Genomic DNA, 72,089 nt, shown 5'->3' with positions numbered 1-72,089 from the left:
GTAAAGTAGCGTGACAATTTTATAGATCAGGTAGTTCGGAACACGGCGATACCAAATATGTGTACTTTATTGGGGGGGTAATTTTTGTATTTACAAATATATATGTATTTATACGTATAATATTTTTTCATTTTTGTTGTTCTTTTATTTCTGTTTTTTTTTGGGGGGGGGTTGTTTTTATTGAAATATATAAATAAATATATTTTTGCTTCTTTTTCCACTTTTTTACTTAGTCCCTATATGGGAGATTAACTTTTTTTGCTCTGATCGCTGGTATAATGTATTCCAATGCACATACACTGTCAGTGAGACACTGACAGAAGCCTCTTAGTCCATGCTCCTGGCCTGGTCTAACAGGCCACCATAACTGGTAGACCCGGAGGTCGTTATTTCACCTCCGCTTTCCATGTTAATGATTGGGTCCCTGTGATCATGTCGCGAGAGTCCCAATCACCTCCTACAGTGCCTTGCACAAGTATTCGGCTCCCTTGAATTTTTCAACCTTTTCCCACATTTCAGGCTTCAAACATAAAGATACAAATGTTAATGTTCTGGTGAAGAATCAACAACAAGTGGGACACAATTGTCAAGATGAACGAAATGTATTGCTTATTTTAAACTTTTGTAAAAAAGAGAATTTTGTTTACTTACCGTAACTTCTTTTTCTTATAGTTCCGTCTTGGGAGACCCAGACCTTGGGTGTTTAGCTTCTGCCTCTGGAGGACACACAAAGTACTACACTCAAAAGTGTAGCTCCTCCCTCTGAGCTTATACACCCCCTGGTGAGCCAGTCCCAGCCAGTTTAGTGCAAAAGCTGAAGGAGAATAGCCACCCACAAGTAAAACAGAGCAAGCGCCGGAACAACCGGAGAGTCTGTACACGACAACAGCCGGTGAAAACACGCGGAACAAGAAATTGCCAACAGGCAACAGGGAGGGTGCTGGGTCTCCCAAGACGGAACTATAAGAAAAAGAATTTACGGTAAGTAAACAAAATTCTCTTTTTCTTTATCGTTCCTTTGGGAGACCCAGACCTTGGGACGTTCCAAAGCAGTCCCTGGGTGGGAAATAAACAGAAAAACTAAGAAGTAGGCAGAACCTAACTTCACAAATGGGCGACAGCCGCCTGAAGGATGCGTCTGCCCAAGCTCGCATCTGCCGAAGCATGAGCATGCACTTGGTAGTGCTTTGAAAAGGTATGCAGGCTAGCCCAAGTGGCAGCCTGACAGACTTGTTGAGCCGTAGCCTGGTGCCTAAAAGCCCAAGAGGCACCGACAGCTCTGGTCGAGTGTGCTTTGATCCCCGGCGGGGGAGGCGCCTGCGTACTCTGGTAGGCGTCCGAAATGGTCAACCTAATCCAACGGGCTAAGGTCGGCTTAGAAGCAGGGAGGCCCTTGCGCCGACCTGTGGTTAGCACAAAAAGAGAGGTGCACCGCCTAAGCACAGCGGTGCGAGACACATAGATCCGGAGAGCACGCACCAGATCTAGAGTATGTAGAGCTTTTTCAAAGCGATGAACAGGGGCCGGACAGAAGGAAGGTAAGGTAATGTCCTGGTTAAGGTGGAAGGGAGAGACCACCTTTGGAAGAAAGTCCGGAGTCGGACGGAGAACCACCTTGTCTTGATGAAAGACTAAAAAAGGTGACTCAGAGGAGAGCGCAGCCAAATCAGAGACTCTCCTGAGAGAAGTTATGGCAACCAGAAAGGCCACTTTCTGTGAAAGACGATACAAAGAAACCTCCCTAAGAGGCTCAAAGGGGGGTTTCTGCAAGACCGTGAGAACCAAGTTAAGGTCCCAGGGGTCCAAGGGCCGCCGGTAAGGCGGAATGATATGAGACACGCCCTGCATGAAGGTGCGGACCTGAGCCAGCCGAGCAAGACGCCGCTGGAACAGAACTGACAGAGCCGAAACTTGTCCCTTGAGAGAGTTGAGGGACAGTCCTAGCTGCAGACCGGACTGTAGAAAAGACAGAAGGGTCGGCAAGGAGAATGGCCAAGGAGGATGGCCGGTAGAGCGACACCAGGACAGGAAGATTTTCCAAGTCCTGTGATAGATCTTAGCGGAGGAAGACTTACGGGCCCGAGTCATAGTGGAGATGACTTCAGGGGGAATACAAGAAGCCGTCAAAATCCAGGACTCAAGAGCCACGCCGTCAATTTGAGGGCCGCAGAATTCGGGCGGAAAAACGGACCTTGCGAGAGTAGGTCTGGACAGTCCGGGAGATGCCACGGCATCTCTACGGACAGTTGGAGCAGGTCCGGATACCAAGCTCGCCTGGGCCAGTCCGGTGCAATGAGGATGACTCGACGACCCTCCATTCTGATCTTGCGCAGGACTCTGGGCAAGAGAGCTAGAGGGGGAAACACGTAGGACAGACGAAACTGGGACCAGTCCTGAACCATAGCGTCCGCGGCGAAGGCCTGAGGATCGTGGGAGCGAGCCACGTAAACAGGAACTTTGTTGTTGTGACGGGATGCCATTAGGTCCACGTCCGGAGTGCTCCATTTGCGGCAGATCGACTGAAATACTGCCGGGTGCAGGGACCACTCGCCATCGTCCGCGCTTTGACGGCTGAGATAATCTGCCTCCCAGTTGTCCACGCCTGGGATGTGGACTGCAGATATGGTGGACCTGGAGTCTTCCGCCCATTGAAGAATGCGTTGTACCTCCATCATCGCCAGGCGGCTGCGTGTCCCGCCTTGATGGTTGATGTAGGCAACCGCTGTCGCGTTGTCTGACTGGACTCGAATGTGCCTGCCCGCCAGCAGGTGGTGAAATGCTAGGAGAGCTAGAAGCACGGCTCTGGTTTCCAGCACATTGATTGAAAGGGCTGACTCGGACGGAGTCCAAGTACCCTGTGCTCTGTGGTGGAGACATACCGCTCCCCAGCCGGATAGACTGGCATCCGTGGTGAGAATCACCCAGGACGGGGCCAAGAAGGAGCGCCCTTGGGACAGGGAGAGGGGCCGAAGCCACCACTGAACAGAGCTCCTGGTCCGTGGCGACAGAGCCACTAACTTGTGTAAGGAGGAAGGCCGCTTGTCCCAACAGCGGAGAATGTCCAGCTGCAGGGGGTGCAGATGGAACTGGGCAAAGGGAACAGCCTCCATGGACGCTACCATTAGACCCAGCACCTGCATCAGACGCCTGAGGGTATAACGGCGGGGCCTCAGGAGAGAGCGCACCGCCAACTGTAGTGACAGCTGTTTGTTTAAGGGCAACTTCACAAGTGCCGGCAAAGTCTCGAACTGCATGCCTAGGTACGTGAGACTCTGGGTCGGAGTCAGAGTGGATTTGGGAAGATTGACAAGCCACCTGAATTGGGCTAGAGTGGCGAGAGTGAGCAAGACACTCCGCTGACAGTCTGCGCTGGACGGAGCCTTGACTAGAAGGTCGTCCAGGTAAGGGAGCACTGACAACCCCTGGAGGTGCAGAACCGCAATCACTGCTGCCATGACCTTGGTGAATACCCGAGGGGCCGTGGCTAACCCGAAGGGGAGAGCCACGAATTGGAAATGATCTTCTCCTATTGCAAAGCGTAGCCAACGCTGGTGTGAAACTGCAATTGGCACATGTAGATAGGCATCTCTGATGTCGATGGACGCCAGGAAATCCCCTTGGGTCATAGAGGCAATGACTGATCGCAGAGACTCCATGCAAAAGTGCCGCACCTGAACATGCTTGTTGAGAAGCTTGAGATCCAGGATGGGCCGGAAGGTACCGTCCTTTTTGGGAACTAGGAAGAGGTTTGAGTAAAAACCTCTGAACCGTTCCCGGGCGGGAACTGGTACAATTACTCCGTTGGCCCGCAAGGCTGCCACAGCCTGTGAGAAGGCGGCGGCCTTGGAGCAGGGGGGAGTTGAGAGAAAAAAATCTGTTTGGCGGGCTGGAAGAGAATTCTATCCTGTAGCCGTGAGAGATGATATCTCTCACCCACTGATCGGAGACTTGTTGAAACCAAGCGTCGCCAAAGTGGGAGAGCCTGCCACCGACTAAGGACGTTGCTGGAGCGGGCAGAGAGTCACGAGGAGGCTGCCTTAGTGGCAGGACCTCCTGCGGTCTTCTGCGGACGCGCTTTGGGGCGCCAGTTGGATTTCTGGTTCTTAGCTGAGTTAGCGGACGAGGCGGAGGGCTTAGAGGACGACCAGTTGGAGGAACGAAAGGAGCGAAACCTCGACTAATTCCTACCCTGGGCAGGTTTCCTGGTCTTGGTTTGTGGCATGGAAGTACTCTTCCCGCCAGTAGCTTCTTTAATAATTTCATCCAGCTGTTCACCGAACAGCCGGGAACCAGCAAAAGGGAGCCCAGCAAGGTACTTCTTTGAAGAAGCATCTGCCTTCCACTCTCGAAGCCACAAGATCCTGCGGATAACGAGGGAATTAGCCGAAGCCACCGCAGTGCGGTGAGAAGCCTCTAGCATGGCAGACATGGCATAAGATGAAAAAGCTGAAGCTTGAGAAGTTAAGGCAACCATCTCAGCCATAGATTCCCTGGTGAGGGAATGCATCTCCTGTAAAGAAGCAGAGATGGCTTTGAGAGCCCACACTGCTGCAAAAGTTGGGGAAAACGCGGCCCCCGCCGCTTCATACACAGATTTGGCCAGAAGGTCAATCTGACGGTCAGTGGCATCCCTAAGGGAAGTGCCATCAGCCAGGGTTTGGTCACAGCGGACTGAAAACTGGAGTGGTTAAAGAACACACTCTTTACTCTTAGGCGAGGTAAACTGGTGCTTTTCTGCCAGAGAGGGTTGCTCCTCTGATACTGGCGGATTGAGATCCAGGACAGAATTAATGGAAATAATCAAGTCACTAAGTTCTGAGTCACCCTCGGAAAGGTCAATGGGACACATGGAGTTAGCCTCCGAGCCCCCTGTAAAGGCATCCTCCTCATCTTGCGAGTCAGCTCTTGAATCAGAACCGTGGGATGAGGAGGGAGAGGAAACCCTGCACCTTCTCTTAGGAGGACGGGGTCTGTGCCCTGATGATGAATCCTCTGTGAGCTCCGGATGGAGGTCAGATGATAGAGATCCTAAAGGACCCTTAGCAAGAGCATTAGAGGCACCCTGTGAAGGGGGCTGATGCATATTCATCAAAGTCCTGGACAGAAGTCCCATGGACTCAGCAAATGACTGTGAGATAGACCTAGAGAAGAACTCTACCCAGGCCGGGGGTTCAGCCACAGGTGCAGAAGCAGCCTGAGAGACCACTGGGGGTGAGACTCCAGGCTGTGGCACCTCCAAGTTAGAGCAGACCTCACAATGTGGATAGGTGCTCGGTTCAGGCAGCAGGAGCTTACATGCAGTGCATACAGTATAAAGCTTTGAAGCCTTGCTCCTCGTGCAAGACATGCTGCTGGAGTGGGACAGCTTCTACAAAGAGAATGAACCCCAGGGAGTATATACAGAGGTCCACAACCAGAGACCGGCTGTGGCTTACCAGACCGCTGGAAGCGGTGTTGTGTGCCCTCCAGATCCCGAAGCCCAGACCCCCAATGCACAGCACCTCAGCAGGGATGCAGAGTGCAGAACGGCCCAGCGCAGAGTGAACCCTGTGCAAGAAAATGGCCGCCGGAGCGAAGAGAGGGGGCGGGACAGGAGGCGTCCCTGTAGGAAGGCGGGATCTGGAGGGCCATAGAGACCTGCAGGGGAGGAGTCACGCACAAGCAGTGGGGAGTGTCCCTCCTCTGTGCAGGACGGCCGCCGGGAGGAGCCGTGCCTGTCCCTCTGCATGAGTGACATGCGAGGGCAGGAAACAGAAACTAGGCCTCCGGCGAAGCCGGGGCCTAAATTTTAGCAGCGAGGCCAACGCGCAGGCACCATCGGCGCGGTTCTCGGGCGAAAGCCAGAGAACCCGCCGGAAATGCCAAAAACAAGTACAGCAAACACACTCTCCCCATACAATAAAGGACAGAGACCCCCAACATATGAACGTCTCAGGTACTTAGCTGCTGAGACGCAGGGCCAGGTCCCTGGGGATGAGTGCTCCGGTCCAGCAGAGTCCTGAAGGGGCTGTGGACGGAGACCGGTCTCCTGCCAGGTATGGAGACCGCGCTGGCTTCCACTTCATTCCAGAGCCCAGGAGGGATGGTGAAGGAGCACGGCATGTAAGGCTCCAGCCTTGGAAATCAACCTTACAACACCACCGACACAGTGGGGTGAGAAGGGACATGCCGGGGGTCCAGACGTGGACTCGCACTTTCCAAAAAAACAAAAAATCATATGAGAATGCATGTGTGGATGCATGCCTCCTGAACACAAAGCGATAAACTGGCTGGGACTGGCTCACCAGGGGGTGTATAAGCTCAGAGGGAGGAGCTACACTTTTAGGTGTAGTACTTTGTGTGTCCTCCGGAGGCAGAAGCTAAACACCCAAGGTCTGGGTCTCCCAAAGGAACGATAAAGAAAAATAATAAACTGAAAATTGGGGCGTGCAATATTATTCATCCCCTTTACTTTCTGTGCAGCAAACTCACTCCAGAGGTTCATTGAGGATCTTTGAATGATCCAATGTTGTCCTAAATGACTGATGATGATAAATATAAGCCCCCTGTGTGTAATCAAGTCTCCGTATAAATGCCCCTGCTCTGTGATAGTCTGTGTTCTGTTTAAAGCACAGAGCGCATCATGAAGACCAAGGAACACAACAGGCAGGTCCGTGATACTGTTGTGGAGAAGTTTAAAGCCGGATTTGGTTACAAAAAGATTTCCAAAACTTTAAACATCCCAAGGAGCACTGTGCAAGCGATCATATTGAAATGGAAGGAGCATCATACCACTGCAAATCTACCAAGACCCGGCCGTCCATCCAAACTTTCATCTCAAACAAGGAGAAACCTGATCAGAGATGCAGCCAAGAGGCCCATGATCACTCTGGATGAACTGCAGAGATCTACAGATGAGGTGGGAGAGTCTGTCCATAGGACAACAATCAGTCGTATACTGCACAAGTCTGGCCTTTATGGAAGAGTGGCAAAAAGAAAGCCATTTCTCAAAAATATCCATAAAAAGTGTCGTATAAAGTTTGCCACAAGCCACCTGGGAGACACCAAACATGTGGCAGAAGGTGCTCTGGTCAGATGAATCCAAAATCAAACTATTTGGGCACAATGCCAAACGTAAAAGCAACACAGCTCATCACCCTGAACACACCATCCCCACTGTCAAACATGGTGGTGGCAGCATCATGGTTTGGGCCTGCTTTTCTTCAGCAGGGACAAGGAAGATGGTTAAAATTGATGGGAAGATGGATGGAGCCATATACAGGACCATTTTTGAAGAAAACCTGAATTCTTGAAGAAGGTTGAAAAATTCAAGGGGGGGGGCGAATACTTTCGCAAGGCACTGTAAATGCTGTGATCGCTATTGATTGTGGCATTTAGATGGTTAAGATACTTTATATTAGATGTTTCATTACTTTTTATTAAGTCAAGAATATGTTGTGGGGTTTTCTTTGGTTCACTTGATTTTTTTTTTCTCTCTTTAAAACTTGACAATCCCTTTAGTGAGTGAAACGGCTCATCACATTAAACTATATCATATGCCGCCACCTAGTGCTCTATTGTTGTACGTCCATTTTTTTTTTCTATATATTATCTCCTGGTTTTACAGCCTGTCTGCAGAAAATAATCCATAAATTAGAAGAAAACAATGAATCAAACGTAACCCTGTTATTCTTTTTGTCTTTAAGTCTAAAAAAAAAAAAAAGATATTAATGACCAGTTATTATAAATGGCATCATATACCATGTCATCTATAAATATATACAACTCAGTTTTTAATGAAAAAATAAAATAAAAAACACTGATGTCTGAATGAAGCTTTATTCAAAAAGCTTTCAAGTACCTGGATACAGATAGACTGGATCGGTAAAAGAAAAAAAAAAATCAACTCCAAAAAATGAGTTTTGCCTATTTTTATGGAAAATCCCTTTAAGTGACTGTTCACATGGAGTTTTTTTTGAGGTGGAAAAATCCAATAGGATTTTCCAGAAACAGCCACATCTGAAATCCATGTGTTTTTTTATTTATTTTGTTCTCCATTCTGACACTTTTTCTTTTAGTTTTTTTGTTTTGTTTTGGGTGGCGGGGAGCTCTCCATGCCTTCAGGTGATCAGATGATCACAGTTTATAGTCATTTAAGGGGACTAACAAATACTGTGAAAAGTAATAGAAATGTTTAAAAAAAAAAAATAAACCCACACAACATAGGTTCAAATATTCCCCCTTTTTACCCATTAAAAATTAAGATTATATATATATATATATATATATATAATATTTACGTGTACATATATACAGTACAGACCAAAAGTTTGGACACACCTTCTCATTCAAATACTTTTCTTTATTTTCATGACTCTGAAAATTGTTTATTCACATTGAAGACATCAAAACTATGAATTGACACATGTGGAATGAAATACTTAACAAGAAAGTGTGAAACAACTGAAAATATGTCTTATATTCTAGGTTCTTCAAAGTAGCCACCTTTTGCTTTGGTTACTGCTTTGCACACTCTTGGCATTCTCTTGATGTTTCAAGAGGTAGTCACCGGAAATGGTTGTCCAACAGTGTTGAAGGAGTTCCTAGAGATGCTTAGCACTTGTTGGCCCTTTTGCCTTCACTCTGCGGTCCAACTCACCCCAAACCATCTCGATTGGGTTCAGGTCTGGTGACTGTGGAGGCCAGGTCATATGGCGTAGCACCCCATCACTCTCCTTCTTAGTCACATAGCCCTTACACAGCCTGGAGGTGTGTTTGGGGTCATTGTCCTGTTGAAAAATAAATGATCCAACTAAACGCAAACCGGATGGAATAGCACGCCGCTGCAAGATGCTGTGGTAGCCATGCTGGTTCTGTATGCCTTCAATTTTGAATAAATCCCCAACAGTGTCACCAGCAAAGCACCCCCCACCATCACACCTCCTCCTCCATGCTTCACGGTGGGAACCAGGCATGTAGAGTCCATCCGTTCACCTTTTCTACAAAGATACGGTGGTTGGATCCAAAGATCTCAAATTTGGACTCCTCAGACCAAAGCACAGATTTCTACTGGTCTAATGTCCATTCCTTGTGTTCTTTAGCCCAAACAAGTCTCTTCTGCTTGTTGCCTGTCCTTAGCAGTGGTTTCCTAGCAGCTATTTTACCATGAAGGCTGCTGCACAAAGTCTCCTCTTAACAGCTGTTCTAGAGATGAGAAGGTGTGTCCAAACTTTTTTTCTGTACTGTGTGTGTGTGTGTATGTGTATGTGTATATATATATATACATACACACACACACACACAGTGTGTCCACCCATATCCTGTCCACCGCCATTAACTTGAGAACAGCGGCAGCTACAGGCATAGAGGTGGTGTCTAGGTATAGTTAAGTAGCCATGTGCTACACAATGAAACCACCTATAGCGCCACCTGGTGGAAAACAACAGAATTAGCATTTTTATCTCGAAAACGGAACCAGATAGAGACAAAAAGTGAATTACAAAGTTGTAGGGCATCATCAATTCAATACGAATCGACACCTTTTTTTACAGCACTAAAATAATAAAAAAGCTGGACATGTTTGGTATCGCCGTAATCGTACTGATGAGAAGAATCATATTTCCGGGTCATCTTTACCCCATGGTGTACGACATAAGAACAATTGCCCAAAAAACCATGTCAGAATTGCTTTTTTTCTCCCACAATTTTACCACGCTTGGAATTTTGTTCCCAATTTTTAGTACAATATGTGGTAAGACAAATGGTTTTCCTTATGACATTAGACCATCTTATTTTCATACTCCTGGAAATCCTGTAACTCGGCCTCATAAGCGTCACAGCTGTAATACTCCGGAGTGTGCCTATAATCCAGCCTGATAGCAGTGAGGTTGTGGCCCCTCCGCACCTGCCGGCCCTCGCCAACTGAGCCATTATATTACCAGTCATTACTGCCAACTGTGCGTCCACCAACTCCATCCCCCTAACCTCCCCATTATATGTCATATCACTGGGAAGATTTTACGTAACTCCTTCACCACCAAGGACGTATATATACACGTCCTTGGTGGTGTCTGTCCCTTTAATGCAGGCTCACATGGTGAGCCCGCATTATTTCTCATACATATCTGATCTGATCATCAGACACGTGCAGCTAACAAGGGCATATGGATCTCTGACAGCGCAATCTAACTTGCACCGGTGGGTATCGCGCTGTTTGCCGCTGCCATCGGCGTTCCCGTGATGTGATCCCGTGACCGTGATGTGGTCATCAGATGATGACCCCCAATGCAGTCATGACTAACTTCCTTTGTATGGCGGCATAGTGCTGGAACTCACAGGAGATCAGCATGTCAGGTGATCAGGCATAAAGTCCCCTAGGGAGATTAGTAAAATCAATAAAAATTATAAAAAAAAGTTTTTAAAAATTGTAAAAAAAAAACCCTGAAAGCTCAAATCACCCCCCTTTTGCCCCCATTAAAAATAAAATAATAAAAAAAAATACACATTTGGTATAATTGTGTTCACAAAAGCCCAGTCTATCAAAATATAAAATCAATTAATCTGATTGGCAAAGGACATAGTGAGAAAAAAATCAAAACGTCACAATTATGTTTTTTTTGGTCGCCACAATATTGCAATAAAATGCACTAACAGGCATTCAAAACATTGTATCTGCCCACTAATGATATAAAAACGTCAGCTCAGGACGCCAAAAAATAAGCCGTCACTGAGCCCCAGATCCCAAGAAATGAGAACGCTATGGGTCGCGGAAAATGGTGACAAAAGCGCAATTTTTTTTTTAACAAACTTGTGGAGATTTTTTTCACCACTTAGGTAAACGGAAAAGTAAACATGTTTGGTGTCTACGAACTCGTACTGACCTGGAGAATCATACTGCCGGGATAGTTTTGTCATACAGTGAACGTAGTAAATAAAAAAAAAAGTAAAAAACAGAAAACATTGGAGAATTGCACTTTTTTTTTTTTTGCAATTTCACGGCACTTCTAATTGCTCACTCACATGAGGTGCCCACCTCTAATTGCTCGCTCACATGTGGTGCCCACCGATGACTGCCTGCTCACATGTGGTACCCACTGATAACTGCCTGCTCACATGTGGTACCCACTGATAACTGCCTGCTCACATGTGGTGCTCACCAATGACTGCCTGCTCACATGTGGTACCCACTGATAACTGCCTGCTCACATGTGATGCCCACCAATGACTGCCTGCTCACATGTGGTGCCCACCGATGACTGCCTTCTCACATGTGGTACCCACTGATAACTGCCTGCTCACATGTGATGCCCACCAATGACTGCCTTCTCACATGTGGTACCCACTGATAACTGCCTGCTCACATGTGATGCCCACCAATGACTGCCTGCTCACATGTGGTGCCCACCGATGACTGCCTTCTCACATGTGGTACCCACTGATAACTGCCTGCTCACATGTGGTACTTACCGATGACTGCCTGCTCACATGTGGTGCCCACCAATGACTGCCTGCTCACATGTGGTACCCACCGATGACTGCCTGCTCACATGTGGTGCTCACCGATGACTGCCTGCTCACATGTGGTGCCCACCGATGACTGCCTGCTCACATGTGGTGCCCACCGATAACTGCCTGCTCACATGTGGTGCCCACCGATGACTGCCTGGTCACATGTGGTGCCCACCAATGACTGCCTGCTCACATGTGGTGCCCACCGATAACTGCCTGCTCACATGTGGTGCCCACTGATGACTGCCTGCTCACATGTGGTGCCCACCGATGTCTGCCTGCTCACTTGTGGTACCCACTGATGACTGCCTGCTCACATGTGGTGCCCACTGATGACTGCCTGCTCACATGTGGTACCCACTGATGACTGCCTGCTCACATGTGGTACCCACTGATGACTGCCTGCTCACATGTGGTACCCACCGATGACTGCTTGCTCACATGTCCAATAAATTTGTGCTCAGTAGCTGGTGTAGACATAAGAGAAGCAACACTGGACCTGAAGTGGGTGAGTACTGTTCATTTTGGTATTTTTACATGAGCCAAGGAATAAAAAATAATTATCTCTAGAAAACCCTCTAAAATGTGTGACCTACATATGAACCTGATGCCCCTTCATTGCGCTGAACTCTTGAAATATATATTCATGATTGGCCGATGGACGCGCACAATTGTTCTGAATATCATTGTTCTCTTCGGCACGGGTCCTGTTGAAACAAGTCAAGTTTGTCGTGTCTTTGGCAGCCAGGTGGATAATTGGGAAATGAACATTCATTACTGGCCAGTGTAAATGAGCCCTTAAGCTTAAAGGGATGGTTCATCCTTGCAGTTATGTTTTAAAAATACTTCTAGTTGGCTCTAAAGTATGCACTAACCAGGCTGATCCAGCATCAGGAAAGACCCTTTTTTTCTAATAATGGGCTGCCCCCTTAAAAAGTAACTAAAAACTTTATTCATTTATTATTTATCCTCTAGGTATTGTGAATGATTCGATTTTTGGCAAATATTTCATTGCATTTACTTCCTTGTCTCCCATACACTATGCTGCTGCAGTGTAGTTTCAATGCTCAGTTCATGCTCCTTTAGAAGCTGCTTTCATCTGCAGCTCAGAAAATATCCCTCCGGTGTACAGGACTTTCCCTGTCTGAGCCTCTCTGATCCCAACCCCCCCTGTGCTCATATAGGAGGACTCCCATACACCAACTGTTTGAATATAGTGAATGGATCTTTGGTTGGAGACCAAAAGTGCTGGCGTGACTAATGACAGACTCCCGGACTACACCGGTCATAGATTCCCGACAATCCAGCACTACTGTGGCGAAATGTACGCATTTCCAGAAGGAATAACACAGATACATCACAAAACAGAGAAATGGTACTGCAGAACTATTCCTGGCACAAGAGGTTTATTGTTATCATGATAGCGGCAGCCGCAGTTGTGAAATACACGTATGACAGGTCAGAGCTGGTGTGGAGGTCAGCCTGCTCACAGAACACACCGGTGCTCCGATTAATGACCCTATGGCGGTATTATTATCCTCTCCTCTATTTCTTATGAAGTTGCACTTTTATGAATGTTCTATCTAATCTGATGATCCGGGCATCAACCTTGTATGGTGCGATCCAGGATTTACTGATCAATGTTCCTTCAGGCACTAAAGATAAGCAGCCTGTCACCATGCCCTGGAAATGTCACCAGTCAGCAACTGGGGGAAAAACACTTCCTACAATGGGATCATTCATAGACCTGCCCTATAGTGCACATTACTTGTGTGCCAAGATAAAATGAAGACACAGGCTGGAAATCAGAGACTATAATCCCGAGAGATTCTGAAGGCTCCTCCAGTTGTGACTCGTATCTGGTAAAGTAGCATCAGGGCATTTGGCAGACCGCTATGAAGACGTCTCTAGGAGGCAAATGTGAACTTACTTAATTCACCCATAAAGAAAAATCTCTTAGATCCCTATTTGTCCAGGCATTATTTACCATTAGGTGCCCTTTATGATGCAGTCAGAAGGTATTAGGGCAGCACGGTGGCTCAGTGGTTAGTTCTGTACAGTGGGCAGTATGGTGGATCAGTGGTTAGCACTGTACAGTGGGCAGCACGGTGGCTCAGTGGTTAGCTCTGCACAGTGGGCAGCACGGTGGCTCATGGTTAGCACTGTACAGTGGCACGCATGGTGGCTCAGTGGTTAGCACTGTACAGCAGGAAGCATGGTGGCTCAGTGGTTAGCTCTGTACAGTGGGCAGTATGGTGGCTCAGTGGTTAGCACTGTACAGTGGGCAGCACGGTGGCTCAGTGGTTAGCTCTGTACAGTGGGCAGCACGGTGGCTCAGTGGTTAGCTCTGTACAGTGGGACGCATGGTGGCTCAGTGGTTAGCTCTGTACAGTGGGCAGTACGGTGGCTCAGTGGTTAGCACTGTTGCTTTGCAACCCTGGGGTCCTCGGCTCAAATTCCATCAAGGACAACATCTGCAAGGGATTTCTATGTTCTCCTGTGTTTGCTCAGTTTCCTTCCAAACACATACTGATAGGGAACTTAGATTGTGAGCCCTAATGGGGAGAGTGATTATGATTAGTGATGAGCGGGCACTACCATGCTCGGGTGCTCTGTACTCGTAACTAGTGATGAGCGGGCACTACCATGCTCGGGGGCTCAGTACTCGTAACTAGTGATGAGCGGGCACTACCATGCTCAGGTGCTCAGTACTGGTAACTAGTGATGAGCGGGCACTACCATGCTCGGGTGCTCGGTACTCGTAACTAGTGATGAGCGGGCACTACCATGCTCGGGTACTCTGTACTCGTAACTAGTGATGAGCGGGCACTACCATGCTCGGGGGCTCAGTACTCGTAACTAGTGATGAGCGGGCACTACCATGCTCGGGTGCTCTGTACTCGTAACTAGTGATGAGCGGGCACTACCATGCTCGGGGGCTCAGTACTCGTAACTAGTGATGAGCGGGCACTACCATGCTCAGGTGCTCAGTACTGGTAACTAGTGATGAGCGGGCACTACCATGCTCGGGTGTTCAGTACTCGTAACTAGTGATGAGCGAGCACTACCATGCTCGGGTGCTCAGTACTCGTAACTAGTGATGAGCGGACACTACCATGCTCAGGTGCTCGGTACTGGTAACTAGTGATGAGCGGGCACTACCATGCTCGGGTGCTCTGTACTCGTAACTAGTGATGAGCGAGCACTACCATGCTTGGGTGCTCAGTACTCGTAACTAGTGATGAGCGGGCACTACCATGCTCGGGTGTTCAGTACTCGTAACTAGTGATGAGCGGGCACTACCATGCTTGGGTGCTCTGTACTCGTAACTAGTGATGAGCGGGCACTACCATGCACGGGTGCTCAGTACTCGTAACTAGTGATGAGCGGGCACTACCATGCTCGGTAGCATGTGACTTAAATATGAGTGTCTGACCAAAGGGGCTGAATACTTATGACTGTGATATTTCAGTTTTTCATATTTAATAAATTTGCACAAATTTCTACATTTTTTTCTTTCAAGATGGGGGATGGGGTGCAGTGTACATTAATTAGAAAAAAATTAACTTTTTTCAATTTACCAAATGGCTGCAATGAGACAAAGAGTGAAAAATTTAAAGGGGTGTGAATACTTTCCGTACCCACTGTATTGCACTTGCGCAGGACTCTATAGGATTGTTTAGATAAGACCATGGTGGAGCCCACCAATGTAAAGAGGATGTTGATACTCCTCCTCCTCCTCCTCCCCCCCCCCCCGACCATTATCTGGGGCGCTCAGGTTGTGTTGTAAGCCCTTCCAGCTCCAAGAAATTCTATTTGTCCTGCAACCACAGAAATAATGAGGAATCGGGCAGTCAGACCTGCTGAGGTTCGCACATTAGCACTCATCTCCTCAATGACCCTTCATCAGCAGCGGCAGCGTGAGTCATCACCATGAACTTAGCTCACATAGGAACTGTTGTTCATAGAAAGTGTAAAAAAAAAAAAAAAGATGTAAATGAAGAATTGGGTTGTAATGTTACTGTCTTATAAGCAATAAGTGACTTCATTCATGATATTATCCGGGAGGTTTATGATCACCGGCTCTTACCGATATCAGCGAGGTGACATAGATCATGGAATTAGCACAAGAGTAATAAAATGTGACTATTAAAGGCAACTTGTCACCAGATTTGTCCCCTATAAGCTTCAGCCACCACCACAAAGCCCCTATATACAGTATTCTGGAATGCTGTGTATATGAGCCCAGACCAATCTGTATAATGTAAAAAAAACACTTTATAATACTCGCCTAGGGTGCGGTGCGGTCCAAGGGGTGTCACTGCTCTCGGTCCGGTGCCTCCTCTCTGCTGTGATCTCCATCCTCCTTCTGAGGTTTGTGTGCATAATGTGTCCCACGTCTACCACACAGGCCGACATTGCGGTTCTGCGCAGGCGCACTTTGTTATGCCCTGCTGAGGGCAGATCATAGTACTGTAGTGCGCATGCGCCGTTGATCTTTAACCTTTCCTCACGCCTGTGCAATACAGTACTTTGATCTGCCCTCAGAAGGGTAAATCAAAGTGCGCCTGCGCAGGACTGCAATGCTGGCCTGGATAGGAGGATGGAGATTTCAGCAGAAAGGAGGCGCTGGACTGGAGAGTAGTAACACCCGTCAGACCGGACCTCCCCGCCTCGCAGGTATTATAAAGGTGCTTTTACATTATACACAACGGCTTGGGCTCCTATATGCAGTATCCTAGAATACTGTATATAAGAGCCCACTGGTGGTAGCCGCAGCTTATAGGCCCCAAATCTGGTGACAGGCTTCCTTTAAGAACATAGGAACGAATTCCAGGAAACCTCACACTGAGCAGGTGTATATACATATATTATGTACAGTATAAGACCAATGCTTAAACCTTTTGGTTAAGGACATTTCTTAAATCAGTAAATTCTGTGCCCAGTAACACCAATAATTCATTCTGGTGAAACCAAAACGACCAGTGATTGTTAGAGAGCCCTAATGAGGAGACACAATGATTTTATCAGAGACAGGACAGACGTGTAGTAAGGCTATGTGCGCACTAGAAAAAAGAGAATTTTGTTTACTTACCGTAAATTCTTTTTCTTATAGTTCCGACATGGGAGACCCAGACCATGGGTGTATAGCTACTGCCTCCGGAGGACACACAAAGTACTACACTCAAAACGTGTAGCTCCTCCCTCCGGGCTATATACACCCCCTGGATGACAATCTAACCAGTTCAGTGCAAAAGCTGAAGGAGGACATCCACCCATAAGTAGAGATAGAGTAAAACTCGGAAAATCCGGAACTCTGTCTACTAACAACAGCCGGTGAAACACACGGAACAAGAACTGCCAACAGGCAACAGGGAGGGAGCTGGGTCTCCCATGTCGGAACTATAAGAAAAAGAATTTACGGTAAGGAAACAAAATTCTCTTTTTCTTCATCGTTCCTTATGGGAGACCCAGACCATGGGACGTCTCAAAGCAGTCCATGGGTGGGAAATAAACAAAACTGAGAAGTAGGCAAAACCTAACTTCACAAATGGGCGACAGCCGCCTGAAGGATGCGTCTGCCCAAGCTCGCATCTGCCGAAGCATGAGCATGCACTTGGTAGTGCTTCGAAAAGGTGTGCAGACTAGACCAAGTGGTAGCCTGACAAACCTGCTGAGCCGTAGCCTGGTGCCTGAAAGCCCAGGAGGCACCGACAGCTCTGGTCGAGTGTGCCTTAATCCCCGGCGGTGGAGGCACCTGAGAACACTGGTGGGCATCAGAGATGGCTGACCTAATCCAACGAGCTAGGGTCGGTTTAGAAGCCAAGAGACCCTTGCGCTGACCCGTGGTTAGCACAAAAAAAGTGAGGTGCACCGCCTAAAAGCGGCGGTGCGTGACACATAGATTCGGAGCGCCCGCACCAAATCCAAGGTATGCAACGCCTTCTCAAAGCGATGCACAGGAGCCGGACAAAGGGAAGGCAATGAAATGTCCTGGTTAAGGTGGAAAGAAGACACCACCTTAGGGAGAAAATCCGGAGTCGGACGGAGAACCACCTTGTCTTGGTGAAACACCAAGAAAGGTGACTCCGAAGAGAGCGCAGCCAAATCAGAGACTCTCCGGAGAGAAGTTATGGCTACTAGAAAAACCACTTTCTGTGAAAGTCTAAACAAGGGAACCTCCCTAAGAGGCTCAAAGGGGGGTTTCTGTAAGGCCGTGAGGACCAGATTAAGATCCCAGGGATCCAAAGGCCGCTGGTAAGGAGGAATGATGTGAGATGCGCCCTGCATGAAGGTGCGCACCTGAGCCAGTCGGGCGATACGCCGCTGGAATAATACCGACAGAGCCGACACCTGTCCCTTGAGGGAATTGAGGGACAGTCCTAGCTGCAGACCAGACTGTAAAAAAGACAGGATGGTCGGCAAAGAGAACGGCCAAGGAGCATGGCCGGAAGAGCGGCACCAGGACAGGAAAATCTTCCAAGTCCTGTGGTAAATCTTGGCCGAGGAAGACTTCCGAGCCTGAGTCATAGTGGAGATGACCTCAGAGGGAATGCCTGAAGCCGTCAGGATCCAGGACTCAAGAGCCACGCCGTCAATTTGAGAGCCGCAGAATTCTGGCGGAAAAACGGACCTTGAGAGAGAAGGTCTGGGCGGTCCGGGAGATGCCACGGCATTTCTACGGACAGACGGAGCAGATCTGGGTACCAAGCTCGCCTGGGCCAGTCCGGAGCAATGAGTATGACCCGACGGCCGTCCATTCTGATCTTGCGCAGAACCCTGGGCAAGAGAGCTAGAGGGGGAAACACATAGGCCAGGCGGAACTGAGACCAATCTTGAACCAGCGCGTCCGCTGCGAAGGCCTGAGGATCGTGGGAGCGAGCCATGTAAACCGGAACCTTGTTGTTGTGCCGGGATGCCATTAGATCCACTTCCGGAGTGCCCCACTTGCGGCAGATTGACCTGAACACTGCCGGATGCAAGGCCCACTCGCCGCTGTCCACGGTTTGACGGCTGAGATAATCGGCCTCCCAGTTTTCTACGCCTGGGATGTGGACTGCGGATATGGTGGACTTTGAGTCCTCCGTCCACTGAAGGATTCGCTGAACCTCCAACATCGCCAGGCGGCTGCGAGTCCCGCCCTGGTGATTGATGTAGGCAACCGCTGTCGCGTTGTCCGATTGGACTCGAATGTGCTTGCCCGCCAACAGGTGGTGAAAGGCTACGAGAGCTAGAAGCACAGCCCTGATTTCCAGCACATTGATCGAGAGGGCTGATTCGGACGGAGTCCAAGTGCCCTGTGCTCGGTGGTGGAGAAATACTGCTCCCCAGCCGGAGAGACTGGCATCCGTGGTGAGGATCACCCAGGACGGAGTCAGGAAGGAGCGTCCCTGTGACAGAGAGAGAGGTCGAAGCCACCACTGAAGAGAGCTCCTGGTCTGCGGCGACAGAGCCACTAGCCTGTGCAAGGAAGAGGTCCGCTTGTCCCAACAGCGGAGAATGTCCAGCTGCAGGGGACGCAGATGGAACTGGGCAAAGGGAACCGCTTCCATTGACGCCACCATCTGACCCAGCACCTGCATGAGGTGCCTGATGGAATGACGGCGGGGCTGCAACAGAGAGCGCACCGCCAGATGAAGGGACTGCTGTTTGACTAAGGGCAGCCTCACAAGTGCCGGCAGAGTCTCGAATTGCATCCCTAGGTACGTAAGTTCCTGGGTCGGGGTCAGAGTGGACTTGGGCAGATTGACAAGCCACCCGAATTGAACAAGCGTGGCGAGAGTGAGCGAGACACTCCGCTGGCAGTCTGCACTGGATGAGGCCTTGACAAGAAGGTCGTCCAGGTAAGGAATCACTGCCAACCCCTGGAGATGCAGGACCGCAACCACTGCTGCCATGACCTTGGTGAAAACACGAGGGGCCGTGGCCGTGAAGATCAGTGTGAGAACGCTGATAAAATGGCGCTGGAGTGAGGAGGGGGGGCGGGGATTAGCCCAAGAGCGGGAATCCGGAGGGCTAAGGAGAGATACAGGGGAGGGGAACACTTCCTCAGAGAGGAGTGTCCTCCCCTCTGCTGAACGGCCAGTGGGCGGCGCCGCCCTGCTCCCCTGCAAAAAAATGACATGCAGAGAGACTGAAACCGAAACTAGGCCGCGACTGAAGCCGGGGCCTAGATTTTTACATGCGGCCGACGAGCAGGCACCCTCGGCGCGGTTCTCAGGAAAAGACTAGAGAACCGGCCGTAAAACACAGCAGAGTTACCAAACATACTCTCCCCTCAATAAATGTACCCGGGACCCCTGAAAAACGTCTCAATACTTAGCTTTTGAGACGCAGGGCCATGTCCCTGGGGGGGGTTAAACGCTCCGTCCGGCAGGAACCTGACAGGGCTGCGGATGGAGACCGGTCTCCTGCAAAGCAGAGAGGACCGTGATGGCTCCCACTTCAAGCCAGAGCCTCAGAGGATGGTGAAGGAGCGCGGCATGTGAAGGCTCCAGCCTTGTAAAGTCAACCTTAACAGCACCGCCGACACAGTGGGGTGGGAAGGGACATGCCGGGAGTCCAGACTGGACCCGCTTTTCTTCCATATCTTTGAAATCAAAAATCTTAAAAATTCAAAATCAGAAAATGCATGTGTGTGTGTGTGTGACCTCCTGAACACAAAGCATTGAACTGGTTAGATCAGGGGTCAGGAACCTTTTTGGCTAAGAGAGCCGTAAACGCCACATATTTTGAAATATAATTCCGCGAGAGCCGTACAATATGTTTAAAGGGCCATTGACAGATCAATCGCTCCAATGTTCACTTAGTACAGCAAGGAATGCTCCTCCCTGCTGTATAAAGCCACAACTGGACTGAAACAATGGTAATTAGCAGTAAAAAAAATCAAATAAATAACTTACATTGTGAACTTGCGATGCATGACATCAGTCCAGCAGTCTGGCTTCTTCTTTTTCCTGCGCATGACTGGAAGCTGGCATTCTTCCCACCTGATGTTGAGAGAATGCCAGCTTTGAGGCATTCGCAGAAGAAAGAAGCTGGAATATTGGACATGTCACACAACGCATTGTCAGTTATGTCAATTATCTATTTTATTATTTTACAGCGAATTATTGTTTAGGTCCAGCGGTGGCTTAGTGCAGCAGAGAGGAACACTCCTTTGTGTACTAAGTGACCGCTGGAGCAATTGTATCTGTCAGTGGCCCAGACACCCTGCTTCCCATACAGCCTGCACCCCCCATATCACACACACACACACACTGCTCCCCATACAGCCTGCACCCCCCATATCCCACACACACACACTGCTTCCCATACAGCCTGCACCCCCCATATCACACACACACACTGCTCCCCATACAGCCTGCACCCCCCATATCCCACACACACACACTGCTTCCCATACAGCCTGCACCCCCCATATCCCACACACACACACTGCTCCCCATACAGCCTGCACCCCCCATATCCCACACACACTGCTCCCCATACAGCCTGCACCCCCCATATCACACACACACACTGCTCCCCATACAGCCTGCACCCCCCATATCCCACACACACACCCTGCTTCCCATACAGCCTGCACCCCCCATATCACACACACACACTGCTCCCCATACAGCCTGCACCCCCCATATCCCACACACACACCCTGCTTCCCATACAGCCTGCACCCCCCATATCACACACACACACACTGCTCCCCATACAGCCTGCACCCCCCATATCCCACACACACACACTGCTCCCCATACAGCCTGCACCCCCCATATCACACACACACACTGCTCCCCATACAGCCTGCACCCCCCATATCCCACACACACACACTGCTTCCCATACAGCCTGCACCCCCCATATCACACACACACACACTGCTCCCCATACAGCCTGCACCCCCCATATCCCACACACACTGCTCCCCATACAGCCTGCACCCCCCATATCACACACACACACTGCTCCCCATACAGCCTGCACCCCCCATATCCCACACACACACTGCTCCCCATACAGCCTGCACCCCCCATATCCCACACACACTGCTTCCCATACAGCCTGCACCCCCCATATCCCACACACACACACTGCTTCCCATACAGCCTGCACCCCCCATATCCCACACACACTGCTTCCCATACAGCCTGCACCCCCCATATCACACACACACACTGCTCCCCATACAGCCTGCACCCCCCATATCCCACACACACTGCTCCCCATACAGCCTGCACCCCCCATATCCCACACACACACACTGCTTCCCATACAGCCTGCACCCCCCATATCCCACACACACTGCTTCCCATACAGCCTGCACCCCCCATATCACACACACACACTGCTCCCCATACAGCCTGCACCCCCCATATCCCACACACACACTGCTTCCCATACAGCCTGCACCCCCCAGATCTCACACACTACACCCCCATATGTCACATACCCTGCTTCCCATACAGCCTGCACCCCCCCATATCACACACACACACTGCTCCCCATACAGCCTGCACCCCCCATATCACACACACACACACACTGCTCCCCATACAGCCTGCACCCCCCATATCCCACACACTACACCCCCATATGTCGCATACCCTGCTCCCCATACAGCCTGCACCCCCATATCACACACACTACACCCCCATATCTCACACACCCTGCTTCCCATACAGCCTACACCCCCATATCTCTCACACCCTGCTTCCCATACAGCCTGCACCCCCCATATCACACACACACACTGCTCCCCATACGGCCTGCACCCCCCATATCCCACACACACACACACTGCTTCCCATACAGCCTGCACCCCCCAGATCTCACACACTACACCCCCATATGTCACATACCCTGCTTCCCATACAGCCTGCACCCCCCACATCACACACAATACACCCCCATATCTCACACACCCTGCTCACATATCTCACCCTGCCTGTACCCCAACTTACCCCTCTCAAACACTCTGCACCCCTTCACATGCTTCTGTCACAGTCTGCAGCCCTCATATCCCCCTCACCCTGCAGCCCCTCCCCTCATGTCCCCTCTTTTCTCATTACCACTCATGTGTTCGAAGTATCTTCTGCTTTCTCCCCGGCATCCTGTGTCTCCTCCCACACAGTCACATGGGCGTGACATCATCGCAGGTCCTGCAGGATGGAGATTCCGTCTGCTGTGCAGGTCAGGAGCACTCCTGCAGCTCAGTCATGGCTGGTGGCCTCTCCAGGTCAGGGGCCCCTCTACTGACACTGGGCTCCCCTGACTCACAGTTCGGCCACTACACAGCGGCACTACACATAGACGCAGAGCGGCTGCCGGGTCCCTATGTGTACTAGTGCCGCTGTGTAGTGGCCGGCCTGTGAGTCAGGGGAGCCCAGTGTCAGTAGAGGGGCGGCTCACTTCTCGTTTCCCCGCTGATCCGGTCTCCTCGGCGCATCGTCCATTGCTGTCGCTCGCTGACCTCTCAGCAGGCGCGCAGTGATGACGTCACCGCGCTCTGCTGCAGAGCTGTCAGAAGAACGCCGACAGTCACAGCGGGGAGAATGATAAGAGAGGGAGCGCCGCTCACTCTCTCATCATTGCTCTCAATTGTATCGGCACCTGCGATGCCGATGCAATTGAAAGCTCGATCCTCGGCGGGGGGCGGTGACAGCGCGGCCACCGGGCCCCCCTGAGTAGCCGGGTGCTGGCGCCGACCCTGATCCTTCCCATAGACAGGTAGGAGCCCTGTCTGCGAGCCAGATACGGCCATCAAAAGAGCCATATCTGGCTCGCGAGCCATAGGTTCCCGACCCCTGGGTTAGATTGTCATCCAGGGGGTGTATATAGCCCGGAGGGAGGAGCTACACGTTTTGAGTGTAGTACTTTGTGTGTCCTCCGGAGGCAGTAGCTATACACCCATGGTCTGGGTCTCCCATAAGGAACGATGAAGAAGAAGGGAATTTTGTTACTTACCGTAAATTCCTTTTCTTCTAGCTCTTATTGGGAGACCCAGACGATTGGGGTATAGCTACTGCCTCCGGAGGCCACACAAAGCACTACACTAAAAAGTGCAAGGCCCCTCCCCTTCTGGCTATACCCCCCCGTGGTATCACGGGTTCTCCAGTTTTAGTGCCAAAGCAAGAAGGAGGAAAGCCAATAACTGGTTTAAACAAATTAACTCCGAGTAACATCGGAGAACTGAAAAACCGTTCAACATGAACAACATGTGTACCCGCAAACAACAAAAAAATCCCGAAGGACAACAGGGCGGGTGCTGGGTCTCCCAATAAGAGCTAGAAGAAAAGGAATTTACGGTAAGTAACAAAATTCCCTTCTTCTTCAGCGCTCTATTGGGAGACCCAGACGATTGGGACGTCCAAAAGCTGTCCCTGGGTGGGTAAAGAAATACCGCATGTTAGAGCTGCAAAACAGCCCTCCCCTACGGGGGTGTCACTGCCGCCTGCAGGACTCTTCTACCTAAGCTGGCGTCCGCCGAAGCATAGGTATGCATCTGATAATGCTTGGTGAAAGTGTGCAGACTGGACCAGGTAGCTGCCTGGCACACTTGTTGAGCCGAAGCCTGGTGTCGTAATGCCCAGGACGCACCCACGGCTCTGGGTGAGTGGGCTTTTAGCCCTGAAGGAACCGGAAGCCCCGCAGAACGGTAGGCCTCTAGAATTGGTTCTTTGATCCATCGAGCCAGGGTGGCTTCAGAAGCCTGCAACCCCTTGCGCGGACCAGCGACAAGGACAAAAAATGCATCGGAACGGCGCGTGGGCGCCGTGCGGGAAATGTAGATTCTGAGTGCTCTCACCAGATCTAACAAACGTAAGTCCTTTCCATACCGGTGAACCGGATGAGGACAAAAGGAAGGCAAGGATATATCCTGATTAAGATGAAATGAGGATACGACCTTAGGGAGAAACTCCGGAATGGGGCGCAGCACTACCTTGTCCTGGTGGAACACCAGGAAGGGAGCCTTGGATGAAGAGCTGCCAGCTCAGACACTCGCCGAAGCGATGTGATCGCAACGAGAAACGCCACCTTCTGTGACAGGCGAGAAATGAAACTTCCTTCAGAGGCTCGAAAGGCGGCTTCTGGAGAGCAACTAGTACCCTGTTGAGATCCCATGGATCTAACGGCCGCTTATACGGGGGTACGATATGACAGACCCCCTGTAGGAACGTGCGCACCCTAGAAAGACGTGCTAGACGCTTCTGAAAGAATACGGATAGTGCCGAGACTTGCCCCTTAAGGGAGCCGAGCGACAAGCCCTTTTCTAACCCCGATTGCAGGAAGGAAAGAAAAGTAGGCAATGCAAATGGCCAGGGAGACCCTCCCTGAGCCGAGCACCAGGATAAGAAAATCTTCCACGTTCTGTGGTAGATCTTAGCAGAAGTGGACTTCCTAGCCTGTTTCATGGTGGCAACGACCCCTTGGGATAATCCTGAAGACGCTAGGATCCAGGACTCAATGGCCACACAGTCAGGTTCAGGGCCGCAGAATTCCGATGGAAAAACGGCCCTTGGGACAGTAATTCTGGCCGGCCTGGTAGTGACCACGGTCGGCCGACCGTGAGATGCCACAGATCCGGGTACCACGATCTCCTCGGCCAGTCTGGGGCGACGAGTATGACGCGGCGGCAATCGGATCTGATTTTTGCGCAGTACTCTGGGCAAGATTGCCAGAGGTGGAAACACATATGGGAGCCGGAACTGCGACCAATCTTGCACTAAGGCGTCTGCCGCCAGAGCTCTGTGATCGCGCGATCGTGCCATAAATGCCGGGACCTTGTTGTTGTGCCGAGACGCCATTAGGTCGACGTCCGGCACCCCCCAGCGGCGACAGATTTCCTGAAACACGTCCGGGTGAAGGGACCATTCCCCTGCGTCCATACCCTGGCGACTGAGGAAGTCTGCTTCCCATTTTTCTACGCCCGGGATGTGAACTGCGGATATGGTGGATGCTGTGTCCTCCACCCACATGAGGATTCGCCGGACTTCCTGGAAGGCTTGCCGACTGCGCGTCTCTCCTTGGTGGTTGATGTATGCCACCACTGTGGAGTTGTCCGACTGGATTCGGATCTGCTCTCTTTCTAGCCACTGCTGGAAAGCTAGTAGGGCAAGATACCCTGCCCTGATTTCCAGAACATTGATCTGAAGGGTGGACTCCTGCTGAGTCCACGTCCCCTGAGCCCTGTGGCGGAGACAAACTGCTCCCCACCCTGACAGACTCGCATCTGTCGTGACTACTGCCCAGGATGGGGGTAGGAAGGATCTTCACTGTGACAATGAGGTGGAAATACGCCACCATTGCAGAGAGTCCTTGGCCGTCTGGGAAAGGGAGACTTTCCTGTCCAGGGAGGTTGACTGCCCGTCCCATTGGCGGAGAATGTCCCATTGAAGTTGGCGCAGATAAAACTGCGCAAAGGGAACTGCCTCCATGGCTGCCACCATCTTCCCTAGGAAGTGCATGAGGCGCCTTAAGGGGTGCGACTGGCCTTGAAGGAGAGACTGCACCTCTGTCTGCAGTGAACGCTGCTTGTTCAGCGGAAGCTTCACTATCGCTGATAGAGTGTGAAACTCCATGCCGAGATACGTTAGTGATTGAGTCGGTGACAGATTTGACCTTGCCAGATTGATGATCCACCCGAAAGTCTGGAGAGTCTCCAGCGTAACATTCAGGCTGCGTTGGCATGCCTCGAGGGAGGGTGCTTTGACGAGTAGATCGTCCAAGTAAGGGATCACCGAGTGTCCCTGAGAGTGCAAGACTGCTACCACTGCTGCCATGACCTTGGTGAACACCCGTGGGGCTGTCGCCAGACCGAATGGCAGAGCTACGAACTGAAGATGGTCGTCTCCTATCACAAAACGTAGAAAACGTTGGTGCTCCGTAGCAATTGGCACGTGGAGATAGGCATCTTTGATGTCTGTTGAGGCAAGGAAGTCTCCTTGAGACATTGAGGTAATGACGGATCGGAGGGATTCCATCCGGAACCGCCTGGCGTGCACATGATTGTTGAGCAGTTTTAGGTCCAGAACAGGACGGAAGGAGCCGTCCTGTTTTGGAGCCACAAAGAGATTGGAGTACAAACCCTCGCCCTCGTTCCTGAGGGGGGGGACAGGGATCACCACTCCTTCTGCTCTTAGAGCGTCCACCGCCTGCAGCAGGGCATCTGCTCGGTGGAGAGGTGGGGCCGTTCTGAAGAATGGAGTCGGAGGACGAGAACAGAACACTGTCCTGTGCACGTGAGCACAATGTCCGCCACCCACCGGTCTGTGACCTGTGGCAGCTAAATGTCGCCAAAGGCGGGGGAGTCTGCCATCAACCGCGGATGCGGAGAGAGAGAGAGAGCTGAGAGTCATGAGGAGACCGCCTTGGTAGCGGTTCCTCCGGCTGCCTTCCTTGGGCGTGATTGAGCCCGGCCGGAATCTGAGCCCGTCTGAGGTTTTGTAGCCCTTTTGCACGAGGACAATTGGGACCTGCCCGAGCTTGGGAAGGACCGAAACCTCGACTGTACTTTTAGGACAGCATTAATAGGGTAAGTCGCAGTGCAGACATTGCGGGGTTACGGACGCCTCTGCGGTACAGATGTACATGTGCTCAAGGCCAGCTGCGCAAGAACAGCTGAACAGGTTAGGTTGCCTATACGGCTGTGAATGCCGGAGCAACCGACACGCCGATAGCCTCCTAGACAGATTTCAACCAGAGTCCATCTGTCTGTGAATTGGCATCTTTAAGTGAAGCCCCATCTCCAGTGCAACTATGTCTCTAGACGCAAGCCTGGAGCTTGGAGAATCCACCTTTGGACCCTGGGTCCAGCGCTTGACCACGTCAGGGAAAAAGGGATAACGTGTATCTTTAAAAAACGTTTGGAGAAAACGCTTATCTGGTAAGCGTGGTGTTTCTGGACTGCTTCTCTGAAGTCAGCGTGGCCAGAAAAATACTCAATATCCGTTTGAGATACTGAAAAGGGACTTCTCCTGCTGTGAAGCTGACTCCTCCACTGGGGGAGCTGAGGGAGAAAGATCCAACCTTCCATTGATGGACGCTATAGGATCATTCCGTATGGCGTTACCATCCGGTGTATCCGGATTGAGAGCGATGTCAGGATCAAAGTCCTGGAGAGCTGCCTTATCCTACAGAGAGTCCTCCTGGGACCCCCCCGTTCCAAATGAGGTTGGTCAGGAAGATTGCCCATGGCCTGTCTGGACTGCAAGTCTCTATCTTATGACAATATATCTGTCGAAACTGCAACTCCGTCCCTGTCCTTGGACAGGGTTGACAGGTGGTTTCTTAGGCCACGACTAGTAGAGACCCCGGCAGACGAAGTGCTAGAGACCCCGGCAGACGAAGTGCTACAGGGGAGCATGCACACAATGGGACGGTGTCATGAATAGCATCCCAGGTAGTAAAAACAGCACTGAAAAACTGTGTTGCTTTTTTGCCGCTGCCGACTAGCCATCTAGAAGTATATAGCCAAGAATGGTGACCGTACAGTGCAATGTATAGCATACAAGCATAAAGTACAAATGAACACTGCAGCACAAGCAATACAAGCAGCATAGAAGCCTATGCCCTGGCACCCCTGCTCTTCTGCTGCTGTAGACTAGTCATCTAGGGGAATATAGCCCAGAAGAGTGACCATACAGTGCAATGTATAGCATACAAGCACAAGTACAAATGCACACTGCAGCCCATGCAATACAAGCAGCATAGAAAAAAACCTGTGCCCCAGCACCCTTGGTTTTCTGCTGCTGTAGTCTAGCCATTCCAGGAGAATATAGCTAAGACTAGCGACTGTACAGTGCAATGTATAGCATACAAGCATAAACACAAATGAACACTTCAGTACGTGCAATACAAGCAGCCTAGAAAGCCTGTGCCTTAGCACACCTGCTTTCCTGCTGCTGATGTGTCGCTCTCCAAGCGGGCATATAGCGACCTATGCAGTTAAAATACACATGTACACACTGCAGTATATATTGGGGTCAGCACTATGTGTGCCGCTTACCGCCCGCCTATAAGCGGGTGTATGGTCGCCATAGTCCTGCCTGGTTGCCGAAAGTCCGAGCTCGGACTGCGGTAATGGCTGCCGGCGTCTTCCCCAGCTCGTGTGAGGAGGGGCGGGCCGTGGGCGTGCCCCAAGTCAGAGCGGGAATCCGGCGTCCGACAGTGTGCAGTGAGAGGGCTGGAGCATGTAAATAAGGCTCCAGCCCTCGGCGCTGCTGATTGCTCAGCGTCTGTCCCCTTCCCTGAGTGACAGGGAGGGGGCGGGAACGAAGCGGCACTAGGCCGCAGAAGCCGGGGACTGGATTTATAAGCGCCGCCGCCGTAAAAGCGCGGTCGGCGCCCAGTCCCCGGCGGACTACAAGTCCCAGCCGCGCCGCCGCTCCCGGAGCGTCCGGCGCGGTAGTTCCCAATACACAAAGTCACTCAGCAAAGCTGCAGTGACTGTAACCCTTTACTGTCCCCGGCGCACTAGCACACCCAGCAAGTCTGGAGTGTGCTGTGTCTGTGTGTCCGGGGACACAGAGTACCTGAATGGTGCAGGGCCATGTCCCTGAACGGTACTCCAGCTCCGTATCCAGCAGGTTCAAATGGGTCTGTGGATGGAGCCCGGCGTCAGAGCTTTGAGGCCGGCAGGATCCCACTTCCTCAGAGCCCCCCAGGGGGATGTGGAAGGAAAGCAGCATGTGGGCTCCAGCCTCCGTACCAGCAATAGGTACCTCAACCTTACAACACCATCAACGGGTGAGAAGGGAGCATGCTGGGGGCCCTATATGGGCCCTCTTTTCTTCCATCCGAAATAGTCAGCAGCTACTGCTGACTAAAATCTGTGGAGCTATGCGTGGATGTCTGACCTCCTTCGCACAAAGCTTGAAAACTGGAGAACCCGTGATACCACGGGGGGGTATAGCCAGAAGGGGAGGGGCCTTGCACTTTTTAGTGTAGTGCTTTGTGTGGCCTCCGGAGGCAGTAGCTATACCCCAATCGTCTGGGTCTCCCAATAGAGCGCTGAAGAAAAGGATTTTTCAGTGTGTGTGTGTGTGCGTTTATTCACTTTACTTATGGGTTAATCATGTAATCTGTCTCATAGACGCTGCCATGATTAAGCTAGGACATGGTCCCCAATTCCAGTCCTCGAGGGCCGCCAACAGTGCATGTTTTCAGGATTTCCTTAGTATTGCACAGGTGATAATTTAATCACCTGCACAGTTGATGATTCCAACACCCATGCAATGCTAAGGAAATCCTGAAAACATGCACTGTTGGCGGCCCTCGAGGACTGGAGTTGGGGAACCCTGAGCTAGGACTTGGTGGCAGCGATGCGCTGCCATTAACTCGTTATTACCCAGATTGCCACCGCATCACGGCAATCTGGAAGAGCCGGTAACACGCCAGGACTGTCGCATAATGGATGCAACATTCTCGGGGCAGCGGCAGGCTGATATTCTTGGCTGCGGGAGGTGGGGAGGCATTAACCCTGGCCCTCACCCTCCCCAGCCTGAGAATACCGGGCCGCCGCTGTGTGTGTACCGGCTGGACGATAAATATATGGCAGAGCCCATGTTTGTTTGTTTTTTTTAATATGTACATTTGATTTCTGTGTATTCTGTATGTATGTCTGTGTGGGAGTGTGATCTGTGTGTGTTTATTCTCTGCTCCGCTTCCTCTTCCTGTCATAATGACATCACTTCCCTGCAAAACGCAGGGTAGCGATCAACATTATGTCCCAAAAAACGTGAAATAACGTGAGAATAACGCAATGAAAGTCACATAATTTGCTACCTGCGTTATTTCATGATTACATTACAGTCAATGGCATGAATAACGCAGTTAGCTGCAGAAAAGAAATGACATGCTCATTCATTTTCTCAAGAAAATCTACTGAAAGAATTTTCTTGAGAAACAAAACCGCAGTGTGCGCACAGCTAATTTTTTTCGCATAGGTTTTGCTGGGGAATGTCTGCAGAAAAGTTACAGCCATTTTCTCAAGAAATTTCTGCAGCAAAAGAAAATAAAAAAAAAAAAAAAGAAGGGAATTTTGTTTACTTACCGTAAATTCCTTTTCTTCTAGCTCCAATTGGGAGACCCAGACAATTGGGTGTATAGCTTCTGCCTCCGGAGGCCACACAAAGTATTACACTTAAAAGTGTAAAGCCCCTCCCCTTCTGCCTATACACCCTCCCGTGCATCACGGGCTCCTCAGTTTTAGTGCAAAAGCAAGAAGGAGGAAAGCTAATAAACTGGTTAAAGTAAATTCAATCCGAAGAATTATCGGAGAACTGAAACCATTCAACATGAATAACATGTGTACACGAAAAAACAACAGCCCGAAGGGAACAGGGCGGGTGCTGGGTCTCCCAATTGGAGCTAGAAGAAAAGGAATTTACGGTAAGTAAACAAAATTCCCTTCTTCTTTGTCGCTCCATTGGGAGACCCAGACAATTGGGACGTCCAAAAGCAGTCCCTGGGTGGGTAAAATAATACCTCGTAATAGAGCCATAAAACGGCCCTTTCCTACAGGTGGGCAACCGCCGCCTGAAGGACTCATCTACCTAGGCTGGCATCCGCCGAAGCATAGGTATGCACCTGATAGTGTTTGGTGAAAGTGTGCAGGCTCGACCAGGAAGCCGCCTGGCACACCTGCTGAGCCGTATCCTGGTGCCGCAAAGCCCAGGACGCACCCACGGCTCTGGTAGAATGGGCCTTCAGCCCTGAGGGAACCGGAAGACCAGAAGAACGGTAGGCTTCGAGAATTGTTTCCTTGATCCACCGAGCCAGGGTGGATTTGGAAGCCTGTGATCCCTTACGCTGCCCAGCGACAAGGACAAAGAGTGCATCCGAGCGGCGCAGGGGCGCCGTACGGGAAATGTAGATTCTGAGAGCTCTCACCAGATCTAACAAATGCAAATCCCTTTCACATTGATGAACTGGATGAGGACAAAAAGAAGGTAAGGAGATATCCTGATTGAGATGAAAGGTGGATACCACCTTCGGAAAAAAATTCCAGAACCGGGCGCAGTACCACCTTGTCCTGGTGAAACACCAGGAAGGGGGCTTTGCATGACAGCGCTGCTAGCTCAGACACTCTCCGAAGTGATGTGACCGCAACTAGGAAGACCACTTTCTGCGAAAGGCGAGAAAGAGATATCCTTCAAGGTTCGAAAGGTGGCTTCTGAAGGGCCATCAGAACCCTGTTTAGATCCCACGGTTCTAACGGCAGCCTGTAAGGAGGGACTATGTGGCAAACCCCCTGCAGGAACGTGCGTACCTGAGGAAGCCTGGCTAGGCGCTTCTGAAAGAACACAGAGAGCGCTGAGACTTGTCCCTTAAGGGAGCCGAGCGACAAACCTTTTTCCAATCCGGATTGAAGGAAGGAAAGAAAAGAGGGCAAGGCAAATGGCCAGGGAGAAACTCCCTGATCAGAGCACCAATACAAGAATATCTTCCACGCCCTGTGGTAGATCTTGGCAGACGTTGGTTTCCTGGCCTGTCTCATAGTGGCAATGACCTCTTGAGATAACCCTGAGGACGCTAGGGTCCAGGACTCAATGGCCACACAGTCAGGTTGAGGGCCGCAGAATTCAGATGGAAAAAACGGCCCTTGGGACAGTAAGTCTGGTCGGTCTGGTAGTGCCCACGGTTGGCCCACCGTGAGATGCCACAGATCCGGATACCACGACCTCCTCGGCCATTCTGGAGCGACGAGAATGGCGCGGCGGCATCTGACCTGATCTTGCGTAACACTCTGGGCAACAGTGCCAGAGGTGGAAACACATAAGGAAGTTAAAACTGCAACCAATCCTGAACTAAGGCGTCTGCCGCCAGAGCTCTGTGCTCGTGAGACCGTGCCAAGAATGCCGTGACCTTGTTGTTGTGCCGGGACGCCATTAGGTCGAAGTCCGGCCTCCCCCAGCAGCAACAGATCTCCTGAAACACGTCCGGGAGAAAGGACCATTCCCCTGCGTCCATGCCCTGGCGACTGAGAAAGACTACTTCCCCGTGTTCTACGCCCGGGATGTGGACTGCGGATATGGTGGAGGCCGTGGCTTCCACCCACATCAAAATCCGCCGGACTTCCTGGAAGGCTTGCCGATTGCGTGTTCTGCCTTGGTGGTTGATGTAAGCCACCGCTGTGGAGTTGTCCGAATGAATTCGGATCTTGCTTGCCTTCCAGCCACTGCTGGAAAGCTTTTAGGGCAAGATACACTGCCCTGATCTCCAGAACATTGATCTGAAGGGAGGACTCTTGCTGAGTCCACGTACCCTGAGCCCTGTGGTGGAGACAAACTGCTCCCCACCCTGACAGACTCGCGTCCGTCGTGACCCCCGCCCAGGATGGGGGTAGGAAGGATTTCCCCTTCGACAATGAAGTGGGAAGAAGCCACCACCGAAGGGAATCTTTGGCTGCCTGAGAGAGGGAGACGTTCCTGTCGAGGGACGTCGACTTCCTGTCCCATTTGCGTAGGATGTCCCATTGGAGAGGACGCAGGTGAAACTGCGCGAAAGGGACTGCCTCCATTGCTGCCACCATCTTCCCCAGGAAGTGCATGAGGCGCTTCAGGGTGTGTGACTGACCTTGAAGGAGAGATTGCAACCCTGTCTGCAGTGACCGCTGTTTGTTCAGCGGAAGCTTCACTATCGCTGAGAGGGTATGAAACTCCATGCCAAGATATGTCAGCGATTGGGCCGGTGTCAGATTTGACTTTGGAAAATTGATGATCCACCCGAAACACTGGAGAGTCTCCAGAGTAGCGTTGAGGCTGTGTTGGCATGCCTCCTGAGAGGGAGCCTTGACAAACAGATCGTCTAAGTAAGGGATCACCGAGTGTCCCTGAGAGTGGAGGACCGCTACTACTGTTGCCATGACCTTGGCGAAAACCCGTGGGGCTGTCGCCAGGCCGAAGGGCAGTGCCACGAACCGAAGGTGTTCGTCCCCTATGGCGAAACGCAGGAAGCGCTAATGCTCTGGTGCAATCTGCACGTAGAGATAAGCAACTTTGATATCGATCGATGCCAGGAAATCCCCTTGGGACATTGAGGCGATGACGGAGCGGAGGGATTCCATCCGGAACCGCCTGTTTTTTACGTGTTTGTTGAGCAGTTTTGGGTCCAGGACCGGACGGAAATACTCGTCCTTCTTTGGAACCACAAACAAGTTGGAGTAAAAACCGTGACCCGGTTGCTGAAAAGGAACCGGAACCACCACTCCTTCTGCCTTCAGAGTGCCCGCCGCCTGCATGAGAGCATCGGCTCTCTCGGGAGGCGGGGATGTTCTGAAGAATCTAAATCGGAGGACGAGAGCTGAACTCTATCCTGTAACCGTGAGACAGAATGTCTCTCACCGAACTGTCTTTTACCTGTGGCAGCCAGGAGTCGCAAAAGCGGGAGAGCCTGCCACCGACCGAGTATGCGGCGTGAGGAGGCCGAAAGTCATGAGGAAGCCGCCTTGGTAGCGGTACCTTCCGGCGGTCTTTTTTACCTCGACTGTCCCCTCCTCTGTTGGGGTATGTTCGGTTTAGCCTGGGGTAAGGATGTGTCCTTTCCCTTGGATTGTTTGATGATTTCATCCAATCGCTCACCAAACAAGCGGTCGCCAGAAAATGGCAAACTGGTCAAGCACTTTTTGGAAACAGAATCTGCCTTCCATTCCCGCAGCCACAAGGCCCTGCGAATTGCCACCGAAGTGGCAGACGCAAATGCCGACGTCTGAGAGGTTAAAGACGCCACTTGCGGCGCAGACGTACGTGTGACTGCGTCAATTTGCGCTTGACCCGCTGAGATCGGTTGGAGTGCCCATACGGCTGCGAATGCTGAAGCAAAAGACGCGCCGATAGCTTCATAGATGGATTTCAACCGGAGCTCCATCTGTCTGTCAGTGGCATCTTTGAGTGAAGCCCCATCTTCCACTGCAACTATGGATCTTGCCGCCAGTCTGGAGATTGGGGGATCCACCTTGGGACACTGAGCCCAGCCCTTGACAACGTCAGAGGGGAAGGGTAACGTGTATCCTTAAGGCGCTTGGAAAAACGCTTATGGACAAGCCCGGTGTTTCTGGACTGCCTCCCTGAAGTCAGAGTGGTCCAGAAACGTACTCAATGTACGCTTGGGGTACCTGAAAAGGAATCTCTCCTGCTGAAAAGCTGACTCCTCAGCCGTTGGGGCTGAGGGAGAAATATCCAACATTTGATTAATGGACGCTATAAGATCATTCACTATGGCGTCACCATCAGGTGTATCCAGGTTGAGAGCGGCCTCAGGATCAGAATCCTGATCAGCTACCTCCGCTTCATCATACAGAGAGTTGCTGAGACCCTGAACAATGTGATGATGTCCAGGGAAGCTCCCAGCGAGCTCGCTTAGGAGGTCTGGGGCTGCGGTCCGTGTCAGAGCCTTCACCCTGGGACCTATGAGACACCCCGGGAGCACATTGTCGGTCCAACGGGGGGGACCAGGGTGCAAGAGTCAACAGTGCCCATGGTCTGAGATACCGGTCTGGACTGGAAGGTTTCAAGCATCCCAGCCATAGTCTCAGAAAGTGTATCAGCAAAAACCGCCAACTCCGTCCCCGTCACCTGGACAGTGTTAACAGGTGGGTCTCCCTGGGCCACCATTAGCAGAGGCTCCGGCTTAGTAAGTGCTACAGGGGCCGTGCATTGCACACAGTGAGGGTCTGTGGAACCTGCCGGTAGTATAGGCGTACATGCGGTACAGGCAGCATAGTAAACCTGTGCTTTGGCACCCTTGCTTTTCGGGGACAACATGCTGTTATCTCCTCTGAGCAATCCAGGAGGGTATATAGCCAAAAATCAATAGTGCGACCGTACAGTGCAATGTATAGCATACAAGCATATAAACATATATGTACACTTCGGCACTAGTGGGGTCAGCACCTCAGGTGCTGCTTATGTGATCACCAGAATCCCTGTCTGGGACCCCCAGAGCTTGTCTCCCCTCTCCAGCAACAGAAAAGCCGACAGGAATGGCTGCCGGCGTCCTGTGGAGAGGAGGGGGCCGTGCCCTAGAAAGTGCGGGAATCCGGCGTCCCCACTGTGCTCAGTGAGAGGGGTGGAGTATGCAAAGCATGCTCCAGCTCTCAGCGCTGACGTTATGTGCAGCGTCACGCCCTTCCCCTGACTGGCAGGCCTGTGGGCGGGAAACAGTGAGACTAAGCCGCAAAAGCCGGGGACTAAAGTGATAAGCGCGGCCGGCGTATAAGCGCGGTCAGCGCGGAAGTCCCCTACGCACTAACAGTCCCAGCCGCGCCGCATTGTAAAAATGGCAGCGGCGGTCAGCGCGGCAGTCCCCAGTAAACTAACACACCCAGCTACGCTGCAGCGTGTAATGGCACAAGCGCGGTCAGTGCCGCCGTCCCCGGTGCACTAACACACCCAGCAGTGCTGCAGTGTGTCTGTGCGCGGTCCCCACGGGGACACAGAGTACCTCAAAGTAGCAGGGCCTTGTCCCTGACGATACTCGGCTCCCCAGGGGCTGTGGATGGAGCACGGTCTCAGTGCCTGGAGACCGATTAGGATCCCACTTCACCCAGAGCCCTAAGGGGGATGGGGAAGGAAAACAGCATGTGGGCTCCAGCCTCAGTACCCGCAATGGGTACCTCAACCTTAACAACACCGCCGACAAGAGTGGGGTGAGAAGGGAGCATGCTGGGGGCCCTTTAGTATGGGCCCTCTTTTCTTCCATCCGACATAGTCAGCAGCTGCTGCTGACTAAACAGTGGAGCTATGCGTGCATGTGTGCCTCCTTCGCACAAAGCATTAGAACTGAGGAGCCCGTGATGCACGGGAGGGTGTATAGGCAGAAGGGGAGGGGCTTTACACTTTTAAGTGTAATACTTTGTGTGGCCTCCGGAGGCAGAAGCTATACACCCAATTGTCTGGGTCTCCCAATGGAGCGACAAAGAAAAGGCGGGTAAAAACGCAGTGTGCACACAGGGCCTAAGAATTCTGATCCGGCACCTCCATGTCTGCATGGACAACCCTTGCTGGCCAACAATCATCTCACCCGTACGTCAGAGCACTGGTCTGCTGAGCGTGGTGGTATTTTTTTATGAGAAAGCCACCAATTGACACATTGGTTGGCAGCTTGGCTTTGGGAGAACACTGATCAGCAGTCTGAAACTTTACATGGCCGTCCAATATCTCCTCCATACACAGTTGAAGAGGATAGCGCTAATCTTAAGAGCCATCACACGGTGATGACAAGAAGCAGAAACCCTTTATTGAAGGCATTTAATTAGAAGTGCACCATGATTTTGCTGCTCCAGGTGAACTCACAATAGCACCTTACCAGCACCCGCAGAACTAGAACCTTCATCCAACTTAGGATCCTATGGAGCATCATAAACAACGACCAAGCATTGGCACCAGTTAATTGACAATCAGCACATTCTGCTGATAAAATGTTTGACGTTGGCCACTCTGGAGGGGATGTACTAAGTAAATACGGTCATGTAACATCCCAATATGTACCAGTGGTATAATGAAGCTGCTCCTTTGGGCACCAGATGAGGGACGGCAGACCCGTGCATTGTAACAGTAAAGCAACTTACGATGAAAAGTTGTAAGTTTGTACTTTTACAGTAGAAGGAGGCGTTCTGGCGACCACAGAGTGATGAGCAAATGGTCCATAACCGTTTGTGTTGTGAACAGTTTCCAAAAGGCAACAAATCTGTATCATTACCAATAAGAAAATAAAGATCAATCATTAACAAAAACATAAAATAAATTCTGTATCAGTTATGGACAACTCACATTCTTATAAAAAAACCACATACAAAACCTGACTCCATGCAAACTACAGTAATAACCAACTACTGTATATATTAGATCTATAGAAATAACTTAGGAAGCGCACAGAATCGTCTCATCTGTGCAGGATAAAGCGGAAACAAGGCCTTTGTTCCGGCTGACAGCGACACCATCAGCGCATCCCCAGCAGCTGGCGGCTTTTCAGCTGGAAGTTCTTCTCCAGCTCGCACAGCGCCTGCGCTCGCACGTTGGCCGCCTGCAGCCGCTGCTTCAGCTCCGTGCACTTCTCTTGGGTGTGCGGATGTTTGTTTCCATTACGGTTCTCTTTACTTTCAGCGCCAAAGTGGACGTTCCTTCTGTTGATTACAGAAGATGATCGCTCCAAGGAAGGATCTGCAAAACATAGATATTATATTTTAGTAGTGTTAATAATATCTAATATCTCAAGATTTTAAAAATACAAGACACGTCTACCTACATGAATTACTTAAGTTCTATAACCTTAAAATGACTGTTTCTCCTAAGTAACACCAGCATTAAAAAAAAAAAAAAATAAAAATCATCAATATTCCCATTTTGGACCAAGTCCCCCATAAATCTGGAACTATGCCACATTGAAAAGGGGAATCTGTCACCAGGTTTTTTTCTCCCCCATGTGAGAGCAGCATAATATAGAGACAGAGACCCTCATTTCAGCGATGTGTCACTTAGAGCTGTTTGATTTTATCAAAATGACAGCAATATTTTGTCTGCTGCAGATCTAGCAGTGAGGGTATGGTTCCACTAGCATATAGCTACCACTGTGAGAGCAATCGGATCACAGCTGCAGAGAAGAGGGAGGGAGCTCTTTCTCCCCATGTCCTCTGCTGCCTGTATCTGCGTATAACACGTGAGTGCTGTGCGATGTTTCACATGCTCCCATAGACTTGTATGGGGGTGTTTGAGTCGATACTCGCTGCCAAACGCAGCATGCTGCGATTCACTCCACATGCATGATATGGCATGAGAAATCAATCGCAGATGAACGCTGCCCCATAGGTTTTGCACTAAAATGAGAGTAAACTGATATTTCAATCGGATCGCACTCATCCGTGCAAAAGGAAAGTGGAACTGAGGCCTTATACAGAGCTCATGACTATGGTGGACTACCTAGCAGCACACCAAGTAGTCCTGTAATGATACAATCAGTAGGAGTTTATCAAAACTACACCAAGCAGCCCAGTAAGTGACGCATCACTGGAATCAGGATCTCTGCCCCTATTTTATGCAGCTCTCATACTAGGTAGCAAAAACCTAGTGACAGATTCCCTTTAATAGTACAGAGGGGGTTGGATCTTTCCAGCTAGTACAACAGACAAAAAAAAAAAAAAAAAATAAAAAAAAAATGCAGCTGTTGTAAACTGACACAGACCTGGTGCCTGTCACAGTAACATTGTGCATATAATCCATTGTCTCATTAAAAGCACATGCACAATATACTTTAAAAAAAAATAATAAATAAAATATATTATATATACCGTATTTTTCAGACTATAAGACGCACCAGACTATAAGACACACCCTGGTTTTGGAGGAGGAAAATAAAAATTTAAGCAAAAAATGTGGTCATGACACACTGTTATGGGGCGAGGATCTGCTGCTGACACTGTCATGACACTTCATAATATACTCCCATCCTGCTCATGACCCCCATCCTGCTCATAATATACTCCCATCCTGCTCATGACCCCCATCCTGCTCATAATATACTCCCATCCTGCTCATGACCCCCATCCTGCTCATAATATACTCCCATCCTGCTCATGACCCCCATCCTGCTCATAATATACCCCCATCCTGGTGTATGGCTGCATCCTGTGGCACATAAAAATAAATAAATAAAATAAATAAACGTTCATACTCACCTTACCTTACCTCACTCCCTGCAGCATCGCTCGTCCTCCAGTCTGTGTCAGCGCCACTGACTGGAGCCGTCCCTGTTACCCTGCTGCATCGTGATCATCTCCTGTGTCTGTGCCGGCGGCTGCGTGTGGACACGTGCGCGCCGCTAGTCTCCACCCAGCCGCCGGCACAGACACCGGAGATGATCACGATGCAGCAGGGTAACGGGGACGGCTCCATTCAGCGGTGCTGACACAGACGGGAGGACGAGCGATGCTGCAGGGGAACGGTGAGTACTGTACACTGATTCACTGCTCCCCCCCCCCCTTTTTAATGTAAACACCATAAAGAATAGGTGCACAGAATGCAACATTTTCCTCATGCCCTTTATTATCACGCTATGAGGTCTGTAGGATCCTACATGTGTAATAGGCACAATTGCCAAAAATAAAACAATCTGCAAAAATAAAAAATTTATTGAACATAAGACATGGCGACGTAGACAAGGCTTAAGTCATAATAAAAAGGATTAAAACAAAATTAGGAGACTACAATGGTTAGTTCTGCCAATCACTAAACGTTTCTAGAGGCTTCCTGTTGGCTCTCCTACCTAGCCCACTGTCCAGATCAGCGCCATATATCCGATAATCCTTCAGGTTCTTCATCAAGTTCTCTGCCCTGAAAAGAGAAAGTAGAAGCAGTAGGAATTTGCTGCATATATACATACACGATGAGCTTTGGTTATGGTTAGTTCCTGAACATAGATGTGAGATGTATATTGGTGAAATTTACCCACCCAGATTATCCCTCCCAGAGCAGAGTATTCCTACAGGAGGAAGAGCGCCGCACGCACAGGACAGGTGTCTCCACTGTGGCGGCTTGTGACATGTCTACAGTATGGGGGAGGGGGTGGAACATGTGTCCCGTACATTGTACAGACTGAGGGAAGATGGTCACCCCCTTTACATACATAGGCACAGGAAGATGGCAGTGACAATCCCAAAGCAGCTGCTGGGACCGGTGCCAATATCTCAATTGGGGCATTGCTTTGTGTTATTTATTTCTAATACAAAATTTACACCCAAACAAACAAACAAAAAAAAAACAAAAAAAAACCAACACACCACACACACAACAACATAGAAAATATCCATAAATTAAAAAAGAAGGGAATTTTGTTTACTTACCGTAAATTCCTTTTCTTCTAGCTCCTATTGGGAGACCCAGACAATTGGGGTGTATAGCTTCTGCCTCCGGAGGCCACACAAAGTATTACACTTAAAAGTGTAAGGCCCCTCCCCTTCTGCCTATACACCCTCCCGTGCATCACGGGCTCCTCAGTTTTAGTGCAAAAGCAGGAAGGAGGAAACTTATAAATTGGTCTAAGGTAAATTCAATCCGAAGGATGTTCGGAGAACTGAAACATGAACCAAAAGAACAATTCAACATGAACAACATGTGTACACAAAAGAACAACCAGCCCGAAGGGTACAGGGGCGGGTGCTGGGTCTCCCAATAGGAGCTAGAAGAAAAGGAATTTACGGTAAGTAAACAAAATTCCCTTCTTCTTTGTCGCTCCATTGGGAGACCCAGACAATTGGGACGTCCAAAAGCAGTCCCTGGGTGGGTAAAGGAATACCTCGATAAAAAGAGCCGAAACGGCCCCCTCTTACAGGTGGGCAACCGCCGCCTGCAGGACTCGCCTACCTAGACTGGCATCTGCCGAAGCATAGGTATGCACCTGATAGTGTTTCGTGAAGGTGTGCAGACTAGACCAGGTAGCAGCCTGACACCTGCTGAGCCGTAGCCCGGTGCCGCAATGCCCAGGACGCACCCACGGCTCTGGTAGAATGGGCTTTCAGCTCTGAAGGAAGCGGAAGCCCAGAAGAACGGTAGGCTTCAAGAATCGGTTCCTTGATCCACCGAGCCAAGGTTGACTTGGAAGCCTGGGAACCCTTACGCTGGCCAGCGACAAGGACAAAGAGCGCATCTGAACGACGCAGGGGCGCCGTGCGAGACACATAGAGCCGGAGTGCTCTCACCAGATCCAAAGAGTGCAAATCCTTTTCACATTGGTGAATTGGATTAGGGCAAAATGAAGGTAAGGAGATATCCTGATTGAGATGAAAAGGGGATACCACCTTAGGGAGAAATTCCGGGACAGGACGCAGAACCACCTTATCCTGGTGAAAAACCAGGAAGGGGGCTTTGCATGACAGCGCTGCAAGCTCCGACACTCTTCGGAGTGATGTAACTGCCACTAGAAATGCCACCTTCTGCGAAAGACGTGATAGAGAGACATCCCGCAGCGGTTCGAAAGGTGGTTTCTGAAGAGCAGTTAGCACCCTGTTAAGGTCCCAGGGTTCCAGCGGACGCTTGTAAGGTGGGACTATGTGGCAAACTCCCTGCAGGAACGTGCGGACCTGCGGAAGCCTGGCCAGGCGCTTTTGAAAAAAATACGGAGAGCGCCGATACTTGTCCCTTGAGAGAGCCGAGTGACAAACCCTTGTCCATTCTGGATTGGAGGAAGGAAAGAAAAGTGGGTAAGGCAAACGGCCAGGGAGAAGAAGGGAATTTTGTTACTTACCGTAAATTCCTTTTCTTCTAGCTCTTATTGGGAGACCCAGACGATTGGGTGTATAGCTACTGCCTCCGGAGGCCACACAAAGCATTACACTAAAAAGTGTAAGGCCCCTCCCCTTCTGGCTATACACCCCCCGTGGGATCACGGGCTGCTCAGTTTTAGTGCTAAAGCAAGAAGGAGGAAAGCCAATAACTGGTTTAAACAAATTCACTCCGAGTAACATCGGAGAACTGAAAACCGTTCAACATGAACAACATGTGTACCCGCAAACAAACCAAAAATCCCGAAGGACAACAGGGCGGGTGCTGGGTCTCCCAATAAGAGCTAGAAGAAAAGGAATTTACGGTAAGTAACAAAATTCCCTTCTTCTTCGGCGCTCTATTGGGAGACCCAGACGATTGGGACGTCCAAAAGCAGTCCCTGGGTGGGTAACAAAATACCTCAAGTTAGAGCTGCAAGACAGCCCTCCTCTACGAGGAGGCCACTGCCGCCTGCAGGACTCTTCTACCTAGGCTGGCGTCCGCCGAAGCATAGGTATGCACCTGATAATGTTTGGTGAAAGTGTGCAAACTCGACCAGGTAGCTGCCTGGCACACTTGTTGAGCCGAAGCCTGGTGTCGTAATGCCCAGGACGCACCCACGGCTCTGGTTGAATGGGCCTTCAGCCCTGAAGGAACCGGAAGCCCCGCAGAACGGTAGGCTTCCAGAATTGGTTCTTTGATCCATCGAGCCAGGGTGGCTTTAGAAGCCTGCGACCCCTTGCGCTGGCCAGCGACAAGGACAAAGAGTGCATCAGAGCGGCGCAGGGGCGCCGTGCGGGAAATGTAGATTCTGAGTGCTCTCACCAGATCTAACAAATGTAAATCCTTTTCATACCGGTGAACCGGATGAGGACAAAAGGAAGGTAAGGAGATATCCTGATTAATATGAAACAAGGATACTACCTTAGGGAGAAACTCCTGAATGGGGCGCAGCACTACCTTGTCCTGGTGGACCACCAGGAAGGGAGCCTTGGATGACAGCGCTGCTAGCTCAGACACTCTCCGAAGAGACGTGATCGCTACCAGAAAGGCCACTTTCCGTGATAGTCGAGAGAGTGAAACATCCGTCAGAGACTCGAAAGGCGGCTTCTGGAGAGCAACTAGTACCCTGTTCAGATCCCATGGATCTAACGGCCGCTCGTACGGGGGGACGATATGACAAACCCCCTGCAGGAACGTGCGTACCTGCGGACGTCGTGCTAGACGCTTCTGAAAAAACACCAATAGCGCCGAGACTTGCCCTTTAAGGGAGCCGAGCGACAAGCCCTTTTCCAACCCAGATTGCAGGAAGGAAAGAAAAGTAGGCAATGCCAATGGCCAGGGGGACACTCCTTGTACAGAGCACCAGTAAAAGAAAATCTTCCACTTCCGTGGTAGATCTTAGCAGACGTGGGCTTCATAGCCTGTCTCATGGTGGCAACGACCCCTTGGGATAATCCTGAGGACACTAGGATCTAGGACGCAATGGCCACACAGTAGGTTCAGGGCCGTAGAATTCAGATGGAAAAACGGCCCTTGGGACAGTAAGTCTGTCCGGTCTGGTAGTGCCCACGGTTGACCGACCGTGAGATGCCTGTCGCCAGAGCTGTTTGATCGTCATGAAAACCGGGACCTTGCTGTTGTGCCGATTCGTGAAACCCGTCCGGGTGCAGAGACCATTCTCCTGCGTCCACGCCCTGGTGACTGAGGAAGTCTGCTTCCCAGTTTTCTACGCCCGGGATGTGAACTGCGGATATGGTGTATGCTCTGTCTTCCACCCCTAGCAGAATCCGGCGGACTTCCTGGGAGGCTCGCCGACTGCGTAGTCCGCCTTGGTGGTTGATGTATGCCACCGCTGTGGATTGTCCGACTGAATTCGGATCTGTTTGCCTTCCAGCCACTGCAGGAAGTCTTGCAGGGCAATATACACTGCCCAGAGCTCCAGACAATTGATCTGAAGAGTGGACTCCTCTGAAGAGAGTCCTTGATCGTCTGAGAAAGGGGGACGTTCCTGTGTAGGGACATCGACTTCCCCTCCCATTAGCGAAGAATGTTCTATTGAAGTGGACGCAGATGAAACTGCGTGAAAGGGACTGCCTCTGGATGAGGTGTCTCCTTGAAGGAGAGACTGCACCCCCGTCTGTAGTGACCGCTGTTTGTCCAGTGGAAGCTTCACCATCGCTGAGAGAGTGTGAAACCCCAAGCTAAGATATGCCAGCGATTGGGTTTAACTTTGAAAAGTTGAGGACCCACCCGAAACTCTGGGAAGTCTCCAGCGCCATGTTCAGGCTGTGTTGGCATGCCTCTTAAAAGAGTGCCTTGACAAGTAGATGGTCTAAGTAAGGGATCACAGGGTGACCCCGAGAGTGCGGGAGTGGTCCCACTGCTGCCATGAACTTGGTGAAAACCCGTGGGGCTGTCGCCAGACCGAAGGGTAGGGCTACGAACCGAAGATGCTCGTCTTCAATAACGAATCGTAGCAAACGCCGGTGCTCTGGAGCAATCGGCACGTGGAGATAAGCATCCTGATGTCTATTGATGCTAGGAAATCTCCTTGAGACATTGAGGCAATGACGGAGCGGAGGGATTCCATCCGGAACCGCCTGGTTTTCACATGCTTGTTGAGCAGTTTAAGGTCCAGAACGGAACGGAAGGAGTCGTCCTATTTTGTCACCCCGACCAGATCGGAGTAAAAAGTGTCTCTTGTTCCTGAGGAGGAACCGGGATTACAACTCCTACTGCCTGCAGAAGAGCCTCGGCTCGGCCGGTGAGGAAGTTTTTGCGACAAACTGTCTCTCACCCACCGGCCATTGACCTGTGGCAGTTAAATGTCGCTAAAGCGGGGGAGTCTGCCACCGACCGCGGACGCGGAGAGAGAGGGCTGAAAGTCATGAGGAAACCGCCTTGGTAGCGGTTCCTCCGGCTGCCTTCTCCGGGCGTGATTGAGCCCGCCAGGAACCTGCGCCCCTCTGAGCCTTTTGAGTCCTGTTGGACGAGGGCAATTGGGACGTGCCCGAGCCTGGGAAGGACCGAAACCTCGACTGTCCCTTCTCCTGATGGGTCTTGTTTGATAGCTGGGGTAAGGAAGAATCCGTACCCTTGGACAGTTGAATGATTTAATCCAACCGCTCACGAAACAGTCTGTCACCAGATAAAGGCAATCTGGTTAAGCACTTTTGTGGAAGCCGCATCTGCTCCAATCCCTTAACACAAGGAGCGTAACAACACGGAGTTGGCGGACGCCACTGACGTACGGCTCGTAGAGTCCAGGACAGCATAAACAGCTTGAGTCGCAATGCCGACATTGCGAGGTGAAGGACGCTACTGCGGCCAAGATGTACATGTGACCGCGTCCCTCTGCGCAATACTAGCTGAAATAGCTTGGAGTGCCTCTATGGCTGCGAATGCCGGGGCAACCGACCCGCCGATAGCTTCATAGACAGATTGCAACCAGAGGGCTATCTGTCTGTCAATGGCATCTTTAAGTGAAGTCCCATCTTCCACTGCAACTATAGATCTAGCCGCAAGCCTGGAGATTGGGGGATCCACCCTTGGAGCGCTTGAGCACGTCAGGGGGGAAGAGACAACGCGTATCCTCAATACGGTTGGAGAAACGCTTATCGGGATAAGCGTGGTGTTCCTGGACTGCTTCTCTGGAGTCAGAGTGACCAGAAAAGTACTCAATATACGCTTGAGATACCGAAATAGGGATTTCTTCTGCTGTGAAGCTGACCCCTCCACTGGAGGAGTTGAGGGAGAAATAGCCAACCTTCCATTGATGGACGCTATAAGATTATTCACCATAGCGTCACCATCCGGTGTATCCGGATTGAGAGCGGTCTCAGGATCAGAGTCCTGAACAGCTACGTCTGCATCATCATACAGAGAGTACTGTGATGAAGTCGAGGGCCGTTCTTAGGGAACTCGCTTAGGCCGTCTGGGACTGTCGTCCGTGTCAGAGCCTGCACCCTGGGATGCATGGGACCCTCCTGGAGCCATGATTTGTTTCGAAATCAGGGTGGCCAGGGGCATTGAATCAACATTGCCCAAGGTCTGTCTGGACTGCAAAGTCTGTAAGATGTTAGTCATAGTCACAGACAATATATCAGCGGAAACTGCAACTCCGTCCCTGTCCCTGGACAGGGATCACAGGTGGTTCTTTTGGCCACCTGTAGCAGAGACCCCGTTGAGTAATTGCACACACTGGGGGTCCTGGAACAGTATCGCATGCAGTACAAGCAGCATAGAAAGCCTGTGCCTTGGCACCCATGCTTTTTTTTTTTTTTTTTTTTTGCTGTTGCTGTCTAGCCATCTAGGAGCATTAGCCAAGAATAGCGACCGTACAGTGCAATGTATAGCATACAAGCATGAAGTACAATAAACACTTCAGCACATGCAGTACAAGGAGCATAGAAAGCCTGTGCCTTGGCACCTTTGCTTTTCTGCTGCCGTTGTCTAGTTATTCAGGAGCATTAACCAAGAAAAGCGACATACAGTGAATGTATAGCATACAAGCATGAAAATAACCACTGCAGCACATGCAATCCAAGCAGCATTGAAAGCTTGTGCCTTAGCACCATTGCTGTTTGCTGCCGCTGTCTAGCCATCTAGGCGGGTAGACAGCCAAGAATAGCCCTTACAGTGCAATGTAAAGCATACAAGCATAAAGGACACATGACACTGCAGCACATGCAAGACAAGCAGCATATAGAGTCTGTGCTTTAGCACCCCTGATCTTTTGCTGCTGTTTCTAGGTCTGCATCCTGAATAGCGACCGTACAAAAGTACAACAGGACACTTCGGCATTAGTGGGTCAGCACTTTAGTTGCCGCTTACCGCCCGCACAAAAGCGGGTGTGTGGCGCCGGAATCCTGTGCTGGTAGCTCAGCGCTTGTCTCCGTTTTCCCGCTCTGCGTGCCGGAATGGCTGCCGGCGTCCAGAGGAGAGGGGCGGGCCGAGGGCGTGCCCGAGACAAGAGCGGGAACCCGGCGCCCACTGTGTCTAGTGAAGGGGGCTGGAGAATGCAAATAAGGCTCCAGCCCTCGGCGCTGCTATAGAACAGCGTCTCTCCCTTTCCCTGAGTGACAGGGTGGGGGCGGGAACGAAGCGGCGCTAGGCCGCAAAAGCCGGGGACTAAAGTTAGAAGCGCCGCCGCCGTAAAAGCGCGGTCGGCGCGTCCCCGGCGCACTACAAGTCGCAGCTGCGCCGCCGCTCCAGGGGCGGTCGGCGCGGCGGTCCCCACACGTAAAGTCCCCCAGTAATCTGCAGGGACTATAAGCCCAGCGCACAGCGCTACAGTCCCCGGCGCACTAGCACACCCAGCAAGCCTGGAGTGTGCGTGGCCTGCCATACGGGGACACAGTACCTGAAAGTTGCAGGGCCTTGTCCCTGAACGGCACTCCCGCTCCACATCCAGCAGGTTCTATGGGTCTGTGGATGGAGCCCGGCCTCAGGGCTTGGTGGCCGGAAAGATCCCACTTCCTCAGAGCCCCTCAGGGGGATGGGGAAGGAAAACAGCATGTGGGCTCCAGCCTCCGTACCAGCAATAGGTACCTCAACCTTACAAACCGCAAGTGGGGTGAGAAGGGAGCATGCTGGGGGCCCTAGTATGGGCCCTCTTTTCTTCCATCCGACATAGTCAGCAGCTACTGCTGACTAAACAGTGGAGCTTATGCATGGATGTGTGCCTCCTTCGCACAAAGCTTGAAAACTGAGCAGCCCGTGATCCCACGGGGGGTGTATAGCCAGAAGGGGAGGGGCCTTACACTTTTTAGTGTAATGCTTTGTGTGGCCTCCGGAGGCAGTAGCTATACACCCAATCGTCTGGGTCTCCCAATAGAGCGCCGAAGAAAAACCATTATCAGAGCACCAGGATAAGAAGATCCGCCAAGATCTGTAATAGATCTTGGCGGACGTAGGTTTCCTGGCCTGTCTCATAGTGGCAATGACATCCTGAGATAATCCTGAAGACACTAGGAGCCAGGACTCAATGGCCACACAGTCAGGTTGAGGGCCACGGAATTCAGATGGAAAAACGGCCCTTGTGACAGCAAGTCTGGGCGGTCTGGAAGCGCCCACGGTTGACCCACCGTGAGATGCCACAGATCCGGGTACCACGACCGCCTCGGCCAATCTGGAGCGACGAGAATGGCGCGACGACAGTCGGACCTGATCTTGCGTACCACTCTGGGCAGCATCGCCAGAGGAGGAAATACATAAGGCAGATACACTGCCCTTATCTCCAGTATATTGATCTGAAGGGAATACTCTATCGGAGTCCAGGTTCCCTGAGCCCTGTGGTGGAGGAAAACCGCTCCCCACCCTGACAGGCTCGCGTCCGTGGTGACCACAGCCCAGGTTGGGGGTAGGAAGGATTTTCCTTGCGATAGAGAATTGGGAAGGAGCCACCACTGAAGAGACGTCTTGGTTGCAAGGGACAGAGACGTTCCTGTCCAGGGAAGTCGACCTCCTGTCCCATTTGCGGAGAATGTCCCATTGGAGTGGCCGCAGATGGAATTGCGCGAACGGCACTGCCTCCATCGCTGCCACCATCTTCCCCAGGAAGTGCATGAGGCGCCTCAAGGGGTATGAGTGACCCCGAAGAAGAGATTGCACCCCTGCTTTTAGAGAAAGCTGTTTGTCCAGCGGAAGCTTGACTACCGCTGACTGTGTATGAAACTCCATCCCGAGGTAAGTCAGTGATTGGGTCGGTGTCAACTGGGATTTGGGGAAGTTGATTATCCACCCGAACCGCTGGAGAGTCGCCAGAGCGACTGTAAGGCTGTGTTGACACGCCACCTGAGAAGGTGCCCTGACTAGGAGATCGTCTAAGTAGGGAATCACCGAGTGGCCCTGAGAGTGAAGGACCGCCACAACGGATGCCATAACTTTGGTGAACACCCGTGGGGCTGTCGCCAGGCCGAAAGGCAGTGCCACGAACTGAAGGTGTTCGTCCCCGATGGCGAAACGCAAGAAACGTTGATGTTCGGGTGCGATCGGCACATGGAGATAGGCATCCTTGATGTCGATCGATGCTAGGAAGTCTCCTTGTGACATCGAGGCGATGACCGAGCGGAGAGATTCCATCCGAAACCGTCTGGTTCTCACATGTCTGTTAAGTAACTTGAGGTCCAGAACGGGGTGGAAAGATCCGTCCTTCTTTGGCACCACGAACAAGTTGGAGTAAAACTATGATGTCATCACATCATGCTATCCGTGCAGAGCTTCAGACAGCGAGTGTGAATGGGGAGCTGCATAGGTGCTAGAGGCCCAGACAACCGAGAGCGGAAACTCCTGAAACAGCTCTCTAGATCTGGGACAGTGGAGCGGTATGAGAATAGGTCACATTAGGCTGGGAGCCAGATTAGGGACAGGGCAAGATTTAGGAAACAACCACATCAGCACATGTTAAAGCAATCTAAGGGTCTGTGCCCACGGGAGATCGTAAGTGCGGAGTTTTCTGCACAATCACGCAGCAGCAAGCTGCAGCTATCCATTTATGCGGATTTCATGCAGAATTATTGCGGAAAATGTGTGGAATTTGAGCGTTATTCCTGCAGATCCCGCCCCCCCCCCCCCCCCACACATGCAGTCCATAGCGGCTGCGGGAATTCTGCAGCATTTTCCGCAGGTTCAAATTCCGCAGCATTGAAAAAAAGCACTCCCCAAATCCCAAAGGATAACATGGGGAGTGTCTGTACTTGCGCAAACCTGCGGATTTATCTGGAAAATCTGCAGGCATTTTCTCCCGTGGGCAAGGTTATAAATTTTGAGAAGACACATTTTCAGCGGTCCCATTTAAAATGGAATTCAAGTGACCCATGTTCTAAAGAAAGATGGATTTACCTTGACAGTTTATCTTCTGCAAGTCTCTCCCGTACACACAATTCTCTCTCTCGTTCTGGAAAATTAAATATTGAAATAAGTAGCATAAATCCATAGCATACGATCAAATTTCTGCACCTCTGATGGGGACGGGGGGTGTTACAACGCTAAGTGATTCTGCTCAGCCATCCATTACATTGCGTTTAGGGTTATGGGTGTGAAAAATTTGGAAAAGAAGGCAACATGCACCGCTGAGGTGTGTTGGGGCAGTATAATAGGTTACTGAATATTACAACTCGCTTACGCTCTAGTCGTTCCTCGCGCTCCTTTAACGCCTTCTCTCGTGCCACCAGCTGCTGTTCCTTTAACCGCACCTCGCCGGGGACTGGATCAGGCTGCAGAAGTCGCTCTTGTTCTGCAGATCGACGAGCCCGCTTCTCAGACGTTCTGTCTTGTTCTTCTGCAACCCACTCTGCGAGCAGGGAGTGCTGCAATATATCCTCAATGGAAGGTCTCAAGTAATCCTAGAAGAAGAAGCAATCAATTCACAGAATGCACTCCTGCAAAGCAGGCCGGTTGGGCAGCTTATAGCACGGGTCCATCCAGAGGGTCAAAATTACACACATATATTGCATACGGCTATGACATCCAAGCACTTTGATATATCTGTGACCCCCCCACCTGAACCTGAGAATAAAGGGCCAAAGCAGATTCAGTGACATTGCCCAGCGGCTCAGCTGACCAGTTCAATTACAAGAGTTATCCCAGCTCCAAGATCCTATCCTAATATGTATCAGGAATATTATATATTGCCAATTAGCTAATCAAGAAAATTATACTATATTTCTATGTCACTTACCTAATGTGCAGGGCACTGCAGTGCAACTGACATAGTATAGTTCTCCTGATTAGCTAACATTTCTAATTGGAGGCATTTGCTAATATTATACCTACTACATATTGGGATAGGATCTTGGATATGGGAATAGCCCCTTAAGGTATTATTCTCAAGTGGTCTCTTGAGCAGCTCAGAGCTATGCAGTCTCCTTACTTCCCAGTTTCTGGCATGGCAGGCTCTCCTTCTTGAGGGACAGTTCTTTGGAGCAGCAGACCTGTAGTAAAGTAGAACTATAAAGCTCAGCACAAGTTCTTCTGTAAAACATTCGCCATCGGTGGTTTGTTTTGAGTCTGGAGTTACATATAGATATAAAACAGGGCATTTGAACAAGTACACGGCTCAGCCAGGATTAGGAGACGTGCCCTGAAATCGGCTCATGGCGGGGGCAGATTATTTTGCAGGTACTAGTAGCAGAGCTCCATGGAAACCATCTGTACACTATAAAAGAAAAGCTCTCATTGCAGAATAATAATAATAATAATAATAATAATAATAATAATAATAATAATAATAATAATAATTAATTTCATTTATATAGAGCTATTAATTCCACAGCGCTTTACATACATTGGCAATACTGTCCCCATTGGGGCTCACAATCTAGAGTCCCTATCTGTATGTCTTTGGAGTGTGGGAGGAAACCGGAGAACCTGGAGGAAACCCACGCAAACACGGGGAGAACATACAAACTCCTTGCAGATGGGGTCCTTGGTGGGATTTGAACCTAGGACCCAGTGTTGCAAGGCTGCAGTGCTAACCACTGAGCCACCGTGCATGCTTAAAGGGAACCAATCAGCAGTTTTTTCATACTGACACTAGGAGGAGGACTCAAAAAAAAAAAAAAAAAAAAAAAAAAAAAATCACATCTTCAGTTTAGAGATGCGATGCTTGATTGCAGAGAAATGCTTTATCAAAGCTTCAGAAATGACGTTATTTATGTGCAGGCTTGAGCATAGGGGCAGGACTTTGTGGGTCGGGTTCTGGGTAATTATTCGTCTGCCTGCCTTACCTCCATTTTGGGATTTAAATCTTGCGCCACCACCGCCAATGTTGGCGGCGCGTGCACATTGCTAGTGTATTGTGGTCTCCAATAAAATGGCACCGGAATCAGCATATGCGCGTACTGCAACCCCCAGAACCATTTTATTGAAGACACTGGAGACAATATATGAGTGGAGGTGACGTATGCGCTGATTGAATTTTTTTATTTTATCAGCGCATGCGCTGTCGCTAATAGTAATCTCCACAGTGCTCTCATTAAAAATGGAGACAATTCTGGCGCCATTTTACTGAAGACACCATCACAAATAGCAATGCGCATGCGCTGCCAACAATGGTGTTGCAAATTTTAAAATAAAGAAAAGGAGGCAAGGCAGGAGGAAGAATCCAGAGGACCCGACCCACATTGTCCTGGCCCGATGCGCGAGCTGGTGCTGAGATTTTTTAGCAATCAAGCATCGACTCTCTAAACTGAAGGAAGAATATTAATCCGCATCCTAGCGCCAGTATGGCAGCGCCTGCACTTTGAATGTGAAAAGCCTGATGGTTGGTTCCTTTTAGTTTCATGCAAATCTAATAACATGAGAATACCCCTGTAAAACAGGATGTATTTTTCAGAAAGTACACACACACACACACACACACACACACACACACACAATTCTATAAAGAAAATAATTCTATTTCATTATAACTAAACATACCTTGAGATTTAGCATTTTTGCAAGGACTTGGTTCAGTTCTTCTGAATATCGATAGGGGATTCTTCGAAATTTCCCTATTCTTATTTTTTCTGCCAACTCTTTTTGGTTAAAGGCAGTGAATGGCGGCCTGAAGGAAAAAAAACAAAAAAACCCAACTCTGTATTGCGATAGTACAGTCAGTTCTGCATAGAAGGGGTGGGCTCCTGAAGATCACTTAGGACATCCTGTGCTTTATAGTCCCTTCCCAACAGCGCACAAATACCCCTTCGCCCATCACTACTGACTTTTCTTTTCTCCAGCAATAAGGACACATCCCTGCACAGCCTCTTTAATGAGGGGCAGCACAACCAGACTTAGAAACGGATGCTGCTCTTGAAGGTAAAGTAAGATACTTACGACAGAGCGCACAGCTCATAAAGCAGACAGCCGAGGGACCAGATATCAGACTTCTCATTGTAGGACATTCTGTTCATCTGCTCCTAGACAACACAAGGAAACCGTGACCAGTCTGAGCCGCAGCGACTGTCCGCTCCAAGGAACCTACTGCTCAGTTAGACTGAGAAGAAACGCTTTATAGACCAGATTGGTTGACTTTGGTGTACTATGGCCAGAATCGGAGACTTTCTAGTCTTACTATACTGCTGACGTATCCTAAGATTAGCTCTGATCAGGGGAGTCCGAGATCCACAGCCCCCCACTAATCAGCCATTTACAGCGTTGGCCAGATGCAAGACCTAAAATTTCTGCACGGACGTTCCCAGCACATGGATGAGATTTGTCAAATGTCAACCACCCGAGTTATCCATAATTATGACCCCGAGTACTTACAGGGGACATATAATACGGGGTGCCAACAAAGGTTTTGGCAAAACTGGTATCATGGTGCAATATCCTGGCCAAACCAAAGTCGCCAAGTTTGATGTTCTTCTTGGCATCGAGGAATATGTTGGCAGGTTTCAGGTCCCTGTGGAGAACAGTATGGCCACCATCGCTCCTTTTGTGGCAGTCTTTTAGGGCCAGAGCAAGCTGGGCGAATACCCGGAGTATGAAGTCCTCTTCCAGGTACTGCCTGAGAGGAGCAAGAGAAATGAAGGCAAGATTAGAAGATATGACCGGATACATAATGTACGGCACAGGATAAAAGGAAGGCATCACCAGGAAAACGCTGTCTAATCTCATTATAGCGATGTTTTGGCCAAGATCACTTCTCTTGATAAAGCGAGCAAACTAACACGTGAAATGTACGTCGGGGCGTTTCTGTGGGGTTTTCCTTGGACCACCAATATTATATCACTGCCAAAACAGGTAATGCAGTGCTCGTACGATACGAGCAACCCACATAAGTTTTACTCACAGCTGCATTTCTAGTCTTCTCATATACCATATATTCCGGCGTACAAGACAACTTTTTAACCCCCGAAAATCTTCTCAAGTCAGGGGTCATCTTATACGCTGGGTGTCGTCATGGCTTTACACACACAATAAAAAGATACTCACCTCTCCTCCGTGCCCGCGCTGCCTCCAGCTGTTTCTTGCAGTCTGCAGGCACACAGAGCCCTCCGTGATAACATCCTGCACCAAAGGCTGTCATGGCTTTACTACAGTTGAATGCTTTATGGCACCACAAAGCATTCAACTGTAGTATAGCGCTGACAGTAGTGGCGGCCCTGTGTATTGGATGCGATTTACTGCAGTTGAATGCTTTGTGGCACCGTAAAGCATTTAACTGTAGTAAAGCCATGACGACATCCTGCAGCGACCGTTCTGTTCACGCTATCATGGAGGGGGTCTATGGGCCTGCGGGCCAAGCAGCTGGAGGCACCGCGAGCACAGAGGAGAGGTGAGAATATCTTATTGTGTGTAAACAACTGCATGATACGGGACAGAAGGGAACCAGCAGGAGGACATTACTAAACAATGGACTCATTACTGCAAAGGACATTACAGCAGGGGACATCACTAAACAATGGGAACATTACAGCAGGGGACATTACTCGGGTCGACTTAGGGTACCTTCACACTTTAGCAATGCAGCAGCGATCCGACCAGCGATCTGACCTGGTCAGGATCGCTGCTGCATCACTACATGGTCGCTGGTGAGCTGTCAAACAGGCAGATCTCACCAGCGACCAGTGACCAGCCCCCAGCCAGCAGCGATGCTGCGCTTGCACGGAGCCGGCGTCTGGAAGCTGCGGACACTGGTAACTAAGGTAAACATCGGGTATGGTTACCCGATGTTTACATTAGTTACCAGCGCACACCGCTTAGCTTAGCGTGTGCAGGGAGCAGGAGCCGGCACTGGCAGCGTGAGAGCTGCAGAAGCTGGTAACGAAGGTAAATATCGGGTAACCACCTTGGTTACCCGATGTTTACCTTGGTTACAGCTTACCGCAGGCTGTCAGACGCTGGCTCCTGCTCCCTGCACATTCAGGATTGTTGCTCTCTCGCTGTCACACACAGCGATGTGTGCTTATCAGCGGAGAGCAACAATAAAAAAAACGAACCAGGGCTGTGTGTAACGAGCAGCGATCTCACAGCAGGGGCCAGATCGCTGCTCAGTGTCACACACAGCGAGATCGCTAATGAGGTCACAAAAAACGCGACTCAGCAGCGATCTCGCTGTGTGTGAAGCACCCCTTACACTTTATACAATATATCCCAAACTCTATATTTTAACTGGACAAATTGGGGGTCATCTTATAAGCCAAAAAATATGGTATATGGTCGTTGTTTGCCCTAAATGCTGCTGCCCCAGCTACATTTTTTTTTTTGCATAATATAACCTATATGTATTGCACTATTGCTGCACTGACTATTTTTTGTATTGTTATTTGTATGCATTGTATTATGCTACGTTTGTGCACTTCCTAGTTTATTCATGTATTTTGTCTGTCTTCTTGTGTGTTGACTTTTAATATACTAATAAACTTTTGTATTTTTATGGCATAATTGTCCACGGTTGCTTTCCCTTTATGGGAGCAAGAGAAATGAAGGCAAGAAGATTAGAAGAATGATGTGACCATGTTAAGGAGAAATTCCAGTTCCGGGAAAACTCCTTAACAGTGAATGTCTGCTGTAATCTCAAATTGAAGGTCACTGAGCACCAGCGGAGGAATTCAGACCACACAAAACTGCTGGTATAAATTCCCTCTCAGTGAAGGTGCATATGCTTTATTATCACAAGCCTTTTTATAGAGCAACAGTGGGTTAATCTTTTAGTAAAATTCCTAAGTACACCATTGGTTATATAAAAAGCATATGCAGAAAGCCTGTGATATTTCTCAATTTTTTGGACTTCCTTAAAAGGAATTAGTCACCAGGAAAATGGTGTCTAATCTCATTACAGAGATGGTTGGGCCAAGATCAGACGCCATCACCCCTTTATCGTATGGGTACATCGTAAAAGGAGGCACATACCTCTCCTTGGTGCACTTGGCGATCAGGCTGGCCAAGTCCCCGCCCTCACAGTACTCCATCACAATATACAGTGTAGTATTGGAGCGGTCTATTATACGGTCGTAGTAGCGCACGATGTTTGGGTGTTTCAGTTCCCGTAACAAGTTCACTTCAGACACCAGCATCTGCTTCTCGGACTCGCTCATTGTGCCGTAGTCCAGCTCCTTCCACACAAGCACCTGCAAAATACATATTAACTGATCTGTTAGTATTTTAAACCACTTAAAGGGGATGTCCACGTTTCCCCACATATCTAATAAATAATATATGCACGTCCTGTACCATGAGGGGTTGTGACGTCATGCAAGCCCCGTGTCCAATCAGCGCCGGCTACTGTCACCCCATCTTCAGGCCAAACAAGCAATCAATAGGAAGTGAGTGCAGCGCTCACTTCCTGTTAATTAACTTGTTTGGTTGGAAAGCGGGAAGACGGATGTCAGTGCTGATTTGAAGTTGGGCTCGCATAATGTCACAACAGTATGCGAACCGCAGCAACGCTGGAAGGGCACCGGTATATGAGGGGAGTATAGGGTTTATTATATTATCTGGGGGAAACATGTTGAATCAGAAAGTTTTCCCAATAGTGGACAACCCCTTTAAAAATCAGGACATTTTTCATTTTTTTGTGTTTTCGTTTTTTTTCCCCTCTTTCTTCTAAGAGCCATAACCGTTTTATTTTTTCTCAATATCGCCATGTTGGTCCTTGTTTTTTGCAGGATGATTTCTACTTTTGAGTGACCCCATTCATTTCATCATACAATATAAGGGTAAAGTCGCTTTCACATTTCGTTTTTACGTTCAGTGGTCCCGTCGGAGCTTCCGTCTGAACACCCCTGCAAAATGTGTTGGGTGTCCGCCTGCAGAAAGCGTATACGGCCAAAAACGGTGCAAGACAGAGCACGCGCTGACTCCCTCTGCTCCATTATAGTCAATGGCCCCGTCGGCGCAGGCATCTGAAACACGTTTTGCGGGGCTCTAACTGGACCACTAAATGTAGGTAAAAATGAAGCGTGAAAGCAGCCTAAGGGGGGAAACAAAATAAATAAAATTTGAAGTGTGGTGGAATAGAAAAGAAAACCAAAAAGTAAAATCCTGCATGTTCAGATGTATGGATACATTAACATTTCTAAATCCTATAACGATATAGGAGTTGCCCCCCCATATTATGTAGTAATGTCCCCCATCCTGGGCTACTTCCTGGTGAATATGTCACCCATCCTGTCAAATACATCCCCTATCCTAGCCCACATCTTGGTATATATGCCCTTCATCCCGGTATAAATATCCCCATTCTAGGCCCCATCCTGGAATACATGTCTCCCTCTTGAACCTCTTCTGGTATATTTATCCCCCTCTTAAGCCCTTCCTTGTATATCTGTCCCCCTCTTAAAGGGAACCTGTCAAGTGCAATATGCAGTGAGAATCACGAGCAGTTCTGGGTGCACATTACTAATCCCTGCCTAACCGTCCCTGTATACACTAGCATAGATAAAAGATCTTTAGGTGAGCGAGATCATCCTGTGACGCTGTGTATTCAGTAGCATGTTAGCACACCTACAGGGGCCCACAGGGTTGTACTAACGTGCTAATGGGGGCGACTGGCCGTGGAACTGACGCCCAGGGGACTAGTCCCCTCGCTCATTTGCATACGATAAAAGATCTTTAGAAATACTTTTTCTAAAGATCCCTTTATCTATGCTACTAGATACAGGGACAGTTAGGCTATGTGCGCACGTTGCGTACAGTCACTGCAGAAATTTCTGCAGTGATCTGAAGAGCACACGTGAGCTTCAAATCGCTGCAGAAAAATGTCCGTAGTGAAAAAAAAAAAAAAAAGCACGTCACTTCTTAGAACGCACGCTTCAGGCAGCAGCCAAAGCGCTGTGCTCTAAGACGCCACGTGCCGCACGTCTCCTGCATAATCTTCATAGATTATGCAGGGGACGCAGGACGCATGCAGTTACGCTGCGCTACAAAGCGCAGCGTCACTGCATGTAATTACGCAACCCCTGAATACAAGGCTCAGGCTGATTTCACACATCAGTTTTTTGGCATCAGGCACGATCCAGCGAAAAAACTCATGCGACGGATCCGGCGAAAAAAATGGATCAGTTGCATCAGTTCCTTCAGTTTGTTGACAGATCCGGTGTGATGCTGAGCATGCTCAGTAAAAAAAAAAAAAAAACCACACACACCACACGGATTTGGCGGCCGTTTTTTGCCGCATTACGCGGATCTGGTGTCCATAGGCTTCAATTATAAAACACACCGTACGGCGCAATTCGGTTTTTTTGCCAGACACAAAAACGTTCACTTCAACGTTTTATCCAGCCGCCGGACAAGTAAATTTTGCCGGCAAAAAACGGATGAAACGCAAGGCCATCCGGCGCTAATACAAGTCTATGGGGGAAAAAAAAACCGGATCCGGCGGCAACAGACGCCGGATCAGTTTTCTTCATGTTTTTGCCGGATTGTGCCTGATGGCAAAAAACTGATGTGTGAAAGCAGCCTTAGGCTAGGTTCACACACTGCGTTTTTTTTTACGCTGCGTTTGTGCGTTTTTTGCTGCAAAAACGCACAAAAACGCACCCGCGTCAAAAAAAAAAGCGGCAAAACTGATTTGGTGCAGTTTTTGCTGCATTTTTGCTCACTGCGTCTTTATGCGTTTATCAGTGAACAAAAAAAAAAAAAAAAAAGTCTGATGTCATTTCCTTCTTCAATATGTTTCTTCATTCTCCACTAGTGTATGCAGAAGAGCAGACAGCAGCTGTCGAACTACAAGGCTCAGCATCCTCCTTCCAGGACTGTATGCAGGATTTTTGCCCCCCCCCCCCAAAAAAAAAAAAAAAAAAAAAAAAAAAAAAAAAGGACGTGGGCTTCGCCATATTTTTGTATGCTAGCTGGGTACAGCAGGCAGGTACGGGCTGCCCCCAACCCCCAGCTGCCTATTTGTACCCGGCTGGGAGCCAAAAATATAGAGAAGCCCTTTTTTTTTTTTTTTTTTTTTAATTATTTCATGAATTTCATGAAATAATGAAAAAAAAAAAAATGACGTGAGCTTCGCCTAATTTTTGTGTCCAGCCGGGTACAACTAGGCAGCTGGGGATTGGAATCCACAGTGCAGGGTGCCCATGCATTCTGGGCACCCCCGCTGCGAATTGCAGTTTGCAGCCACCCCAAAAAATGGCGCTTTCATAGAAGCGCCATCTTCTGGCGCTGTATCCAACTCTCCAGCTGCCCTGATGCCGGGTGGCTCACTGGGCAATAATGGGGTTAGGGCTAGCTGTATATTATCAGCTGGCCCCAAGCCCGAAATTCATGGTGTCACGCCAATATTAGACATGGCCACCATGAATTTCTAGTAAAGATAAAAAAAAAAAAACAACACAGAAAAATATTTTTATTAGAAATAAAACACAAACACAATTAGTGACTATCTTTATTGAAATAAAGAACGCCCCCTCCGCTGTAATCCTGGGTCAAGGGTCCCGCGCCGTCCAATCCGGATCCAATATCATCTGATCGGTTTGCTGGAAGGCAAAGCGATCAGATGATGTGTCAGGATCAAGTGCCTGAATCACATCACACATCAGCTGATTGTATAACCGGCTTTTATACAATCAGCTGATGCATCGGTGCAAAAGAAAAAATAAAAATACTCACTTATGTGCTGATTACCGGCAGCTCCTGCAGCGGAGTCTGATCGTTGCAGGAGCTGCCAGTAATCAGGGATGAAGTCTCCTGACGCATCCGCTGACAGGTTAAGCCGGCCGGCCGCTGGCGTCAGCGTCACCCCGAGACTTAGGCGGGTTTTGCACGTTGCGACATCGCAAGCCGATGCTGCGATGTTGCACGCGATAGTCCCCGCGCCCGTCGCAGGTACGATATTGTGTGATAGCTGGCGTAGCGAAAATTATCGCTACGCCAGCTTCACATGCACTCACCTGCCCTGCAACCGTCGCTCTGGCCGGCGACCCGCCTCCTTCCTAAGGGGGCGGCTCGTGCTGCGTCATAGCGACGTCACATGGCAGGCGGCCAATAGCGGCGGAGATGAGCAGGATGTAAACATCCCGCCCATCTCCTTCCTTCCGCATTGTGGCCGGCGGCAGGTAAGGAGATGTTCCTCGCTCCTGCAGCTTCACACACAGCGATGTGTGCTGCCGCAGGAACGAGGAACAACGTCGTACCTGTCGTGGCACCGCCATTATGGAAATGTCGGAGGCTGCAACGATGATACGATAACGATGCTTTTGCGCTCGTTAATCGTATCATCTAGGATTTACACACTACGATATCGCAAGTGACGCCGGATGTGCGTCACTTTCGATTTGACCCCACCGACATCGCACCTGCGATGTCGTAGTGTGCAAAGCCGCCCTTACGATCAGCTGATCCATCGCCAGGTCCTGCATCCTGCAGGCATACGTACCCGGGTACACTGCACACACCCTGAGCGGCAGGACCGGGAGGAGATGGGAGCAGGCATGGCACCGGGAGTCTGCAGACAGGTGAGTATAACTTTTTTTTTTTTTTTTTTTTACTGTTCACTTTTGATTTTGCAGCCGCTTCCACCTCCCGCCCAGACATGGTGCAGACATGCACAGGACCGGAGGTGGAAGCGGCGGTGACGGTACCGGGAGGATTCACGCTTCTGTATTTACTGACAGAAGGAATCCTCTTCCTGTACATGTCACTTTACTACCCACCTCCTGCATTTATAGCTGCGTTTTTGGTCTTAGAAACGCACCAAAACGCACCTATTTGCGTTTCTCATTGCGTCTTTCAACATCCCATTGCACTCAATGGATGAAAAGCGCAATGAAAAACGCGGGAATAATTGACATGTGGCACCACAAAAACGCAGCTGAAAAAAAAAAAACGCTGTGTGCAGACAGCAAAAATGAAAACCCATAGACTTTGCTGGGGAAGCAAAGTCATGCAGTTTTCTGAGCAAAAACGCACCCGAAAACTGCGCAGAAACGCCGCGAAAAACGCACTGTGTGAACTTACCCTTAGGCTGCTTTCACACATTTGGTTTTTGCTGAGCGGCACAATACAGCGCTTTGCAGAAAAAACGCAACCGTTTTTTTTTTTGCCGCCGGTTGCGTTTTTCCGCATAGACTTGCATTAGCGCCGTATTGTGCCACATGGCCTTGCACTGCGTCCGTTTTTTTGCCGGCATATTTAGCACATGCGGTGGCCGGATGGAACATTGCCTGGCACTTTTTTTGTGCGGAGAAAGAACCACATTTACAATCCAAGCCTATGGCCGCCGGATGTGGTTTTTTGCACTGCGCATGCTCAGTATCAAGTCGCATCCGTCAAAAGGACAGACCGCATGGAAAAAAGACTTATGCAACGGATCCGTTTTTTTTCGCCGCATCCGTTGCATAGGTTTTTGAGCCGGATTGAGCCGCACTGCAAAAACCGGATGTGTGAAAGCAGCATTATGTGGACTCACTGTAGTCCAACCCTCTCGTATAAATTCTGCACCACAGCCCATCAACCTCTAGTTGCACCACTGCTCGTGTTTGTTGGGTGCCGCAACACAATCAACCATTGTACTCAAAGCAATGAAATAATAGAATGAGCTGCTGTGATGAGTTTGCATCTTCCATTGTGCATTGAGATGAGAATCTCCTGCTGATAAAACACCTATTGTAGTGAAACACAGCCGAATAAGTGACCCATCCCTGGAATCAGTGCATCAGCCCCTACCCCATGCTGCCCTCAGCACAGGCTGCTGACATGGCACAAGTCTGAAGTAATGCTCAGCCTTTTTCTGGTATATATTTTACACATCACACAAATGAAGAGGGTCCCAGTCTGGAAGGGGTTAAAGGGTGAGAAGAGCTGGTCTGGTTGCTATAGGCAACTACCATGCCCCTGGGGTAATAGGCTCCAGCCCTGTCTGTATGTGACAGTCACCGCTTCAGCGCCCCCTGGTGTCCATGCTGTGCACTGCACCGCTGCAGTATGAGCAGCCCCCGTGCCTCCGCTCCGCTCTACCTTGCCGTCTGCTTTCCTGAGGATCTTCTGACATTTCCCATAAGAGCCGGAGCCTATGGTGTACAGCACCTCGTAGTCCTCCACCCTGGACGGCATGTCTGCGCCACTCTCCGGCTCCTCTCAAGCTCCGGAGACGCAACCGAATCCACACAACACTAGAAACCGTTTAAACGTCGAGCCGTGCCAGTGTCCTAGACGTTCATTGGTTATAGACTTAAGCCTCTCGACTGCTGATTGGTCAACGGCTCTTGACATCTCATTTGTTGATTGGTCGCTGCGATCAACACAGAATTAGGCCCGCCCAGCTGCTGTTAGTAGAGGAAGTGGGCGGGGCTTAGAGAGCTTGTTGCCTAGAGACAGACGCGGCGCGAGTCCAGAGCGGGCGTTTGGAAGAGAAAAGATGAGCCTAGGTCACGTGACCCTCTGCTGTGGAGTAACAACAGGAGCTGAGCTGTACTGTCACAGCGCCACCTGTAGCCCAGCACCAGTACTGCAGGCAGGCACATTATAGTGAAAATATGTGATCCCCACATAGCTTTCTCATGAGCCAGATCGGACACCTCATACTTTGCACTGACGAGGGGCAAGCACCCCGAAACACCGTGTCTGCAAATCGGGATTCTGATCTGGCATATATATCCTAAGTTATAGGTAAAGGGTTGTTAAAAATCCACATTTAAATTTTAGGATCGCTACTTCCAATAGGTGGCGCTGCGCTAGAGTGTGTCTCCAGTCCTGGAGAGACGATTTGATTATTTTTATGGTGAAAATAGGCAGACATGGGTCCAGGCGTCTTCCTCATCCTCTACACATAACATTTCAGCGATGTTCCGGCCCAGCCACGTTTCCCATTGACTTCCATTATACTCATTACTTGAAATGAACCTGTCCAAGTATCCGACTAGATTCCAACACCAAGCACCCAAGCATGGTAGTGCCCGCTCATCACTAGTTACCAGTACAGAGCACTCGAGCATGGTAGTGCCCGCTCATCACTAGTTACCAGTACAGAGCACCCGAGCATGGTAGTGCCCGCTCATCACTAGTTACAAGTACAGAGAACCCGAGCATGGTAGTGCCCGCTCATCACTAGTTACGAGTACCGAGCACCCGAGCATGGTAGTGCCCGCTCATCACTAGTTACCAGTACCAAACACCCGAGCATGGTAGTGCCCGCTCATCACTAGTTACCAGTACTGAGCACCCGAGCATGGCAGTGCCCGCTCATCACTAGTTACGAGTACCGAGCACCCGAGCATGGCAGTGCCCGCTCATCACTAGTTACGAGTACCGAGCACCCGAGCATGGTAGTGCCCGCTCATCACTAGTTACGAGTACCGAGCACCCGAGCATGGAAGTGCCCGCTCATCACTAGTTACGAGTACCGAGCACCCGAGCATGGTAGTGCCCGCTCATCACTAGTTACGAGTACCGAGCACCCGAGCATGGTAGTGCCCGCTCATCACTAGTTACGAGTACTGAGCACCCGAGCATGGCAGTGCCCGCTCATCACTAGTTACGAGTACCGAGCACCCGAGCATGGTAGTGCCCGCTCATCACTAGTTACGAGTACCGAGCACCCGAGCATGGTAGTGCCCGCTCATCACTAGTTACCAGTACCAAACACCCGAGCATGGTAGTGTCCGCTCATCACTAGTTACCAGTACTGAGCACCCGAGCATGGCAGTGCCCGCTCATCACTAGTTACGAGTACAGAGCACCCGAGCATGGTAGTGCCCGCTCATCACTAGTTACGAGTACCGAGCACCCGAGCATGGCAGTGCCCGCTCATCACTAGTTACGAGTACTGAGCACCCGAGCATGGTAGTGCCCGCTCATCACTAGTTACGAGTACCGAGCACCCGAGCATGGTAGTGCCCGCTCATCACTAGTTACGAGTACCGAGCACCCGAGCATGGTAGTGCCCGCTCATCACTAGTTACGAGTACCGAGCACCCGAGCATGGTAGTGCCCGCTCATCACTAGTTACGAGTACCGAGCACCCGAGCATGGTAGTGCCCGCTCATCACTAGTTACGAGTACTGAGCACCCGAGCATGGCAGTGCCCGCTCATCACTAGTTACGAGTACCGAGCACCCGAGCATGGTAGTGCCCGCTCATCACTAGTTACGAGTACCGAGCACCCGAGCATGGTAGTGCCCGCTCATCACTAGTTACCAGTACCAAACACCCGAGCATGGTAGTGTCCGCTCATCACTAGTTACCAGTACTGAGCACCCGAGCATGGCAGTGCCCGCTCATCACTAGTTACGAGTACAGAGCACCCGAGCATGGTAGTGCCCGCTCATCACTAGTTACGAGTACCGAGCACCCGAGCATGGCAGTGCCCGCTCATCACTAGTTACGAGTACTGAGCACCCGAGCATGGTAGTGCCCGCTCATCACTAGTTACGAGTACCGAGCACCCGAGCATGGTAGTGCCCGCTCATCACTAGTTACGAGTACCGAGCACCCGAGCATGGTAGTGCCCGCTCATCACTAGTTACGAGTACCGAGCACCCGAGCATGGTAGTGCCCGCTCATCACTAGTTACGAGTACCGAGCACCCGAGCATGGTAGTGCCCGCTCATCACTAGTTACGAGTACCGAGCACCCGAGCATGGCAGTGCCCGCTCATCACTAGTTACGAGTACCGAGCACCCGAGCATGGTAGTGCCCGCTCATCACTAGTTACGAGTACCGAGCACCCGAGCATGGTAGTGCCCGCTCATCACTAGTTACCAGTACCAAACACCCGAGCATGGTAGTGTCCGCTCATCACTAGTTACCAGTACTGAGCACCCGAGCATGGCAGTGCCCGCTCATCACTAGTTACGAGTACAGAGCACCCGAGCATGGTAGTGCCCGCTCATCACTAGTTACGAGTACCGAGCACCCGAGCATGGCAGTGCCCGCTCATCACTAGTTACGAGTACTGAGCACCCGAGCATGGTAGTGCCCGCTCATCACTAGTTACGAGTACCGAGCACCCGAGCATGGTAGTGCCCGCTCATCACTAGTTACGAGTACCGAGCACCCGAGCATGGTAGTGCCCGCTCATCACTAGTTACGAGTACCGAGCACCCGAGCATGGTAGTGCCCGCTCATCACTAGTTACGAGTACCGAGCACCCGAGCATGGTAGTGCCCGCTCATCACTAGTTACGAGTACTGAGCACCCGAGCATGGCAGTGCCCGCTCATCACTAGTTACGAGTACCGAGCACCCGAGCATGGTAGTGCCCGCTCATCACTAGTTACGAGTACCGAGCACCCGAGCATGGTAGTGCCCGCTCATCACTAGTTACCAGTACCAAACACCCGAGCATGGTAGTGTCCGCTCATCACTAGTTACCAGTACTGAGCACCCGAGCATGGCAGTGCCCGCTCATCACTAGTTACGAGTACAGAGCACCCGAGCATGGTAGTGCCCGCTCATCACTAGTTACGAGTACCGAGCACCCGAGCATGGCAGTGCCCGCTCATCACTAGTTACGAGTACTGAGCACCCGAGCATGGTAGTGCCCGCTCATCACTAGTTACGAGTACCGAGCACCCGAGCATGGTAGTGCCCGCTCATCACTAGTTACAAGTACCAAGCACCCGAGCATGGTAGTGCCCGCTCATCACTAGTTACGAGTACCGAGCACCCGAGCATGGTAGTGCCCGCTCATCACTAGTTACGAGTACTGAGCACCCGAGCATGGTAGTGCCCGCTCATTACTAGTTACGAGTACCGAGCACCCGAGCATGGTAGTGCCCGCTCATCACTAGTTACGAGTACCGAGCACCCGAGCATGGTAGTGCCCGCTCATCACTAGTTACGAGTACCGAGCACCCGAGCATGGTAGTGCCCGCTCATCACTAGTTACGAGTACCGAGCACCCGAGCATGGTAGTGCCCGCTCATCACTAGTTACCAGTACTGAGCACCCGAGCATGGTAGTGCCCACTCATCACTAGTTACAAGTACAGAGCACCCGAGCATGGTAGTGCCCACTCATCACTAGTTACAAGTACTGAGCACCCGAGCATGGCAGTGCCCGCTCATCACTAGTTACCAGTACCGAGCACCCGAGCATGGTAGTGCCCGCTCATCACTAGTTACGAGTACCGAGCACCCGAGCATGGTAGTGCCCGCTCATCACTAGTTACCAGTACTGAGCACCCGAGCATGGTAGTGCCCGCTCATCACTAGTTACGAGTACCGAGCACCCGAGCATGGTAGTGCCCGCTCATCACTAGTTACGAGTACCAAGCACCCGAGCATGGTAGTGCCCGCTCATCACTAGTTACGAGTACCGAGCACCCGAGCATGGTAGTGCCCGCTCATCACTAGTTACGAGTACCGAGCACCCGAGCATGGTAGTGCCCGCTCATCACTAATTACGAGTACAGAGCACCCGAGCTTGGTAGTGTCCGCTCATCACTAGTTACCAGTACTGAGCACCCGAGCATGGTAGTGCCCGCTCATCACTAGTTACGAGTACCGAGCACCCGAGCATGGTAGTGCCCGCTCATCACTAGTTACGAGTACCGAGCACCCGAGCATGGTAGTGCCCGCTCATCACTAGTTACGAGTACCGAGCACCCGAGCATGGTAGTGCCCGCTCATCACTAGTTACGAGTACCGAGCACCCGAGCATGGTAGTGCCCGCTCATCACTAGTTACCAGTACAGAGCACCCGAGCATGGTAGTGCCCGCTCATCACTAGTTACCAGTACAGAGTACCCGAGCATGGTAGTGCCCACACATCACTAGTTACGAATACTAAGCACCTGAGCATGGTAGTGCCCGCTCATCACTAATTACAAGTACTGAGCACCCGAGCATGGTAGTGCCCGCTCATCACTAGTTACGAGTACAGAGCACCCAAGCATGGTAGTGCTCACTCATCACTAGTTACCAGTACAGAGCACCCGAGCATGGTAGTGCCCGCTCATCACTAGTTACGAGTACTGAGCACCCGAGCATGGTAGTGCCCGCTCATCACTAGTTACCAGTACTGAGCACCCGAGCATGGTAGTGCCTGCTCATCACTAGTTGCCAGTACAGAGCACCCGAGCATGGTAGTGCCCGCTCATCACTAGTTACGAGTACTGAGCACCCGAGCATGGTAGTGCTCGCTCATCACTAGTTACCAGTACAGAGCACCTGAGCATGGTAGTGCCCACTCATCACTAGTTACGAGTACTGAGCACCCGAGCATGGTAGTGCCCGCTCATCACTAGTTACGAGTACTGAGCATGGTAGTGCCCGCTCATCACTAGTTACGAGTACTGAGCATGGTAGTGCTCGCTCATCACTAGTTACGAGTACAGAGCACCCGAGCATGGTAGTGCCCGCTCATCACTAGTTACCAGTACTGAGCACCTGAGCATGGTAGTGCCCGCTCATCACTAGTTACGAGTACTGAGCACCCGAGCATGGTAGTGCCCGCTCATCACTAGTTACGAGTACTGAGCACCTGAGCATGGTGGTGCCCGCTCATCACTAGTTACGAGTACAGAGCACCCGAGCATGGTAGTGCCCGCTCATCACTAGTTACGAGTACTGAGCATGGTAGTGCCCGCTCATCACTAGTTACGAGTACTGAGCACCTGAGCATGGTGGTGCCCGCTCATCACTAGTTACGAGTACAGAGCACCCGAGCATGGTAGTGCCCGCTCGTTACGAGTACAGAGCACCCGAGCATGGTAGTGCCCGCTCATCACTAGTTACGAGTACTGAGCACCCGAGCATGGTAGTGCCCGCTCATCACTAGTTACGAGTACCGAGCACCCGAGCATGGTAGTGCCCGCTCACCACTAGTTACGAGTACAGAGCACCCAAGCATGGTAGTGCCCACTCATCACTAGTTACGAGTACCGAGCACCCGAGCATGGTAGTGCCCACTCATCACTAGTTACGAGTACCGAGCACCCGAGCATGGTAGTGCCTGCTCATCACTTGTTACGAGTACCGAGCATGGTAGTGCCCACTCATCACTAGTACAGAGTACCCGAGCACAATAGTGCCTGCTTATCACTATTTACGAATACTGAGCACCTGAGTGCAGCTGCATCGCTGTATACTCTGCTAGACTGCTGACCATTAGTGCCTATGCTTGTAAAAAACCCAGCTCTGCTACATCACTATGTACCCCGTTATACTGCTGGACAGTTCTGCCTTGAACTTGTGACAAATACAGCTGAGCAGTCATCTGTCCATGAGGCGTAAGCACTGCTGATCCAGACCATAGTCTTGGAGGACTGACCGCACCAAACCTAAGACCATGGACAAAGACGTTGCTGCTCATCCATGGGGAGGGGGGGATTTGGATCTGAGAGATGCGGTGCACAATATGGAGAATGTCTATCAATCTTAGGGGGCGGTAGTTACCGATTATGGAACCGGGCTGTTCTAGCAAGAAAAACTGCTTCTGTGCAGAAAAAAAAAAATGTGTGTGAACAGGGCTATGGGCTATAATGGGCATGTTCTGTCTGCAAAAATAAAGCAGACATTACGCATCCAAAATTTGAATGTGTAATTAATTGGGGTCTGACATTTTATTTTAAGGTACATAATAACTTTTTTCTGGTTCATTGCAGTTACTTACAGTATCCTGTAGATGGCAGTAGTGTCCCATAAATGGTCACATAAAGGGCAGCCAGAGAGTGACAGATGTCCCCGTGTCGCATACATCTGGTGAGACATATGTCCAACCTCGCCTGTAGGTTGAGCAAAGCTTAAACAGGCAACAACATCCTTCACCTTTTTTTTAACCCAAGAAGCGTCTGTCGTATCCCCAACACTCAGGGTGAGATGACTTAGTATGATCGGCCTAACTGTATATACAGGGTCACATTATGCACACAGTACAACATATTCTATAGGGTTCTCCATAAGCCATTTTTCTTTACAGTCTGCATGAGAAAAAAAGTGACGTCCTACTGTGGTCTGATTTGTGGACAGAACTAAGCCATTTGAGTGATAGGTAAGTACAAGAGCATCTCAATAAATTAGAATATCATCAAAAAGTTCAATACAAAAAGGGAAACACAAATATTATATGGAGTTATTACACACAGAGTGATCTATTCCTATATATTATATAGAGTCATTACACACAGAGGGATCTATTGCTCTATATATTATATAGAGTCATTACACACAGAGTGATCTATTCCTATATATTATATAGAGTCATTATACACAGAGGGATCTATTCCTCTATATATTATATAGTCATTACATACAGAGGGATCTATTCCTATATATTATATAGAGTCATTACACACAGAGGGATCTATTCCTATATATTAAATAAAGTCATTACACACAGAGGGATCTATTCTTATATATTATATAGAGTCATTACACACAGAGTGATCTATTCCTATATATTATATAGAGTCATTACACACAGAGGGATCTATTCTTATATATTATATGGAGTCATTACACACAGAGGGATCTATTCCTATATAATATATAGTCATTACACACAGAGGGATCTATTCCTTTATATTATATAGAATCATTACACACAGGGATCTATTCCTATATAAGATATAGTCATTACACACAGAGGGATCTATTCCTATATATTATATAGAGTCATTACACACAGAGGGATCTATTCCTATATATTATATAGTCATTACACACAGAGGGATCTATTCTTATATATTATATAGAGTCATTACACACAGAGGGATCTATTCTTATATATTATAGAGTTTATTACACACAGAGGGATCTATTCCTATATACAGTGCCTACAAGTAGTATTCAACCCCCTGCAGATTTAGCAGGTTTACACATTCGGAAGTAACTTGGCATTGTGACATTTGGACAGTAGATCAGCCTGGAAGTGTGAAATGCACTGCAGCAAAAAAGAATGTTATTTCTTTTTTTTTTTTTTTTTTTCTTTTTTTAAATGGTGAAAAGTTTATTCAGAGGGTCATTTATTATTCAACCCCTCAAACCACCAGAATTCTGTTTGGTTCCCCTAAAGTATTAAGAAGTATTTCAGGCACAAAGAACAATGAGCTTCACATGTTTGGATTAATTATCTCTTTTTCTAGCCTTTTCTGACTAATTAAGACCCTCCCCAAACTTGTGAACAGCACTCATACTTGGTCAACATGGGAAAGACAAAGGAGCATTCCAAGGCCATCAGAGACAAGATCGTGGAGGGTCACAAGGCTGGCAAGGGGTACAAAACCCTTTCCAAGGAGTTGGGCCTACCTGTCTCCACTGTTGGGAGCATCATCCGGAAGTGGAAGGCTTATGGAACTACTGTTAGCCTTCCACGGCCTGGACAGCCTTTGAAAGTTTCCACCCATGCCGAGGCCAGGCTTGTCCGAAGAGTCAAGGCTACCCAAGGACAACAAGGAAGGAGCTCCGGGAAGATCTCATGGCAGTGGGGACATTGGTTTTAGTCAATACCATAAGTAACGTACTTCACCGCAATGGTCTCCGTTCCAGACTAGCCCGTAAGGTACCTTTACTTTCAAAGCGTCATGTCAAGGCTCGTCTACAGTTTGCTCATGATCACTTGGAGGACTCTGAGACAGACTGGTTCAAGGTTCTCTGGTCTGATGAGACCAAGATCGAGATCTTTGGTGCCAACCACACACGTGACGTTTGTAGACTAGATGGCACTGCATATGACCCCAAGAATACCATCCCTACAGTCAAGCATGGTGGTGGCAGCATCATGCTGTGGGGCTGTTTCTCAGCCCATGGTCCTGGCCATCTGGTCCGCATCCATGGGAAGATGGATAGCACGGCCTACCTGGAGATTTTGGCCAAGAACCTCCGCTCCTCATCAAGGATCTTAAGATGGGTTATTATTTCATCTTCCAACAAGACAACGACCCAAAGCACACAGCCAAGAAAACCAAGGCCTGGTTCAAGAGGGAAAAAATCAAGGTGTTGCAGTGGCCTAGTCAGTCTCTTGACCTTAACCCAATTGAAAACTTGTGGAAGGAGCTCAAGATTAAAGTCCACATGAGACACCCAAAGATGCTAGATAACTTGGAGAAGATCTGCATGGAGGAGTGGGCCAAGATAACTCCAGAGACCTGTGCTGGCCTGATCAGGTCTTATAAAAGACGATTATTAGCTGTAATTGCAAACAAGGGTTATTCCACAAAATATTAAACCTAGGGGTTGAATAATAATTGACCCACACTTTTATGTTGAAAATTTATTAAAATTTAACTGAGCAACATAACTTGTTGGTTTGTAAGATTTATGCATCTGTTAATAAATCCTGCTCTTGTTTGAAGTTTGCAGGCTCTAACTTATTTGCATCTTATCAAACCTGCTAAATCTGCAGGGGGTTGAATACTACTTGTAGGCATTGTATTATATAGTCATTACACACAGAGGGATCTATTCCTATATATTATATAGAGTCATTACACACAGAGGGATCTATTCCTATATATTATATGGAGTCATTACACACAGAGGGATCTATTCCTATATATTATACTAGCTGTAGCACCCGACGCTGCTCAGGATAGTAACTGTCTCTCCGTTTCTCTCCCATTCTCTGTCTGTCTCCCCCTCTGTATATATCTCTCTGTCTCTCTCTCTCTCTCTATCTCTTTGTCTGTCTGTCTCTGACTGTCTGTCTCTTTCTCCGTCTGTCTCAATCTCTTTCCCTGTCTGCCTGTCTATCTATCTGTCACTTTCCCTGTCTGTCTATTTCCCTCTCTTTCCCTGTGTCTCTTTGTCTCTTTACCTGTCTTTGTCTGTCTCTTACCATGTCTGTCTCTTTCCCTCTCTTTCCCTGTCTGTCTGTTTCCCTGTGTCTGTCTCTGTCTCTTTGTATGTGTCTGTCTCTTAACCTGTCTCTCTTTTTCCCTGTCTGTCTCTTTCCCTGTTAGTCTGTCTCTTTGTCTGTCTCTTTGTGTCTGTCTCTTACCCTGTCTATGTCTGTTTCTTACCCTGTCTGTGTCTGCCTCTTTCCCTGGCTGCATTGTGACACGCCAATATTCCATATAAGGGCGTAGCTGCGCATTCTTCTGAAGTTCTGGCTGCACTGTGGCTCCCAGCTCCATTCGCTTTAATGGAGGCAGGTTTTTTGGTGAATAACTGTAAAGCGCGGGGTTAAAATTTCCCCTCAAAACATAGCCTATGACGCTCTCGGGGTCCAGAAATGTGAGTGTGCAAAATTTTGTGGCTGTAGCTGCGACGGTGCAGATGCCAATCCCGGACATACATACATACACACATTCAGCTTTATATATTAGATAGAGTCATTACACACAGAGAGATCTATTCCTATATATTACATAGAGTCAGTACACACAGAGGGATCTATTTCACGTGTTTATTTCTGTTAATGTTGATGATTATGGCTTACAGCCAATGAAAACCAATGAAAGTTATCTGAGAAAATTAGAATATTTACCACAAAACACCTGCAAAGGCTTCCTAAGCGTTTAAAATGGTCCCTTAGTCTG

The 72,089-nt window shown here is 49.9% G+C and overlaps 1 protein-coding gene across 1 annotated transcript; it reads right to left on the bottom strand.

Annotated features, from left to right (window-relative positions):
- Nucleotides 1–36,734: 36,734 nt before the first annotated feature.
- Nucleotides 36,735–61,807, bottom strand: NEK2 (NIMA related kinase 2). Its single transcript, XM_075337994.1, has 9 exons — nt 61,629–61,807; nt 55,581–55,798; nt 52,992–53,232; nt 52,560–52,642; nt 52,164–52,290; nt 49,867–50,086; nt 49,584–49,638; nt 39,745–39,812; nt 36,735–37,646 (listed from the first exon to the last, which is right to left on the bottom strand). Exons 1-9 carry the CDS (start codon nt 61,722–61,724, stop codon nt 37,426–37,428), a joined length of 1,329 nt encoding a protein of 442 aa, XP_075194109.1. The 5' UTR covers nt 61,725–61,807; the 3' UTR covers nt 36,735–37,425.
- Nucleotides 61,808–72,089: the final 10,282 nt, after the last annotated feature.

This window comes from Anomaloglossus baeobatrachus, chromosome 3 (genome assembly GCF_048569485.1).
Source record: "Anomaloglossus baeobatrachus isolate aAnoBae1 chromosome 3, aAnoBae1.hap1, whole genome shotgun sequence".
Lineage (NCBI taxonomy): Eukaryota > Metazoa > Chordata > Amphibia > Anura > Aromobatidae > Anomaloglossus > Anomaloglossus baeobatrachus.
The sequence above is the reverse complement of the archived record's forward strand: the minus strand, read 5'-3'. Positions and strand labels throughout refer to the sequence as shown.

Excerpts from the sequence above, each read along its gene's own strand:
- NEK2 (XM_075337994.1), bottom strand. The coding sequence starts at position 61,724 with ATGCCGTCCAGGGTGGAGGACTACGAGGTGCTGTACACCATAGGCTCC. Across the intron at positions 55,799-61,628 it reads TCAGGAAAGCAGACGGCAAG|GTGCTTGTGTGGAAGGAGCT; the intron begins GTAGAGCGGAGC and ends TGTATTTTGCAG. Across the intron at positions 49,639-49,866 it reads GCGCGAGGAACGACTAGAGC|AACGAGAGAGAGAATTGTGT; the intron begins GTAAGCGAGTTG and ends TTAATTTTCCAG.